Here is a 72,089-nt window from a genome sequence, read left to right as displayed (position 1 = left end):
GACGGGCTCTCACCTTATCATAAAACCCACAATTCAAACACAAATCAAGTTTGTGATTGCACAGGAAGTCACAAAGCCTTCCCTGTGTCATTGTAACTGTCACACCCGAGACTCAAATGGCTGCAAAAATGTTATTTGTCCTTGGTTATTCTTGCTTCCTTGGAAAACCAATACGTGCGTACATGCTTTTAGAGAGTACGATGTCATTTAGACCTTCCTAGATATGAATAATTCAGGGCTTCAGTCTGATAAAAAAAAAAAAAAAAAAAATCTTTCCTGTATCTGGCATTGCAAAAAACGAAAATATAAAATATCTATGTCTCAAATCATAAGAAGGACAATTTGGAAGTACAGTATAGACTCAAGGGCACAGTCAGAGTCTTGTTGGACAAAATGTAGTTTCATACACACACATATTAAAGGAGACGTATTATGCTCATTATCAAGTTCATAATTTTATTTTGGGTTACCACTAGAATAGGTTTACATGCTTTAGTGTTCAAAAAATGCTTTTCTCAAACTGTCCAGTGCTGCAGCATTGTAATTCCCCTCTATCTGAGACTCCTGTTTTAGCTCCTGTCTCTTCAAGGCCCTCCCTCCTGAATACCCAGTCTCCTCTGATTGATCAGCTGACACATGCCTGAACAAGCACCACTATCAACAACAGTGCAACTGTGCTAAATCAATTCTCACATGCCAAACTAGCCGCCAGGCATAAATGTGTGACATAGTGACATAATGTGATGTCACAATGTTACGGAATTAAAGGTTGGACTGCTGATGGCGTGTTTCATGAGCAGTGTTTTCCGTGGGAGAGAGGAGCTTCTGTTTGTGCAGACCTTTTAAATAAGCTAACTAGCTAAGGTCAGCTACAGTTAGGCACAATATGTGCTTTTTGGTGATCTGTTGCCCCCTATTTGGTGGCCAATTCTTACATACTGCACCTTTAAATCTATAAATTAAGAGAAGACATATGCTAGCTCTAAATATGGTTGATTATAATGCTAATAATACAGTAAATGTATCAGAGTCTGCAGAGCATGATGACTTTTACAGTGGTGCAAATATAATATTGCACAGTATTAACATGTGTCTCGACTTGTTTATCAGTAACATTCCTGGAGGTTGTTCTCAGTGTTAGATTTGGTAAACTGGTGCCTCTGGTACAGTCAGCATTTGATGCCTGTTTGCTAAATAAAAGATGAGCAACATCTCTTTTCACTTATGCCAAATGTATTCATAGTGTGTTGATTGCAATGTTCGGGGCAATTAAAGTGGTGTTCAAGCTTCAGTTACAACTGTGTGTACATGCCAAAGGGGGAAGAGCAGGAATATTCTTATTCAAGTTACCTTAAACGACACCAGATTGGATTGAAATAAGTCCCGAATGTAGTTAATAAAAAAGGGATCCTATTAGATATTAAACTTTATGTGAACCTTGTGGGAAAAACTAAGGGATTTAGCTTTGAGATCTCATGTTGATCATAAAGTCAAAAAAAAAAGGAAAGTTTCCTCATGATTCCGAAAAGCATCATTAAAAAGAAAAAAAAGTAAAATCCATATGGAAGAAGTAAAGTGTGAAACCATAGACTGCTGAGCTCCAGCGCAGTTCAGCCAGGAGAAGTGTTGATATCAGAATGATTTATGTTAATATTGGGCTAAATGAGGTGTGAATCCAACATTTTCACCTAAGCTTTGGCTCATTGGAAGAAATACGTGTGAGACTGCTTCAGCCTGCAGATGGCTCAGGCTGATCAGGCTCTCTCCGCTCGCAGGTGGGTGAGCCCCTCTTCTAATTGATATCCCCATTGTTCCTACTTGGTCAAGCATGCATTGGTAATCTCGGTGGAGAAAACCCTCGCAATGAGTGTGTTATAATTCACAAAGCATAAGAGGAGCAGCACTTTACGTCTTTGTGATGCATACTTAGTGGAGAAAAAACTGACTGTGATTATGGTCCGCTATGGAGTTATAACTCAGAGGGGCACCTAAATCTTCTGATAACCGTTCATTTTATGCATCGGTAATTCCTCCTCTAATATTTTTTGTTCGCTATGTGCCATTACTGCTGTTACTGCCTCAAGGGAATCTTGCAGTATGTAAATTAATCACTTTATTTGCCAAACACATTACATGTACGAGAGTTTGTCTTGGTGGCACTGGTGCTAAAAGTCTAAAATGGTGATTACAATATATGGACACATATTTTGTGATGATTGCATTCCTACACCACAAACCAATTTATGTAAAAAAAAAATAGGGGTGCACAATATTGGATTTTTGCAGATAGGAAGATATTTTCCTACTCATTTTGGCCGATTCCCAATGCTGACACAAATACATGCACATATTTCTTTGGACCTGATTGCAAAGAACATCAAGTCTCTTCTGTAGTGGAACTAACATATAGCGCCTCCTCCGCAATCTACTTAGTTCATGTTGCGTGCACACAATTAAATTCTTCAGGTAAGAGTGACGAAAGGATATTGTTAGGCTTTGTTGTTACAATTAACAAGTTTATACAATTCATAGTCATCTTCATATGTCAGAGCAGCATGGGGAAATGATATGTCTGTTGGCAGGTGTCCATAATACCTGCGATGTTCACAAAGCTACTATTTAAATCCATATCCAAGTAGGTGTCATTTCCCTTGCATGTCAGTCAAACTGAATGCTTTAGAAAACATCCAGAGAGTGGCATATCATTCTTAAACACACATATTTGAAGAATCTGTTATGCAACCAGTACTTTGTGACCTTGTTTCTCTTTCACTATAGAAGCCCCAGATGCATGAAATGTGGACCAGTTGAGATTGAGAGCAGAGTGCATCTCTGAAGGGCTAGGAGACCATTTAGCCTGGTTCAGCAGGCAGCCCACAAATTATTCAGGGATGGATGCCGAGGTGCATTCACACATTGGTGTCACAAAGAGTTCACAACCTAGCCGCTCTACACAGGTGGACTCCGAAACCCCCACAGGCAGCCTGAGGAGCAATTGGCACCTGTTAATTTGAATGTGACTGCGTGGGTGTTTGCATGAATAGCATCAGATTGTTCCTGGTCAGTGTGCACAGGCTTTTCAGTTGGTATTGTTTGGATTAGCATTTTGTTTAAAAGCACCTTGGAAGATATGCAGTGTTCAACAGTATTTGCTTCACATTAATATTCTTTCAGACAAAATAATATTTTTTAAGCGATAGAAAAGCTCTAACACTGTCAAGCAGAAGATCTTTTTTGATTTAAATAAAGGAACTTTTGACTTGTTATGAAACAGTCTCAAGTAAATATTGATGCCACTATATGACTTACATACGCAAACCATCAGGGAGAAGATTGGCTATTTCAGTATATTTATTATAGTTTCTTTTAATGTGTCACCAGGTTGGATTCCAACTTATCCATGTTAGAGAAGTCGCACAGTCTGAGGAAAGAAGCTGCTCTGTAGTCTGGTGGTACAGCACTTACACAAAATTTACTTTGTTTCAGTCATTGATCTTACATAACCACAGCTATATGCATTACCTCTTCCTCATGCTTCATGCAAATAGCTGTGGTTAAAAAAGAAAAAATGTGTTAAAAATGCATTTATACTTGCTTTTAAAACAAATACAACACTAGCAAGATCAAGATCCTGGAGGCGGTGATGCTCGTACTGATTTTGTCCACAGGGGCCGCAAGAATCAACAAAAAATTAAAGTGCCTTGGAGCAGCTTTAACATTTCCATGAAATGAAACCACAAGTTTGATACTACTGGATCTAAACTGCTTCCACGTGCACAAGTAATTCACAGGCAACCATGCATACATATCATTCAGCATTACAATAATTTTACCTAATTGATATCAGCCTCACTGTTTACGCTTCACTCGCCTAACACCATATCCGAGCTGTATTAAGTCTTAGTGATAAAGACTAGTACTGGTAATAATACTGATACTAAGTTAGTAGTAATACTAAAAAAAAAGTCTTAAAATATAAATAGAATTGCACATTGACATTGGATTATGCAACCAAAAATGGGTCTACATAACAAGACGGTCAGTTTTTGCATTGCAGGCTTCAGGCTGCACACCTCCTCAGCAAGGTGCCCTGCTGTGGTGTGGAAAAGGACTCACGGCATGTGCAGCATGAAATCACATTATATACTGTATTTGCATCATGACGCAAGATGGAAAGGTTCTTTATGCTAGTATAGTGTATTCATTGCCCTAACAGCCAATTATAATGAGGATGAAACTAAGTAGAAATTGATCTATCTTGTGTCTTTCTTGCAAAGTTTTGCTCTGTTATTTGTGTTCCTCTTCCTGCGGTAGATTCTCATTAACATTTTTAAAAATATGGCAATAATATGACTTTACTGTTGTATTTCCTATTATTTTACATGAATTATAATTTTATGTGCCCTGCCCCAGGTTAGCTTCTGTCACTTTCCCTCTTTTTCATTTTCTTTTCATATTTCTAGGCTCTTTTTTCATCGCCCCTGGCGCCTGAAGAAGAGCACTGAGCTTAATTGCGTTGCCATCCCATCTGCATGTATTGCTACATCCTCTTTATGCTATGTGTGCATGTAAGTCTTTGATACATGTTTTCATTTTTTAAAACGAAGCAGTGATTGAGTCGTTTCAATTGAGCCCGTTTTACTGCATTACATAAGCGCACAATGATGTTCACATTTACAGTCTTTAAGTGAAAAAGTAATTGAATTGCCCAAGTCCTCCGTTGCTCGATGAATGACAACCCACACAGCGTTTTAATCAAACAATCCTAAGAGCTACAAATGACTGAAGGCTTAAGCAGGCATTAATTATTTTTTGTAACTTTGCTACCGCTGTTCTTTGATAAGTTACCCATCAATTAATGAGTTGATAAACTCAGGGAAATTATAATGAAAATACAGTTTTCAGTTTTATCAAGATTTTTGTGGAACTTCGTGACTCAGCCAACTGCAGTATGGATTTTATTTTTTTAATAATATGGCTTTGATTTAAGTGAACAAATTGCTGCATGTTATGTTTTCTGTAATGATGACAAGAAGAAAGAACATAAAGAAGCAGAAGACGGCAGATTAACGAGCGGTGAAGCTGTTTGAATCTAATTTTAGTAATGAGCACATGTTTGATTTGATTCAACAGCACTTGTAGTTAAACAACAGAATGACACTTCAGATTGTTTTAGTGTTTTTGTAGATGAGGGAACAATCACTCCCTAATAAAGTGGATTATAATCTGTGGGAGTCAGTTTTCAATGGGAGGGAAATCTGCATGATAATCAGTTTCTCAGCAGGCACTAATCAGCTCCACAAGTCTGGTCATCCTTAAAACTTGATTTACCAAAGCCCACATCTGCATCTCTAATGACAACTCTAAATGGAGAAAGTATTATTTTTTAACTTTACGAATTAATTGAGTCAAATGAGCCGTATTACTTGAGTTACTATGATGAATGATTTCACAATTTAAAATGCGAAAATGTGCATGTTTTCCTCTTTACAATCAGGCCGGCAGCCTTGAATACCAATAATGGCTGTGGCTGTGGCCCTGGCAGGTCCATCAGCCCCTACAGCTGCCATAGTAGTGTGAATGAACAACACCAGTGGAGCCATCGGGCTCCTCAGGAGTTCCTATTGAAATGTATGAAATAAAAAACCATACAGTAACAGAAAGCTTTCATCAGCTTGTGCACTGTGTACAGGCTTGGAGATTCAGACTTTGACTACTGGTACTATATTATAAGATGAGCAGGCAAATGTATGTACTTGCTTATATTTGAACACAAATATGAAAAAAATAAATGTGACACACAGACACACAAGCCACAAGCATAACTGTCAGGCAAATTAACATTGTGTCTCATAGTAGTTTTGTGATTCTTTGTCGTTGTAGTTTTCTCTATGCTGCCGGTTCCTGTGTCTTTAAAGTTTTTTTTAAATCTATTTTTGGTCGATCTCATTGTTGCCCTTTTTTCTTCAGTTTGTAGTCAGTGTTGTCTCTTTGTAGTTGTTTCTTGCTTTCTGCAGGTCTTTGTAGTTGTTTTTTGTCTCCTTGTAGTCATTTTGCATCTGTTGGTAGCCTTTGTTTATGTCTTTGTTGTCATTTTGCTTCTCTTTGTAGGTTTGTTGCTTTTCTGCAGTTGGTGTGTCTCTCTTTGAAGTTGTTATGCATCTCTTTTTGGTTGCTTTCCATATAGTTGTAGTGGTCGTTAAATGGTTGTCTTGTGTGACTCTGTAGTTTGTTGTGTCTCTTTGTAGTCATTTTCTAGCCATTTTTGATGTCTTTGAAGTTGTTTGTGTCTCTCTGCAGGTGGTGCGTGTCTCTCTTTGAAGTTGTTATGCATCTCTTTTTGGTTGCTTTGCATATAGTTCTAGTAGTCGTTGTATGGTTGTTACTTTGTACCTGTTTTCTGTCTCTTTGTTGTTTTTTTTGCTTCTCTTTCAATGACATTTTGCAGGTGAACAGTACTCTCAGGTGCTGCTATTAATTCAAAAACTATACCTGAACTGAAGCGGGGGCATTCTGCTGTTCTGCTTTAAATTGCGTTGCAAATGTGACTGTATTCTAATCATTTACATTTATCAAATGTAATTAAATGTTACTGTGGCAGTTATGATATGATGGAAAAAATTGAAAAGATAAAATCTATTTGGTTGGCGCTCAATATTAATGACTTTTCATCAGGAAATGTTAACAGACACTTCAAACAGAGGCTCTGTTCTAGGCACCCCCTCTGTCCTTAGGCCCCTACAGTAATACAGCCATGCTTGCGTCGAGGAGGGGCAGGGGGACTGTGTATATCTCTAAATCATATAAGAGTCATCACCTTTATATCCACACTAAGGGCTAATCAGACCTACACATGGGGTTGATTAGGATTGCATTCACACCAAATACGTTTAGAAATGTTTATGCTAATTCCACCGCTGAATAAGTGAGAAAATGGCTTTCAAGTCGGAGCACCAAATAATCCGCAGAGATGCATGAAAACATTAAGATAACGTCTAAGTGCTCTTTCAAGTAAGCTGTGTGGTGCCATGTCTGTATGGGGCTGAGAAAATATGTGATCAAACGGCTAGAAAGGATCTAAATTGCAATGTTTTGTAGGCATGATGATAGTGATTGTTGTTGACACAGGATGAGGTCAGTTTTGATGTACTGTACAAATTGTCCATCACACCTCTGTCAACAAGCTGTTTTAACCCTCCAACAATATTATTTCATCATCTCATCATATGATACCATTTAGATACAATGTAATGATTTTAATTATTAAACCAGATGAAAATGTGTCACTTCAATTCTATTTGTTATACAACTGTATGGGGGCTCACGGTGCAGGAAGACTGAAGCTTAGGTGGGGACTTAGGTGGATGAAGGCTGGGCGGCAGAATGGCTGTGGAGCTGGAGCTTGGGTTGGCACTGGCTCTAGGAATGAGGAGGAGATTGCAAAAGTTAGTCTTGAAAGTTTCAAGTACAAAAACCCCAAATACAAGCTCGAGAGGTTAAGCCATAAATACCACATTGTCGAGTGGAAACAATCTGGCAGTGTGTGTAGAGAAGACCACAGTAGTTGAGCTAGCACTGATGACCAGATGAGCTGCAGGTCTGTGAGGAGCAGGAGCTCCAGCCATCGATGGACGCCAAGCCCAGCCCCTGCAAGAAGCACAGAGAAAAAGCCAGCAAAAAGTCCACAATCATGACAATAGTTTTAATTTAGAAAGAGAAATATCTTGACATTTCCTCGATGGATTGTTGTTCCCAGTCGATGGATCCTAATGATTTTTGTGCTTTCCAACTTTTACAACATTTGTTTGACATTTAATTTAGTCTAAAACCTAATTTATGGCCAAATACCTGCAAAACTAATGACATTCTTATGAGCCTCAGCTTAGTTTAGTGCTATTTAGCAAATGTTAGCATAGTAACCATGAACATTATATATGCTAAGCATATGTCAATATCGTTATTGTGGGCATGCGGCTCTTAGCATCTGGCTGCTACCATGGATGTAGACTTGTGATCTTGTTTTCAAATCTCAACCTTTTTAGCTTGGCTGTCATTTCCTTTTCAGTCACTCTCTGTTAATATGGCGTTATTTTGATCTCAACTGCTGGAACGTAGAGACCCTAACAAGTGCACTCTGTACACAGAAAAGCTGTAGCTCCCTTAGGCTCAGCCGCCATCAGTGTGTCTAAAATATGCTACGCTGCATAAAAAATAGTCGAGAAAAGAAGCAAAACAAAAACCGAATCTTGCAGCGAATAAAAAGCTATCACACTCAGTACTTTTCCTCTGCCTGAGGATACAAATAACTTCAAAGATCTGTCAGAGAAAAAGCAAAGATGTAGAAAAAAACCCATTTCTTCCCTAAAAGTACTACCCTACCTCCCTTTTCTGCTGCTTTCATTTCCATAGATGAGGGCAGAGCTGGATGCGGGACACAGCTATCATGTTTGGTGATTCCTCCGCAGCCATGATTATAGGAGTGATCAAAGTTAGCCTGGACAGCTTCCAGCACCATCATGATAACAACTTGACTGCAAAAGACAAGACAGAAAAGTTTACCTGGGGCAGTCTGCAGTTGTTCTATCAATACAAAAACACTTTGGCCTTGCATTTCCCCTGGAAATCCCTGGCTTTTCAGGAGCCAGAATAATTATAACGCTGCATTCACATTATAACACAAATCCATCAAAGACCTCTGCTCTGCATTATGTGCTGTGCATTGTGTTTTTTAAATTATGGGCCAGAGAGTGAATTATAGGCCCACTGAAATGAGTGATAAATGTACAAGGAGTCCATTTGCAAAAAATCCCATCCTTCCCCATAATCACAACTTTATTGAATCCACTGTGAGCCATCAACACAGTTGTTTGCGGGGGCTTAAAAGCATATAAATATGCAAACACAGCATATCTACAAAAAAGCCTTTACATGCCATTAAATATTTAGATGTTCCACATAAAATGGTTACCGGCTATATAAACAATAGATACACACATGCATATACAGCACATGTACACTCTGCTATTTGTATAACCAATGTCATTTGATTCCCATCCCATGCATTACATTAACTCACCAAGTCTTTCTTCTTGTATATACCCACCTGCCTGCCTACTTTCTCTTCCTCTGTGCCATTTCTCATCTGCAGAAGCTGACATCATCATCATCATTATTAATGCAGCAAGGTTACATGGGCCTCCGACAGACTCCAACTTCAAACCAGCTTGGAATCAAAAGAAAACCACGCTATCTGTCATCATTATCACAACGTGACAATGTACGGTATTAGCTCTCTTTATTGCTCTTCCCTTTTAAAAATCACATCTGATTCCTGGTTTCTTGTCGTATACTGTAAACATCTCACACATTTCAGGTTTGACTGATTTATTATGTGATCGCTTATTCCACACAGTGATTTGTAAAAGCATTTAACACCTTTTCTGATTGTAATGATAGCTATTTAAATGTCATCATGTAACGAAACAGATCTGAGGTTTACTTAAGGCGGATGTACACAGCTTCATTGAGCGCTTGGGAAACAACAATGGGAAAGTGAAAAAAACAAAAAAGTATTGTAGCCTCCACAGGGAATGAATCGTCCCGAAGGCTCCTAAATGAATTAATTGGCAATTACCTTGTAAGAAATGATAGTTGGGTGAAAGCAGGCTTATAATGCTGTTGAGCAACAACAATAATCATTCAAAGATGGCTCTGAAATGCCCTTACAACCAATGAAAACCTACGTCCCTCAGGTAGCCCCAAACTGGCTGTGGGAGGTTACTGTTAACATGATACTGTTTCAATTGACCTTAAATAAAAATCTTAATAATAAGTGCATATCCTTCACATCATCACATTGTACGCTCCAGATATTGTCATTACATTACATAAAAATGTTGTCAATATGACCTTTATTCATTTTTACTCATAGTAAAATGACTAACACAGCCTTTTAGCTTAGGTTGTGCAGATTTTAGGGATATGAAACGTTGTAGTTAATTTTGGAAATTACAAAGTAAAAACACTAGTGCAGACACTGGGGACATTGCAGATAAAACCATAAAAACGACTTTGCACTCTGCTCATAAAAATTATTGTATCTCAAAAACTTATAAAAGTACAAAGTTCAAATGACCTATGGAGTGTTAAGGAATATTTTGTTAAGCTCTCTACATTCAAAATTGTTTTGGATCAACATGTTTTTTATATGTTTATATGCTTTGTATTTATTTCGTTAAATTTGATAAAAGATGTTCAGTGTTTTGACACCATTTCAATACTTTAATCAATTACTGTTTATTGACATAATCTTTAACCTTTAGACATATAAAGCTATGTCAATGAACATAAATGACATCACAATGAGCAAAAGTGCCGATATAAACACTGGCAGAACATTTCTATTACCAGTCCACAGAGTTACAGTAAATATTACACACTAGGGCTCTGCACATGTTTCATTTGTATTAAATCAGTTATTGTGTGCAAAGTACTACAATATAATTATATATTTTTTAAGCTCAGTATTATTTTGGTTGTACTATTCCCAGTACTAAAATGCATTTTTTTTAAAACGCCTCCCCACCCCCTCCTCCTTTGATTGACCTACTTTTCAGGATGCTAATAAGTCAGCAAGGAGATGTGTAGCCCTGTCGGATTTGCTCACCGTGGGCCTACATCTCACTGCTGTCAGCCTCTTTATTGTTGATGAAGTCTCTTTTTTTTCTGGGTGGCGAGGCTGCACGGGGAGATGAAGTTGTGTCGCGCAGTAGCTGCCATCTACTCCTCGACACAGAAGCACTCGTAAGGATGTATGTTTTTAAGAGCAGAAGAAAAATGCTTTTTGGCAACCCTGCTTTTGTCAGGATGGTGAGTTCAGGGACTAGTGCAACATAGTTTCAGTCAAGTAGCAGGCTTAATAGCTGTCAATTAGAGGAGGTATTTTATTGTGTGGAAAAAGAAGCAATGCATCTCTGTCACTTCCAAATAGCGTGACTAAAAATACCCCCGCCTATCACACAGTGTGCTCGTGTGGAGAGGTGTCGTAGGCGAGTGAGAATTAGCTAGTTAAACTTAGAGATGTGTGGTCATCTCATAGCGTAGCCTGCAATTGTGAGTGCAGTTCACGCTCATCTGAGTGGGGTCTGAAACCTGCTCAGATGGTTGCTCTCTAACCGGCACCAGGCCAAGAGTGTGATAATGAACTCCAGCAGCCAGGACACATTTCACATTACAGTGAAATGATACACTCCTACACAGTAAAACCTCCTATTTCAGATGTCAAATACCTTGCTGGAATTGACAGTATGGTAATGTGCTAATATATTTAAATGTGAAACAGCCCTTAAATGGACTTTAAATATGTCACTATTAGAGGAGCCTGTGTTCTGAATCTCTGATGAGCTTATTTGCAAAGCACCTCTGAATTATTATGGAAGTCGATGTAATGTGTAACACAGGTCCTGGGTGAAAACCACATGGCAAGTACAGGCGGCGCATTATCCGCGCACACTTTGCACCGTGGCAGGTGGTACATTGTCAGCTGTGAATGTGTGAACAAAAGCACAATTATAACTTTCCCACATCACCTGCTCCAAATTAGCTTGGCTGATCCTCGGATTCAGCCTGAGCACTGGACACGGAGAGGAAACGACAGCCTGGAAACACTTTCTTTCATAAACAGACTGAATGAATTAAAACCAGACATGTTTTTCTGTTCTGCAGTTGGTGATGAAACAAAAACAAATCCTCAGGAATCTGCATTTGTTTCATTTTTATTAAATTCATATTTAGACATTTTAGGATGTAAGCTAATTTGCTTATTGTCAATAGTTGAGAAGTGTTTAACGGTGAATATGAGGCTACAGCCAGCAGCTGGTTAGCTTTGCTTAGTATAAAGACTAGAAATGGGGAAACAGTTCGCCTGGCTCTGTCCAAATATAACAAAATCTGTCTACTAGTGTATTTGGTTTTGACATTGGTTGTCATGCAACCATTATAATTATGCCATGAATATTTTTCTTGACCTCAACTACAGCTATACATTTTGGACTTGTCTTTAAGATGTCTGTGCCGGTGGAGCACACAGAGGTTTTGCTCGTTGTCATTGCAGAGTGTCCTAAAATAGCTGGTTCATTTACGCAGTCTGCAGGTGTTGATGAGGAGTGAGCAGGGAACAGGTGCTTTATCATGCTTACATGCTATCTGCTAAAATAGCCAACTAAAGAACTTCATATTTTTTGTGGTTTCAATGTCAGAGTCTTGCTGCAGGTTTGACCATGTCCAAGGTATCTGCAAAACCAAAGATAAGTTAAAATTGGCCGTTTCTTTATGTTGCAACTTTATGCCTGTTTAGGTTGAAATGTATATTTCTCTCCTGTCACAACACTGTGCTTATGGTCTGCTTTGGTTTAGGTCATAAACCACTTGGTTAGGCTTAGGAAAACATCATGGTTTGGCTTTAAATACCTGTTTTAGTCACCGTGATCATGGATAGAGATGGTCCAGTGGTGTGACTGTTGGCAGCCTTGTTGTCTTGTAATAACACCCTCCACGTCCTGATGTGAAAGTCAGCTAATCAGCACATAATGTGAATGTGATATGCCACGTTTGCGACAAATGTCAACCTTGGACATAGCTGTGGTTTGCAGAAACGTTAAATGCTAACATTATATTCTGCTGCCTGTGCTGAATTTTACCCTGAACTTCTCTTGAGTGTTTAAAAGCTGACAGTTAATGTGTAAAATCATTTGATAATTTTCTTCTAGACTACTCATTCATTCTTTTTCACATTATAGTCCATCAGGCTTTTGACTGCCAATTAACGATGCACTATTAAATGTTAATGTGTGTGACTGTGAGGTAAAACTTTGGAAAATGATTTTTATTGTTTTACATATGGGCCTAACACAAACAATACTAATTAACAGATTGTGTTTTTTCAAATTAATAATTTGCTGATCGACAAACGTGCCCCGGGCTGTTTTTTGTTGCCAGCCCACCCCCGATTTTGATCTTTTCTTCAGTTCCTCCAACGTGACGAAAAGCACAGGCCAAGTCCACACTCGACGCTCCTCCGTGATTTGGTTTTGTTCACGGGATAATCAAGCCCTCTGCATTTTAAATCCTCACTAGTAGGTCAATGAGCGGTAGAGTGGGAGGTCACAGCTCTTGATCTCGTCCTCCAGAAAAATAAAGTATTTCATTCCCATGCATGCGAGGAATTGATGGGGCGGCTTTTTCTTTCACCATGGTGATTGAGTCACCTCACAGCCAGTGGTGGTTCCCACTTACAGAGTTGTTCACTTCATACTCAGCAAGTAGCCTTGCACAATCATAATGAATGACCCGGAGTGCTGGCTTTTCATCTCATAGAGAATCATAAAAAAAAAACCCAAGGTACGTGTCACAATGGAGCTGTGAGTCATTTGAAAAGGTTTAAGACCTTTTTTTTCTCTTTTTTTACTTTTTCATCCAGCAGAATATTCTAAAGGACAGAAGTAAATTTTACAGATGGATACAAACGCTATGTAGGCAGCCAAGATCAAAGCTGCACGACTCGATCTGTTAAAAAACAATAATAATTTAAAGCTGCACGATGTAGTTTTGGGGAAGAAATTTTAAGAAGAAGAAGATAGTCTTTGTTTTCATGACTGATTAAACTGAATAAACAAACTGACTTTAAAGGGCAACACAATTTCACACTGTTTTGCTTTGTTTATATTTGGCGGCCCCTGCCACCTTTCTAGCTTCAAACAGTGTTCTGGGGACAGCTTGTTTATTTGTCATTATTATTTATTAGTTATGGAAAACATAAATATTTCTAAGTTTGCATTATTACCTCATTAACATTAAAATATTCAAAAGTTTGAATTTCTCCTCCAAAACTACATAGTGCTCCTTTGCTAAATGCATGTAAATGTATAATAATGCATAATTTAAAAAGGGTCGCTTTTAGTGACGATCACACACGAGTATTATCGCCCAACTTCAAAGCTCACACCAATCCTCCCTCGTCGATGTCATTTTCGGCCCCAGCTGTTGCCTGTGAGAAAAAAAAATTACAGCTATGCTAATCCCAGCATCACACAACAGTAGTGGTGAGTAGAGCTGTAAAGACGAATCGATTTGCTAATAAATTGTCAACCATGAAATTAATCACCAATATATATATTTATATTATTTTTAAGGAAAAACAGTCAAATTCTTAAATGTGAATATTTTGGAGTTTCTTTCCTCCTCTAGGACTACCTTTGTATCTTTGTATCTTTGGTTGTAGATGAAACAAGACATTTCTGGACGTCATCTTGAGCTTTGGGAAACACTGACACCACCAATTTTCTGGTATTTTATAACTCAAACAACTAATTGATTAATCAAGAAAATAATCAACAGATTAATTGACAATAGAAATAATCATTAGCTGTACCCTTATTTAAGAGTGAATATTGGGCTTACACTTTCAAGGTGGCCAGAAACACGATTGCTATGTTTCTTTTTTGTTTTTGCTCTACTATGATATATTATAATATGTGTTATCAAAGCACTGTAAAGATGAAAATGCATCCAAATGACCTGAAATATTTCAATCTTAGGAACAGAGGTTGTTTGGCTCCAACTCAAAAATGTACAAAGACACAAAAATGAAGGACAGAAACTGGTCAGTCAGTGTATGTTGTCACATAAACACAGCCAAATACACGTGGTTGATGTGTGCGTTGCTCACAAGGGACGTCTACAGAGTTGGTACATTGGCTGTTCAGGGCAAATAAACGCAGTCTGGAAAAAAACTAAAGCGAAAATTCACTGTGCTTGAAGTTTAAAGCAGCTAAAAGGAACTTTAATTTTTTGTTGATTCTGGCGGCCCCTATGGACAAAAGTGGTACGAACACCGCCACTTTTTCAAAAATAAAATGATCTTTATCCGGCTGACGTGCATTTATTTTGAAAAAAAGCCACAAAATACCTTCAGTGCTATTTTTCTACGGTAACCACAGCTGTTTGCTGGATGCCTAGCATAGCATTTGTGCTCTTGTGAGATGATACTTTCATAATCAGTTAAAAACTCCTTGTCGTATGTTTAAGCGTCCATCAAATAATTGACGAAGGCTACATGTAAAAAACATCAAACGATGTGGTCTTGTCAATGAGGTTGATGGTTGAAGTTTTGGAGCATCAGAAATCGTTCTCAGACTGTGGAAATATTGCGGAAAACCAACCATCCTGACTTTTAATGAAGTGAAATGTAATGGAAAATATCAGATTGGCCTTGTGTTAACCAAGAGCCTCCTCTGATTTCCAAATGTTTAAATAAACATGAAGCATATGCCACAGTTGCAACAGTTTGGCAAGACACACAGTGCCAAAAGCAATAGAAACATTTAATTGTTCTTACTCCCACATTAAAAAAAAAGAACACAGCTGATGTAAAAGATACTGTTCAAAAAGAAGGAAGAAGAAAACAAAATATAATAATCTGCAAGTAATGATGTATCACCGAGCAAATCATCGTCTGTGTCCTTGCTCGAGCCAAATATGAATCCCGAGCATCTCTGCATGTTTGACTCAGCATTCAATTTTAAACACAAACTTCAGACCGCACATGAAGAAGCAGTGGGGATGCTTGAATCCCTGCAGTAACAGTTATAGATGCATCCCACTCTTGCACTCTCTTAGAGAAACTCTTGTTGTTAAAGTATCTGCATTCTGTAGTTCACAGAAGACGTTCCAGTAGCCGAATCCCGTCTGGGCTTTTCTTCGAAAGATGGTCGTCTTTTAGTCGCTTCAACCAGAAAGCATTGTTGTATTGACAGTTAAGGGACGACAAATTCCTCTGAGGGAAAAGTGTCACATTGATCCAAAATAACATCTCAATCACTGCGCATGTTTTCCAAAGCCCCAGCGCACCTCGGGAAGGATCGTCCTCAAACAGGATGGGTCCCCTCACCTATCAAGACATCAGATCCGCTCTAAGCGGGCCTTGATAGAACGATAGCAGAACAAGCTGATGCAACTCGCCGGGGAATTATGAAACTACGCTCAGCTTCATCTGCCCAATGAAAATTTCATCAGCGGGAGTCTTTTCCAGGCCATGATGGGACAAGTCTGAGCAGCGCTGGTGCAGCTCGCTGGCTCAGAGTGTTGCAGCAGCAGATTACACAACATTTAGCAGCGACAACCACAACACTCGCATTACTGAAAAGACAGCTGTGTTAGAGCTACTGGCTGTATGAAGAGCTATAAGAAGTTATAGAATCCATTCTCCAATAAATAATTGCTCACACTGCAGATTTAATGGTAGATTCTCCCATGAAAAGTTAACAGTATTAAGGATGAGATTACTGCCCTTATCCATCAAAATATCATTGAGTCAGCATGAGAAGTTCATTTTGAGCTTCAGACCTTGTGACTCAAGGTGTCTTGCCGGCTGTGGGCTGTAGGTTATCTGTGCTGCTCGGAGACCAGGCGCCTGATAAATTATCAAATACATCTGCACGCTGCAAAGCACAGCCTGCAACTATTCCATCTCTTACACCCCAGTACTCCTCAAAGTAGGGTCAGAAAGAAACCCTTGGGGTCCTAGATTTCCCATTTCCCAACATTTTTTATCTGGCACAGCGCTATATTTTATTAAGAAGGACAGAATTTTAGTTTCCACTCCCCAAACTGTTCACCCGATCACTTGAAAGGGCTCTTTTGTGCTCAATTAAAGCTAAAACTGACTTTTCCCTTACCCCAATTCGGATTCCCATGTCAGCCTCGCAGCTGCTGACGAGGCTGCGACTTGTTCATTGTCCCCATTTCCGAGCGCTGAGACATACACGCTGTCATCCTTTGTCGTCTAAACACCATACATTTTTAAGCAATCAAATATGATCTCTGTCCTTCTCCCTCTCCATGAATGTGGCATGGGCTGTTGAAATATAAATGCGCCCTTCGCTTGCCCTCTCTTTGGCTCTCATTTTAGGCATCTGGCTACAACAGCTCAGAGTCGGCTGTGTCTCCTGTAGGAAGCAGGCAGAGGAGTCAATGGGGATGTAAGACACACACGTACACTTCCATTATGAATGGGGATTTTGGATTCACATGTCGCTCCCAGGCATATCTGACCCTTTCTTTGTAACAGAGCTTTGTCTTTTTCAGACATCACGTCCCACCTGTGAGGTGATGCATCTGTTTTTAGACTTACCAACTCACGCGAATGTCACAGAGGGAGAGAATAAAGTTAATGTTAATGTGTATGGTTTAAACTTAGAGACTGTTTCAAACCAAGGTGGAGTGAAAAGTTTCCTCTTTGTTGGGTGTGTAGAGAAAAATCAATAATTCCTGAGACAAGCATAGCGTGTGGAGATATCTGTAACGGGCAAAGAATACCACCTAACCACTGCCTTATAATATGCTGTACCACACAGCTTTACGATAGCACACACATTGCCATTCACAATCTGTACACTAAATACAGTCTGGTGAAGACTGACAAGGATAGACGGAGCCTCCAGGTCTGAAGCATGAAGGTAATGTAAAAGTGTCTTAAACCTGTATTTCTATTGGACAGCATGGGACGACTCCACTGGTTTCATCCGATTGTATGTCAGCTTATGAGAGAACAACCCTACTTTTTATTTGATTCATTACCTCAGTAAGCAGTTTCTTAAAGAGTTTATTGTCTCAATCGTTAGTTTCAAGTACTATTCAACACAGTATGACACTCACTTCGTAGAATATGGTCAGATTCGGAGTAAAATAGACGATAATGAAGGGTATGCTGTTGGGCCTGGCTACCTTGTGATTGGCGAGTCACTACCAAGTTGTGTCCTCGGGTTCAACTACATGCGGACATTGGATGCAACACGATGTTGGACACTCGCTGTCCACACTGAATTATTTAAATATGCATTCTGTTGCGTTATGCAAACAAAGGAACAAAACTTTGGCACTCTCAGCAAAAAAACTGTTTCAAACTGATGAAGGTTGAAACGTTAGTTTTTGGAGTTTTGTTCTTTGTTGAGTCCAGTGCACCCACCGTGTATGTTTAAACATTGGAGTAAACAAACCACATGCCTTTCAGTGGTGAGCTGGAGATCATGCTGGAGATGTAACCACTCACCTTAAAGATGGGTGAGTTTGCTAAAATAGCATATCTTCCTGTATTTGTACTTTCAAACAAGAAATACATGTTTTATAGAGTGATATTTAGATGTTTCTGTACTGGAAATGAAATACAATTTAGCCAACAGCAAGTAGAGATGGTGTATTTTCTTACCAGAATCTTTTAGCCCCCTGGTGATCTCCCTCTGGCCAGCTGGCACCTTAATTAGGTTTATAAGTAAAAGGATGTAAATCATATGCTACAGTTACTACAACGACCGGGATCCAACAAGTGGAAGAGCAGGCAAATGTGTTTACAGCTGTAAGAGAGGCTACAGTTAATATATGGTTCAAAGCCCACCATCACACAGACAAACAGGATGTAAACGTTTGACTACTGGGATAGTGGTGCACATTTGATCTTTCCCGCAAGCCATTTATAGTGGTGATTGGTACACACAAAAACATGTCAGAAATATGTGTGTAAAGAATGAATGCTTATTTTGTCACCCTGACAATAGAAAGGTGTGTTGGAGAGAGGATAGAAAAGTACTTTGTTTGGAGTACACTGACCCCTTTAACAGGGTCGACCATTGCTGTAACGTCCTAGAAATCCAACAGACTGACAACACACTGCACACTGTGATTGGCTGGGTGGCAGAGGTGAGGAAAAGGCCAGCGTTTGAAATTCTGTTTTTGATTTATTACACAACATTTCTGTCACTTTTCAACAAGCATGTGCAACACTATGAATGCCTTCTGGGAGTTACTGTCTGCAAATGTATACCGTTACCCTTATATTTAAATGATATCCTGTCTCCTCCCTCTCTAGATACATACTTTATTTACCCCGCGGGGGATATTTTTAGCCTCAGTGATGACCGGCATTTCACCCTTTGAGTGGAGAAGATCAGAGCATCTATAAACTGATTTCTGACGTGGTCGGTCAACAAAATCTCGAAATTTAACAAGCTCCAAAAAGAGCAAATCCTACATTTCCTATAATGCAACTCAGTAACATTTTCATTTGAGCTCCCACCTGCTTTATACTAACTTCTTTCAAACCAGCCAAAACACCAGAATGAAATGTTGACATTGTATGTTTTTGCATAAAACAATAAATTTGTACCTGTCATATGGATTATATCAACATCCCTACAATATGTGCCACATCACGCTCAGAATACATGTTTTTGAACTGACTTTCATGTCAGGGGGAGGAGATGGTGGGTTCACGACAGCTGCCGAGTGAGGAACATTTGTCCGAGACAGCGTTTCAGCATTTTCACATATTTTTTACAGGGCGCTGGGACATTTTCCAGCCATGTTTGTGGTAACAGAAGCAGGTAAGCCAAAAGATGATCTTCTCCTGATCTTAACCAAGTGTTTTTTGTGCCTAAACCTAACCAGACCATACTTACACTGATGTCACAACTTAAACTTGAAAACTGAACATGAAGAACACTAATGTTGCAACATAAAGTAATGTGAAGTTTAAACATACCTGTGGTTTGCAGAAATTGCCAACATTTATGGAGGTTGGGTTGTTCAAACCCCCGTAGGGAGATAAGATAAGTGTTGCTTGAATGTTTCTTCAGGGACTTACAATAGAGATACTGTAGTGTTGTTGTTGTGATGACCTTGGTATGATCTTCTGCCGGCAGTACAGAGTATTTAGCACATTTTTGGAAATAAAGTTTCTACACAGCTTGTTTGGTATTAATATACAGACAAACAAAACAATGTTGACACAGTTTAATGTCATTTTCTTCACAGTCATGAGGCATATATGTATTACTGTACGTGTATATAGTAACAGGGATGAGCACAGACAGATTTTGGGAGGGACAGGCTCAAGTATAAAAAATGTGGGGGGACACTCAATTCTCACCCCAATGTTGCAATAATGACAAACTATTAATAACGTGCCTGTTCGAACACTATATTCCTTAAAGAAACCACAAACATGACATGTTTTCATGACATGTTCAGTCAAATTCCATCAATAGTTTCTTCCAAAAAGGAAATTTAGGAAGGATGCAACAATTTGAAGGCATCCAAACAGATTTTCAATATGAAGGACAATTTTTCTTCCCCTTTCTTTTCCGTACAATACAGTTTTCAGGGAAGAACAATTCAACCACTGGAGATATGGAGGTAGAAATTTCTGAGATGGAATGAAAATAATGGACCTTTCTGTTGCTGTGTACATGTTTGTAGTGCTTTCCCACCTGCCACTGGCAAGTTCAGCTAGTCCACAAAAATACCTAACCAGCCGAACGCCAAAGCTTGTTTAATGACGAATGCATCTGTGTCACTTCCACTGAGGACCAGCAAATAGCCGAGTTTGTCCCCATCTCTTTTTAAAAGCATGATTTGTTAAAAACTTTCTGAAAACAGCTTGCTACAAGGAATGTAAATTAACAAATGCAAACTGCTGATGGTGCTTCTACACTAGATATGATATCGGCATTGTTTGATTGACGTGGTGTTGAAGTTGTGGATGTGATGGATATGAGCTGTTACTTGCTCAGTCAACGTTATTGTGCCTTTTATGCTGAGTGTACTGTCGACTTTGAAGTAACCTCGGCTTCACCCTCTTTAAGTGCCATTTGAATTTCCTAATCTACTCTGACCTCATACTGATCCCTATATTACATCGCCTAAAATCGCACATGTTGAAGTCCATTTAAAAAATGTCTCTTCATTGCCTTGTGTCCCCGCCACTTATTAAACAGAGTGATGCCCTTGAACAAATGACAACTTTTGTTATTTAACTATTGTTGTTTTTAAGATCCCATCCTCGCCACACACGACCGTATTAATATAGGCTGTGTGTGTTTAATACAGCCGAGCCTATAAGTTCTTTGTTCAGTCTCTGTGTGACTGAAATGAGCCGTAACTTCATAGGCCTAGTGATGAAGCCTAATCCTCCGGGCGCACTTTAATTTACATTCTTGAGTCACATCTGCCCATGCAATCCTTGTTCTGTGGGCTAAAATGTGGACTTATTCCTATCTCATAATATATCAGACTATGATCCTTTGTCTGCCCGCTCATCCCTGTGTCCAAGGCCATTTGTTTGTTTAGTAGTGTAGTAAGTAATATATTACTCTACGCAGAGAGTATTATTGTAAAGTAGTGTATTACTTGTGGATCAGGGGTAGAGCCAGCATCTTGTTATCGGAAGGTTGCTGGTTCGATTCCCCTGGTCTGCATGTCGAAGTGTCCTTGGGGAAGATACTGAACCCCAAACTGCTCCTGATGTGCTGGTCGGCACCTTGCATGGCAGAATGTATGAATTACTGTAAGTTTCTTTGGACAAAAGCGTCTGCTAAATGCTCTACAATGTAAACTGTACTTTAAAATGAAGGTTACTAGTAATTTGTAATATATTGCAATTTTGAAAGTAACTGTCGATTTATAAATTAACTGCAAAATAATACTAACAGTCTAATTAACATCAGCTAAGAGGGCACTTGTGAAGCCTGAAGAAGAAAAGGCGGGGGCCGGGGCCCCTCGTTGGGTCTATCTGTGCACGTGCCTGTATAATAATAAAGCCCATCCAGTAGATGACATCATTGACAGTTACCACCTGACCACAGATACACATTCAGTGCACAGGTATGGAAACACAAGCATCAATCCACCATCCATAGATACAGGTATAAGTGAGCTGGCAGCAGCTGATCAGCTGCGGCTCGCTGTGTGAAGGTGTGGGCTGCAGCTCCGCCCGGCTGGGACGCAGAGTGTGAGTGAGGAGAGCACCTTGCCCTGATCATCTGACGGCAGACGGCTCCTCCCCGCTCCCTCCAGTCTGCTACGCACAGCGGCGGCTCGGCTCGGGCACAACTCTGCCCGCCTTTCTACACACAGGCTCGTCTGCGTGAGCCGGAGCCGGAGTCGAGTTCTCCACTTTGAATAAACGAGGACTCCGTCCCCCTCCTCCACCTCCTCACCCCTCCGCCCGGTGTCTGCTTTCAAATGAATCAGTGATGAGAGTGGCCGAGAGCGAGGACGGACGCTTTTCTTCTGTGTGGACCGGCACAAAAGTGCGCTCCGTGGTTCAGCATCATCACCACCACCGCCACCATCACCATCATCACCATCCTCATCCTCCGCTCCTGAGATCAACCCGGACCCAAGAGGCGCGCTGAGATCCTCACCGAAGCCCCCTGCGAGGTAACCAGATTTTCTCTCAAGATCTCCTCTACTTTATCTGTGCGTGTGTTGGCGTGTGTGTGTGTGTGTGTGTGTGTGTGTCTGCAGCTCACACACACTTGGATCCCCAGCGTCTGACAAAAGGATGTTTTATGCTTTTGAATTCACGGGCGATTAATTTATCAATTATTAAGCTAGAATAAATCCAGCATGGCCTCGCAGCAAAGCTGAATCTCTGACATTTTGAAACGTGATCAGTCATTCATGTGAACTGAGCGCCTTGTCTTCTCCCGGCAGTTCACGTTTAAATCCTCAGTAATAGAGTATTGATCAGGCTAATTAAAAAGCTACATCCAATAAATTAGCTTTATAAGCTCCCAGGGGAACAGTGTTTAGTAGGTCCTGTGGGCTGTGCCACATAAAAAATCAACTTTGCATCAACACTTTGAATAGCATTAAAAGTTTTTTTCTGAAATGTATTAAAGGTGCAATACGTAGGAAATCGGGGCAGAAGGAAGTGTGCCTTACCGTGAGCTAAAGGCAACTCGGCTCGCCTTCGTTCTGTAAAAGAGAGTATCTTGAATTCAGAAGGTGTGTGCTTGTATTTCTCTGTTTGAAAACAAAATAGGTATATGATTATTTACTTTCTTGACATGTCGTGGGTTTAATTTATTTGCTGATGGGAAAAAAAAGCTAAGCGCGATTGTGGATCTTAGCAAACTTGCCGAACACTATCGGACTATCGCCTAGACCGCCACAGGTCAGTTTGTTTATTCAGTTTATTCAGTCATGAAATTTAGAGACCTTTCTCTTGTGAATACCATTTCTTCTCCAAAACTACATACTGCACCTTTAAACAGACAGCTCCTATAAGCTCTACTTTTATTGCTGAAGACCGGTGGATCAAAAACTGTAAGTGCATCACACTGCACCTTGATGTTTAAGTCGAAGGGCAACCACGTGGAACAAACCTCCACTTTCCTCCTGTTCTTGCTGATGTGTAGCCTCGATGTAGCAGCGTCACATCTCCTGTATCTGGTATCAGACTGACCCGGTGAAATTCCAGTAGCCGTGTATCAACGTCACGGGATGCAAATTGCCACAGACTGTGCAATTCACCTTTAATTACGAGCATGTGGGTGTTGCCGTATGTGAGCCGGTGCTTCTAGCTGCAGGATTTCTCAAAGGCATAACGCGGCTGTTTGACTGGAGTAAGTTCTCTGATGAAATTCAAATGAAACACGCTTGTTTTCAGCAGCAGCAGCAGCAGCAGCCCCGTTAATGCTCTCACAATTACTGTACGGACGTAGACGGCTCATTACACTGTGAGGTGGTGTGTAGTGCACGCTGTAGGCCGGGCTGTACGTTTATTTGAGTGAATACCTTTATTTTTTCGCTCATTAGATAGATTGAAAAAACTAAAAATGAAAGATCTGTGTTAAACATATGAATAAAACCCTGAATCGGTCGGTCTGACAACAAAGGTCAAAAGGTCAATGTGAAAGAGGGGTCGTCCTCGTTATTTTCACACCCGACTAATCGACGTGAACGGGGCGTTTATCTGAAGCTAAACTAGGACACGTTTAGCTGCAAACGAATGTGTGAGTAAAGGTGAAGTTGGATGGGAGGCAGCGGGCTGGATGTTATGTGGGATTTTCCCCGACAGTAAGTGTTTACGAGTCTTGGTTGTAAAGACGATGGTGGTCCAGGGAGGTGTTATGATTTCTAAATCCCCGAAGAGAAGTCAAGGTGTCTCAGTGATGTAGGACTGGACAAATACGCCGGCTCGGTGGATGTTACACCGTGATGTCGGGAGGGTTTTCATGTGGGAAGGATAGAGAGAGCAGGAGGGGGAGGAGGGGAGAGAAAGTGTTTCTTGTGTACAATTTCCTGTTATTAGGTTCTGTTTGATGGAGTTGGCTCCACGCCAGCAACACAAAAGTGCAATTTCTTTTCCTCACGTTTTCCTAATCAAAAGCAAGAGAGAATCACGAGAGAATGGGATTAATAATTGATGAGGTAATGTTTGGTGAATTAAAAGATGAAAACTATTAGCCGAAGCGTACTGGGATATTTGTTAAAAATGCAAATGAACAGCATAGCTTTTCTGTTTCTGTGCTGGGCGGGTTGGTGTGCGTCTCTGTCAGGAGATAAGAGAGCTTTCATGAAAGAACCAGAGCTTTCTGCTGTAAAATGCGATCGATGCAATCTCAAGGCCTTCATTTGTGTATTAAAGTGCAACTGGAATTGAAATTCATTTTTGCAAAGATATTAGAATCCTTGGTGTTTGTTTTGACTTGTGGGCTTATTTGGTAAAAACATTTATTCGTGTAAAGAAATTCATTGATTTATTTTTTTTAACTTAAATTTTTCTGCAGTGGCCCTACAGTTTTGCACTTGCTTTGGTGAAACATTTGCATGTGGGCTGGCGAGCCCCGGGGTCAAAGTGTCTAAATCCCTGCAAAAGAAAAGGTAGCGACTGCTAGCTTGTTCACGTCCGTACCCCGTCAGCCTGTAGGTTGCTGTTTCCTGTACTGACGGCCATTTTAAAAATGCTAACGCGCTGCTAGGAAGAATACAGATCTGGTGAGTCAGTCTAAACAGCTGGGGACTGACGTGGTTAACCATATGTTTCTCACAACAACAGAAAAAACAGCTTCTGCTAGCTAGCTTAATTCTAGAGGTGTGAATCTTGACGAGCCTCACGATTTGATCATAATTCACCCTTCAACATGGCTCATGTCTGCACGCACCTCTCTGAGTGTCTGTTCAATTCTTGGCTGATTAGCCAGGCTCACTGTATTCTTTATGCTTGCAGTTGGCTACCATGGTTCCTAATTGTTGTGAGGCAGATTATATCCACGGCGCATGCTTTGTTGAAATCGGGCTTTCCAGTAAGTTCAGAAAATGTAGCCAGATGTTCACTTTCAAAACACTGGGCGCATTTTTTTAATGTTATAAAAGTAATGTTGGCCTAAATTTCACTCACAGTTAAATGCCTGAGCGCAACGATGCAACTTAACTTTGTAACTTCATTGTTCAGCCGAGGCCAGAAAACCCATTTTGTGTTGGCTACAAACTCCTGACCACGCTCTGTCTGTGCATCGATCGAACCAAGACATTTCCACACTTCTACTTTATTCCTTTTGTGTACTGTGTAATGAGTGTCCTTTTTTGGACAGTATTATCCAAAAAAGGTGTTGTCCCATTGTGCAACAAAACAGCAAGTTGTGCTGTGGGGCTGGTCAACAGGGCTTCAAAATAACATCTAGATATTCAAAGATTAGATCTGAATACATGAAAAATATCTTTATATTTTGAAATCTCCTCAAAACCACTGAATAATGTAACTGGCTGACTGTCCCTGTCATAACATTTTTGATCAAATATGTTGAATATTACAACCATATTAATGACTATTGGTACTTTCACAAATATTGACACAATTATATTTTTACAGTCTGATAAGTAAAGTCCCTTTACTGTAACGCAGCCTTTAAAAGACAACACTCATGCTGTATCACTGTATCATGATATCCAAAATGTAAGAGGATATGTAGTCTCATATCACATGAGTGATATAATATGGATATAGTATCATTATAGTTTATAAGAGTTCAAATTTCAGTTCAACTTTAGTAAATATTGTCTTGTTATACTGAGCAGGACTGCAGACTATGGGACAGTGTAAAGGGGTGGCTTCCTCTTGTTGCCATAGCGACTGGGTTCATAAGCACCAGGTATCATTATTTCCCAGGCAGCCAGTTAAATAGAAGTTGTCAGCTGTCATGTGTCTGATGGTTGACTTTGATCCGAGCTAATGATCGCTGTGTTCGTCTCGGAGCTGCAGGACCTTTCATTATGCTGTTGAGCTGAATATGTGTGCGATTTCAAAAGTGAGCCGCTTGACCTCGGGGATGCTCAATACGGCCGGCTTCATGATTTTTGGATCTTAACACCGCTGTGATTCGGTTACCCGAGTACGATCACTCATCCAGCATTGTGATGGTAATGTCATACGGAGGCTAATGTTTGTGTGTGCCTGTAGAGTTGGCTGGATCTCCTGTCTGCCTCTCCCGTGGACTGATTACTGATCAGACTAGCATTTCATATCAGCCTTGCGGGGGGAAATTAGAGGATTAGCAACAACTTCATGCTTATTCCCCCTACGTATCTTCCAGGCCTCCAAATCCTGTGGAAGCTATTGTTATTTTAAGTAGCTTGGCAATTGAGCGTGGAAGCAAGCTCTAATTCTCCCAAGTCTTGGGAGATGTGGAGCGGCAGAAAGCTAACGTTTCGGAGCAACCTCCCCTGCTATTCATGTTCTTTCATGATGTGAAAGTGAGCAACTGAAAGAGGGCCGTGGAGCTGGCTGCCAGGACCTCTTCACTCCAGTCCTTGGTTCATACATAATAGATAAGTCACTGTAACTTACAGTACAGGGGCATAACTAGGCTAATGCCCAAATTTGCATATTTCTGCTGAATTCCATAATTCATGAGTGTGCAGCAGGCAGCCATCCACGGTGCAAAGAGCCACCTTGGTCCATACGCCTTATCTCAGGGGTTGATACCCAGCGTGTGCACCAGCAGCACAGTACTGAAAAAAGCAGCATCGATGCTGTCAGTGCCAGACGCTGGGGAGCTGCGTCTTCGTCATCAAAAAGCCTCAGAGTCTGAACTCAGCCTTTGGGAAAGCCTTATTAAAGGAGCACAGTATCTCACAGTCAGAATTAGACAACAAGCCCCTTCCTGCTTAATTTACTGCCATTCTGAAATAATAGAACGGGGTGGGACAGGGTGAGGGAGGAGACAGCGGAGGGCAATGACATCTCGTGAACACATTTCACGGGCCACGTTTTCATCAAGGGGTTCAAGAAAGCCTGACGCCGCCATCATCCCCGGCTGTTATGAAGTAGATTCATCATTCCGCTTGATGACGAGCTGAGTTATTTATTCATTACCTTTGTTCTCTGCCTCAGATGAGTAGGCACATGTCAGCCACATCTCTCATTATTGGTGATTGTGTGTCATACATCCCTATTTTTTCCCCTATCACACCCATGTCTTGTCATATTTGTCAGATTAATGGTATCTGTCGCTTTGGAGAGATCACGACCCCGTCGTGTGGAGTGGGATTTGTTTTGATTCAGATGCTCTGCTCCTCCATATGTATCCATTTATTTTGTGTGGGTGTGAACGGTTTTGTGAGGCAGAGGAAGGGAAAGGAACAGATAGTGTGAAGAGATTTACTCCGGTTCCTGCGTGTGAAATATGTTCCTCATCTGTCTGGTAGCCTGAGAGCAGATTATTTAAGCCACATTTTAATGAAATGATTTCACTGGAACAAGGCCTTTTCCCATTAACGTGGAGATTTTAAAGATTATCATGGGTGAAGAGGGACATCATTTTAAGGCAGATTTATGAGTGTTTTGCATATTGAAAGGGGTCCGATCAACCTCTGGGTCCTCATTTAAAAAAGATCAAGTGTTTGTCAGTCATTTGGTAGGACAATGTTAATTCAGCCTTACTCGGTGCAGCAGCTGAGGCCGTTTTCCTCTTTTGTCTGCCTCCCCTTCGCTTTACACGTCACCGGTGGTAGTTTTAAAGGCGCAGATGAATACTCATGAGAACAAAATGTCAAGCAATGGTCGGTCCTCCTGGCTCGCGCTCTTGCCACCACCAGAAGCAACGTTTGACATTTGTTCTAAAGGCGAAGATCTGGGTTTGTCTAAATATGAAATTTGATCTTTAGAGACATTGATTTAGGTTTATTGTGCGAAGGTCAGACACCTAACAAAGGCAGCGCAGACAATCTGTGCTTTGATTTCCAAGTTAAGCACACAGGAGATGAAAGTAGCCACCTCCTGGTGTCCTTCAGACACAAACCTTTTCTGCTTGTTCAGCTTTAAACAGAACTTAGATATTTTTGAAGTGATAACCAAGTGTCCAACAGGTGTTTCAGTGCTTCCTATTGTATTTTTTTTCAGCCGTGGTGTGCATGTATGTCCGTGAACATGCAATACTGGCACATGTTCACACACGCTAGAACAGCTAAATATGTTTTTTCCTTGGTTTGTGGACAACCTGGGTGTTCATATTTGGAGGTCTCCCCCCAAGGAAGTTTTACATTATCCAATAAAAAATATGCAATTGGACATCATTGTGGACCAGTATTCCTACCGTATCTGTGTGCAAGAAGTTCGAAAAGGTAGAGCAGATAACAAACTGCAACCGTCAGATTGAGTCATGTGGTTAGTTTTGATGCTGTCCTTGATTTCACATTCATCCATTCAGCTGTGGTGTGGTCCAAAACGGCTTGAGTGCTGCGCCCAATGTGGAGAAAACCCTGAACTGTCACTTCTTCAACTCCTTAATAGCTCCACTGGTGAATTGATAAATGTTACGAGGTTCAGCTGTGTTTCTGCCAACTGTCCAAATGTGAGAAAGGCAGTTTGGAAGCTGACCGAGGAGCAACGAGAATAATCTTTTGGAAACTCCAAACCAAGACGGTGCCATAGCCACAGCTAGCTAACATTAATAATAATAATCACCATCAACCTTATTGAAACGCTGGTTTGCAAACTGAAGTTCTGATCCCTCAGCGGGTCTATTTACCTTTAACTTTACATAGCAGCCAAAAGCAGTGTTAGTAGCTGTTAAGCTTCGAGTCCTCATCAGATAAAAGACCACATGAACCTACCATGAAAGCAGCTCAGGTTGTTTTGATATGAGGATGTGCTGTCCAGTACGTAGTCTGAAGCACAGGGAGAGATGTTAGCTGGTGCTCACCTCCGTCATTTTTCCAGCAGTGAAACAATGCACGAGGGCTGAACAGTTCATCGCTTTTGAAATCCAATTATGGCAGAGTGCAATATCCAAATCGCTGGAGATACAGGTTTTTTTTTATAAGGGTAAAATGTGTCACAACCTACCACTAAAAATGAAGCATTGTGGTGCTACAGAGATGCCCCGGCCCACAAATCTTATTCTCCCTAAGGGAACATGCTTTTTTGGAACAAACCTCAGACAAATTCCCATCATCGTTTTCCAGAGAAAATGAAATGAAAAAAGCTACACTTCCAAAATGTCAAAAATAATTACATTATGATTATTTTTTTGAATGTCATTCAGCCTTACAATCGAGGCTTTTCTTGGTCCGTAGCTTACATTTGTAGGCTGAGGAAAGGGAGCTAGCCAACCGTGTGGTGTGCTCACATAGTTTGGGAGTGAAAATCATTACAAGCCCGTTGATATTAATGATTGCTTGAAACTTAAGCAGTTAAACACTGTGCTATACAGGGAGATATAATGTTAACACTAAGTATTCAACGAGGACACATAGATGGATAAAGACTAGGCAGAGTAACACCCAGAGAAAGCTATCTGACCAGTGTTAACGACGTCCCGGTCATGCTTACTGACGAAGCCGTCTCTCGAGGCTGTGCAGGGAGCTGTCCGTGGTGCTGAATGAGACTGTTCATCTTGGTTTCTGGAGAGGAGGATGCCCAGACGAGGATCTCTTTTTTTTTTTTTTTTCATCTCAAAGGGGAATACCGCTTATCTGGAACTTGAAATTGAACTTTAAAATATGCTATTCCTCTGCCTTGGATTTTCTACTTTTTGGCTTGAAGGCACGGGGTTGGCACAAAGTGTTGTTACTGAACTATATATATGTTAAAAGTCTGATCTAAAAATAGTCAACATTACAACAGCACTCAGGAGCTTACATCAAGGAAACCACATTTCACATAAACACCGCTGCTTCCTGTTACAAAGAGGATACTGCTGCTTATCACCTTTTCCCTGCTCCCGGGTGTCACATTACTGAAGAGAATAAAAAGGGTGAAGAACAGTGACCCATTGTACTGTTTTAGTGCCCATATTAACTATTCATATTCAGAGTTACACAGAGTGAACGGATACAGAGTACAATGTAATGCTACAATCCTGTAGTTTAAACCTCACCTTTGTAAAATTTGACCTTGTGTTAACTGAACTATAAGCTCACTGTCATGGCTTCAGTTACTATGTGCCTGTTTCCAATATTTCCCCACAACATTTGTACGTGGAGGAGAAAAATACTTGAAAATAATATAATGGAAAAACATTGGTGATTATTCATTGAGTCAATCAACCAACAATTAATCAGCAACTATTTTGATAATTAATTAATCTTTCAAGTATTTTTTTCAAGCAACGATGCCAAACAAATACTGCTTTTCTTCTTCTTGATTGTAAGGTTGTTGTTTTTGTTATATGTGACTGTAAATTAAATATTTGGGGGTTTTGGACAAAACAAGAAATCTTATGGCCACATGTGGATCAAATGATGAATCAGTTCATCTGGAAAGATTAATTGATGACAACCATTGACGTTTTAGTGCTTTTACAGTCATATTGATTATAACATTTTTATGTAAACAAATAATTTAAAAATAATAATAATACATCTACAGAGCAGAATAAAAGTCCCTTTTCCTTAAAATATTATTATGACTGTGAAATAATAATTTGTCAGGACCAAAATGATTGTTAAGTTTAACTCAGTGTAAGAACAGTTGGTCAGAGCTTCTACTAAGGTTTGTCAGCCAGTAATATAACGCTGTTGCTATCACGTGGTATCTGTGTTTCATCAGCGATCAGGGGTCTGATTTATATAGTATGTACCCAGCATACTATACTGCCCTAAAGTTAGCTAGCATTAGCAACGTTAGCCAGTGCAACAATCTCGCAACCACTTCGCAGATGATTTGAACAACAGCGGTGTTGTGACGTGAATGCAGTGGAAGGAGTGAGATGGAACTACATTAAGTGGCTGAATGTTACACCTTTTACTGTATTGTGATATAATATATTGAAAGGTGTTTTGTCCACATCATTTGTGTGGGTGAAGAACCAAGACATCTCAAGCAAAAATGCCAAATGTTCACTGAACCCAGCTTCTTAAATGTCAGCATTTTCTTGTCTCCTTAGCTTTCTAAGGTAGTTATTGTAACATGACAGAGTTTTGGATGGCTGAACGAACAAAACAAGCTACTTGAATAAGTCTGCTCAGGCTCTAGGCAGTTTTGATTGACATTTGGCACTGTAATTCCTGTAGTTTTATAGAAAAAAAGAAATAAGTTTAGCCCTGTGAACTACCATAAAAGCTTCCACTCAGATCAATTTAAAGCAGAAACAGAAACAGACAGGATCTCCAGCCATCCTTCGTTTTCCCGGGACATCTCGTGCCTGTTGGCAAACAAAATTGCGCAGTGAAACTGAGGTTTACAGGTAACCGATAAACCTCGCTTTGAGAGATTGTTCTTCGAGTTTCTGACATTACATAGAATAAAGTATACATGGTTATCTGGGAAATTAACCAGTAGATGAATTGAGCAATTAAAAAAAGCTATTAGGTGCTATTGAATTTTGCTTCCTTCTCAGTGTCACAGATTTTTAAAGACTGATTGAATGATTTGAGTGTTTTGTTTGTTTTGACTTGGTTGTTTCTGCTTGTGCACCGTTATGGTTTTTGTAGTCTGTTCTGTATAAGTAACAGAAGTGTTGATGGCAGTTTGTAGTCTCATTATCTGGGGATATAAAGATATAATCAGCATTGATCTGTTAATGAAGCTCACTCGGATATTGTAGACGTTCAGATGAGCTTTCTCATGATTCATTTCAGATTTGTTTTTTTTACCCATTTCAGTTGATAAAATATTTGTTTACTCATTCTAATCTGGTAATTATATCATCTGTTGTTTCCACTAATCTACAGTATGTGTGCAGCAGATGTTCAGCACATTTATAATCGAGTGTTTAGTGTTTGACCAGTTAATAATCATAAGCGGAGATAATTTCGGTATAAGAGGATAGTGATGAATATTTGCTTTTAGTTATTTATCATCGAGGCGAACAAGCCAAAGAGAAACACATTATCTCATGAATGGGATTGAAGCAAATGACAGTAAATAAAGCACAGGCTGAGACGATGTGGAAACGATTCGTGTGTATGAAGCTTGTTTTTTTCTCCCTGTTGTTGCCAATATCTCGCCGTTAAAGAGGACGACTCATGTAAACTGCATCTTGTCCAAATCTGTGTCTGTGTTCCCATATTCATCTATCTATATACATTTACACACTTACTACTCTTCCCTTCGGTGTCAGGTAAATGTTTCGTAGCATGCATGCCAAACATATGTTCAATTTATCTGGTGCATATTCCATTATTGGAAATGCTTTTGCTACTGGGGCTCTGCTACTCGTATTTGCTCATATTTTAGTCTCGCTGGGGAGCAGATAAACAGATTTGTCCAAATTTGCGCTCTGCAGTATTTATCATACGGTGCACATCAAGACCAAGCTTTAGCATGGGTCTGAAATGTGTTAATACAGATTTTTGGGAGGATAGTTTTTACATCATATCCCTACATACGATAAGATCTTTTTGTTATTTCGAAGAGTGAGCGTGTGATAAGAACCGTCCCAGTTAACAGGATATTTCAGGGTTAGCTCGGGCCAATAAAAATCACAGATTTTTTTCGCCTTCACCTTCAGAATGACTTTTCATCACACGGCTTCCTCTTTACATCATATCCCCTTAATAAACTGCAATAGGATTACAAGGTGTAGGCTGTGATCTGCTCCAGAGGTCTGGAGCACAGTAGGGATTAGGTATGGCATTTGATGTCAGCTTCCAAGGTTTCAAGAATAATATACCCTCCTCATTTCATCACTATATGTAGAAAGATACAGAGAGGGAGGTTTTGGACATTGTCCGTGATAAGTGAGCTCAGGTTTTCTGGTTTGTAGCTTTGTAAGGAAACGAGGGGTTGAATTACTGTTGTCACGATACTGGAGTTTCTAGCTTTGACACAATACCTAAAAAATACCACTATTCAATATGAGGAAAAAAATGACACATGGGCGTAGAATTTTAGATTTTTATTAAAAGATAAATATAACAAGGCTTGTCTATGGTATGCTGAGCACAACAGCATCTGAGTCAATTTACTTCTTGAATATTATAATAGGAGATATATTTAGAGCTTGAATGATTAGTCAGTTAAGGGATTAACTGAAGTTCAATGAACCCACCATCTTAAATGTGAACATTTTCTTGTCTCTTTAGCCTCCTAAGGTACCATTTCTATTACTGAGTTTTGGACTGCTGATCGAACAAAACAAGCTATTTCAATAAGTCTGCTCAGGCTTGAGGCGGTGTGGTTGTGTGGTTGGCATTTTGCACCTTTTCTGTGATTTTATAGAATAAATGAAATACGTTTAGCCCCTTGAATAACCAGTGGAAACAGAAACAGACTGGATTCTCAGTCATCCTTCATTTTCCAGGACATTTCCTGCCTTTTGGCAAACAAAATAGCAATGAGTGAAATTGAGGTTCATAGGGAACTATTAAACCTTGCTGGTTAGGATCTCAGTGATGATGGTGAGTTGAATCTATAACCATTACATTTTGCAATCAATATTAACTTCATTATGATAAGTTAAAGCAAAAAACTTCAGTTGTCGGTAAGGGAGCAAAAGGCTCAAAGAACAAACCAGAAATAAATGCAAGGAAACGGGAAACAAAAGTTGGAAAACCACAATGGGGAAATGGGACAGGGAGACTTAGATAGACAAGGGTGATTAACTAATAGACCACAGGTGAGAAGTGACAAAGGGCAGGAAAACAGACAAAGGGAGGAAATGAAAACCAAGAATGACACATTTCAAAATAAAACAGGACATAACAAAACCAAAAACTCAATCCATGACATTGGGTCGGTAAATTATCTAGAAGCATTTTTGTTATAATTCTAGAGAGCCTCTTAACATCCCAACAAGGATCAATAAATCAAATTGCTTTGACAAATAAAATAAAAGAGTCCAGTAACTGTGGCTGTTGCAGGTCTCTAATAAACCCATAAACCTTCTCAATTGGTCCGTATCACTGAACAGACTGGACATTCATTAAGATGATATTAGGTGTTTTCTTATATGTTAGCGAGACATTGCTTGTGTTTACATGCTTGTTTGGCATTTTGGCAGTTAACAGAGTTGTTTGTTTATGTATTTATTAGTCTTTAAAGCTAAGAGAGCATCTTGAACGTAGCAAACTGCTTGCTAATTCCTCTCCCAGCTAGCAGTCTAGTCAAGCAGTGCGTTTTGATGTGGTCTGAATCGAGGCTCTGAGGGGAGGAGGTGGGATTTTTTTCTGTTTTTTTTTTTCAATAGTTTCAATATTTAGCTTGCTTTTGCGGGTTTCTACAGTCTGACCAACCCCAGCTTTAAGTGTATATGAACATTTTATCCACCTTATTCCTAGCCCCTGTTATGAGTGCTGAGTGCAACATGTGATGTGAAGTGGGGATGTATTGCTCTGTTTTTGTCAAAAACAAGAAATCTGTTGTTGTTCCTACTTTGCTCTTCAAACCACTGGTATTCCATAAGGTACGTCTGTTTTTTCTCCAGTGGGTGAAGGCACCACTTTGAATTGTATTTGTGCCGTTGTGTACTGATGATTTGCAGAGCAGCAGATGCAGTTGCACCGGTCTGTGATTTAATGCATAGAGCACGACACATGGGAAAACTCATTGCCCAGCAAATTAAACCATTACCTCCCCAGTTGGAGTTAAATATGGAGAAATGACTCATTTAATGTCTGATTACTCCCTAATACAGCCATCTAAACAATGGCAACCACTCATTCCCACAAGTAAATTCTGCCTCTTTGCCAGATAAGGGTGGCAATTGCTTGTCAGGGTCACAATGAAGTTTTATTAAAAGATGCGCGCTAAGAACGCAAAAGAATTCATCTGTTCGGATTCATTATGAGATGGCTTTCTGGTCTGAAGATTCATCTTCATTATCCAGCCGAGCACCGGGCAGATAACACTGCCTCATTTGCTTTCCGAGCTTCAATTTTCCCCCAACGATAATGCAGCATCTCTTTTGTGTGGCTGTGGTAAAGACAAGCAAGCCATTTTCAATATGCACGCAGGATTACAAAGGTTAATCATCAATTTAAAGCTAATCTTTGTTAAATACCAATAGAAGCATGGTGTGTGCTCGAGACAGATATAATCAGGCAAACCCCAAAACAATCCTCCATCTAAATGAAGTGAAAGATGGTTAATCTAGGCTTTACAGCAGGGGTTGATGAGCGAGGAGGGGGCGGATTACGTCACACTTCTCGATTAATGTTCCATTGTTCCACCGATTGTTAACTTTAGTTGTCTAAACTTTTGGGCTAACATCAGAAACCGGGTTTCGACTCAGGTTGCGAGGGTCTCCAACAGAAAACACTTAGAGGTTAAGTGTCTTTTCAGCTTTGAGGAGTCTGCAGTAGAGAATGTAACTCGCACGTATCTCCCCTTGCTTCATTGTTGCCATGGAGTTGAGATAATTATGGAGTTTTAAAATTATGCAATCAAGAACGAGATCCCTCTCCCCCCCGTCTGGGAAAATGAGTAATTAATTTTCTCATTTTTTCTCAGTTAATATGCAGGAGACTGGGAACACAGGATCCTAGTCATTATCAGGTCTGGTCTGGTGAAACATGTCTGCCAAAGTCGGCTAATTAAAAGGTGTGCTCGTTCTCTTCCATCCTGCCCTGTTCATATTTGTCAAAGGTGGCACTTCATGATATCAGAACAAGACACACTTTTTTTCTTAAGATGTTAGGTTCATTTTGTCCTTGAGGTTAAGTAGTTTGGTTTTGTTGGTTTTAAAAGTAAAGTTTCACATTTTGGTCAAACTTGTTGTCTAATAAGATCAGCTCAGGACAAAACATTGCATTTCCTATTAACCTAAGCCCTTTAAGTCTCTTGGGCTGGAATTTACAATAATGGGAAATAGAATCAGCTCACCTTAATGGCTGAGGCAGTAATTCCATTGACAAGGTAGACTCCTTTAATAAAGATAAGCCCCCAAGAAAATCAATAACCTGAACTAATTTCCAAAGGACTCAGGGTTGTCCAGACAAACACAGAATTCGCACCTAACCAAACAGGCCCCACAAACCCATCTTTAAAGGCCTCTTCTTATTGATATTGCTTCGAGAAACAAACCGAGGATGTTCTCATCTTCCCTACAAGACACAGTAACAAAGCGGGCCGGGACGAGTAATCCTGGAGATGCCCTTTCTCTGCTGCTTTTTATCCCCCCATTAGGCCGCCGATGCTGGGTCCACAAACTTCTCTAATTAAGAATTCGTCTTCAGCAAATTCACCCATAAAACGGCCCTCGCTGCAGAACGTGGGGCGATAAAAGGAGTTATTGGGCCTGCGACCTCCTTTGCCTCTTATCTCCCATAAACACTTCAGTTGGTTTTACAGGGCCATGGAGGCGGCAGAACGAGCAATAAGCCAAAGGGGAATAGTGGGGCGACTGATGACTTATTCATGAAGAACGGCGCAACAAGACGGCACGGATGAAATTGACAGTGAGACGTCCTCGTACTATAAGTTGTTATGTAGTTCTGATAAGACTCTTCTTGTACTTGGAGTTGATTAATCTTTGGCCCGGGCTTCGTTTCCATACGCACCACAGTGATGTTTTTAAGGATAACATACTCGTGCTCCTTTTTCGGAGACCTATAAAATTACACTGCATACTCATTAGCTCGAGCACGGCTCCAACATTAGCTTGTGGGTTTACTATCACACCAGCAGAGACAAAGCTCTGCTCTGCTATGAAAGTCACCCAGCTGAAATGACATGATGTTTTATTCCCTCTATCTTCTTAACCTGATTCTGTCACACACCCAGAACTGCACATGCACGGATATTGTCATTAAGTCGCAGACAGGTCTTTTCAGCTGTTTAAACGAGCCTGAATTCTTCGCATGCGGCTCACCTAACAACTCTTGCTTTTCCTTTTCATGTGTATTAAATCCAGTTAAAGCCAGGGATGTTTTTCCTTTTTTTTTTAACCACACCTCATCTCAGTTTATGCACGCTCCGGTGATTTAAACTGATGGCAAATCCCACCTCGCTATGCAGGCTGAACACAAGAAGTGTACGGTAGGATTGCATTTAAACTGCTGCCAGTGATATGTTTGCCAGAAAGAACAAGAGGAGAAAGTCTAAAGTAACAGAGAGTGCCAATACTTGTGGTTAGCCTTCCTTGAAAATGTCTGTAAACAGAGCCTCGCTGGTGGAGGATGCTCGGCTTAGAAGCAGATGTAAGGCCCAGCTGGCACAGGAGTTTTCATTTCCTCTTCGGCACAGAGGAAGTTCTGCACAGAGGTAAGGCCGATGAGCTGGCCGGAACCACGTAGTCAACCGGGTGAAGGCAAATGCTATAAACAATGTAATGATAGAGCTTACGGAGCTATGATGGTCCACATCCTCCCCCATCTCTGCCCAGTCGGACTTCTGAGGCACTCTCTGCCAGAGAGGCACAGAGTAGGCACGGGGAAGTGGAGCTGGAGATTGTTATTATAGATAAACACTTCCCGTACGATCTAGTTTGCCCTGTGTGAAGGAAATTACAAGGATGTTGCTCCAAAGTTGAGCACGAGGCAACTGATGTTATTTGCCTCTGAGGTGCCACCGTGCGCAATCACAAACTGTTCTCAGCGTGGCTGCATACGATGCTGAGGGCAGTTCAGTCGATTGTCACTTCAGGAACACATTTGCATTATGCGTAGGGCTGGAACTTCATTGATTGGTTGATCGATAGAAAAGTTTGTTGGGAACCGTTTGCAGTTGTTTGATTCAAAAATTACAATTTTCTGACTCAAGTGTGAAGATGTGCTTTTTTGTGCGTCTCGCGTTATCTTAAACAGAATATCTTTGGGTTTTGGGACTGTTGGACAAAAAAACAAGCCATTTGAGTAGGGCTGACCCAAATGCTTCGAAGCTTCTACTGCCATGGTGGTGGACATCCATATCGACCTGTGGCCTCTCAGGTCATCAAGCCTCAAAATTAAACAATCTCCTTCAGATTAGCTTTAAAAGTTTGTCTTGTTGCTTTAGTTGCCGACCTTACTGCTCACACACTTGCCTCACCTCTCTGTTTCTCTCTCCTACTGTGTGTCTGCTCTGTTGACTTTCTTAGCAGCGGTAAGAACTTTATCAAGAAGACCTGATAAGATCGGCCAAAAATTCCATTTTCACAACAGCAGGTGAGCCGTGTCGGGAGGAAGCTTGTGGTTAAATATATATCCTAAAAACTAAACTAACCAAACTATCAGAACCAACATGACGCCAAATTACATCGCAACAACCAGGTGCACTTACAAGCTTGTATGAAGGAACAACATAAACCGGATGACCAGATGAGTATGGGTGAAATGCGATAGGGGAGTTGGGGGTGGGCGTGGTCATGTGAGTCGTAATTCAACACTGAAATAATTTTTATCCATGAATTCAGCTGTCTGTCATTAGGAAAATGAAAACCACAATGACTGTGTTGGATGTAGCCCCGATGGATTGTTTGATTTCCCTCTGTAATTCCTTTTTAATTCAACAATGTCATAACGTCACACTCACAGTAGCTGTTAATTGATTTGTGGCACGACTGTACACAGCTGAGAAAACAACAGCCAATGTTGTAATTCGGGACCGTCCCAAATTTTTCAGAGACGGCTGGTTGCCCTAGGCATAAGAAGACTTACAATAGGAGAGGTCCACTAGTTAATTGATCGCGGATTGCGTCGTTCTCTTGGATGGATACAAAAACAAGAGAGTTAAACAATGCTGTAATGGGTCGGCAAAAAGATACCTGTGCAGCCGTTAATATACCACAGCAGCCAGCCCGCGTAAAGTCTATGTGTGGGAAACACTATTTGACTAATCGATAAAGAAAATAATCATCACTTGCAGTCTTATTTATTTGTAAAGTTATATTCCAAAAGACTAGAATATTTTAAATTCAAAAGTCAAAGTTTCATGATGTCTGTCTAAATGTACCATGATTTATCTCTTTTTGATTCGTCTCTTCAAGCATAGGTTCGCAATTTTCCAAAGTCTGTCTTAAAACAATCGGTCAGGTGCCCGCAACAACACTGAAACAGGTTTTACATGCAATAATCTCTCTTCCTGTTCATACTGACCCTCCTTAATGTGTTTCCAGTCTAAGTGATGGGGGACAGAAGTCACACGCCTCATTAGAGCCATGTTTTCATCCGATATTAGACTCTTTTTAGTTTCTTCTCTCTGTTTCCCTGGACAGCATTTCCCTCTTGAGCTGCAGTGGAAGGATAATAACAAAAACAGTTTTGCACTAAAAGACTAACCTTTGAAATATACCCACATGATTTCTCTAACTTGGACTGCCGGAGCATCATATTAACTCCAGATAAACATTAGATTTTTTTCACAAAGCGATGACTGGGGATTTTGTTCCTATCACTTACACTGAAAGCACATTAGGTCAAAGATCCTCTTAACAGCCAGAACGAACAGAAGGAAAGATTACAACAAGTAAAAGCTTCAGTGTTGCTGTGAGTTCACACTGTTTTTAGACAGACATAAAAAAAATCTGAACCTGTGCGAGATGAAAAGTTGTCTGATACAAAACGCAATTCATTAAAAGGATGACTTTGCAAGGTTGAAACTTCTGCACTGATAAATGACTAAGCCACCTCGAGCCATACAGTCCGATCCCTCTGATCGTGTTACGATCAATGACCGGCATGTGAAGCGACAACTTGAATTACTTATGCAGATGAGGCAGCTCGATACTGTGAAAGTTCCAGTTCAAGGTCATTTTCTGCGGCTAAATGACATCTCAGAATATGTGTCGCTGTCGGTGTCAGTCTGATACTCTCCCCACTTCTGATCTGCATATCTCACAGTTACGCTTGACTGATTTTGTCATTCACACGCACTGCACAAACAAATGAAGCTAATCCTGGTTGTAGACTCATGTCGCAGTCAAGTCATGCACGCTGGGGGTCAGTTGATAGCTGCTCCCTGACTTTCTCCAACTCGAGCTCACATTTCTGAGCCGTCTGTTAGAAAGGAATGATACACTGCTTTGTTACAGTTCAATTCAGTTCAATTAAATTCAAAGGTTCATTTAATAGTCCTTTTACAAAGGCAGGGTTGTGGAACGAAATGTGAGTTAAAGTCTCTTTACGCTACATAAGAAAAAGAACTATTTTTTTGAGTGTGGAGGATTAATTGAGAAGTCTCACAGCCTGAGGAAAGAAGCTGTTCTGCAGTCTGCTGGTATGACGGCAAGTACTTCTGTATCTTTTGCCAGGCGGCAGCAGGGAGACAGACTGTGGCTTCAGAGCGTGAAGAAACAGTGTCGACATCATGACAAAGACGTCTATGTATTGTGTTGCAGAGATATCTTCTAAAGTTAGCGTGCTAACCAGTTAGTCCCGGCCCGTCCTGTCTCCTAATAACACTGTGTTCCTCAAGAGGTCTGATAGCACCTGCAGTTTCAGCTGGGACATGTAAAAGTTTTCTTATTCTGATAGTAAACAAAAAAAAACTCTCAAAATGTCAAGAAAGGACACATTTTTACACCAATTTTCCTTAATAAAGAGAAAATACAACTGTACACAGTCTGAATTCAACTGAAACAAAATTAAGCTGAGTTTAATTGCTTCAATATCTCATCGTAAAAGAAACTGAAAACTCACCATCCCAGTCTTGGTTTTTCTTTCCGCAATCCCGTCTAGCTTGGTCGAAATAAATCCTCAATTCACAGAGTAAGATGTCAAAATATTACAGCTCAAGATGCCATTTCACCTGCTGCTGATTGCCTGACTCTCTCTTGCTCCTCTGACACTGAACGCCTCTCCTGTCCCTGCCCATTGTGTCTTCTTGTCCCTGGAGTCATAGACCTGGTTAGAGCCTCTGTCAATCCCCTCCACTGTATCCCCTGTCTTCAAACTGGCATCTGTCACTCACAGAGGCCGTGTTCAATGCCAGTCTGGTGTCGAGCCGTGTTCACTGGGAGGCAGCGGAGGTGTGACGAGTCAGTGACTCCCCCGTCATCCGAGGTTGCAGTGTGGGCACACGCCAGTCAGTTAATAGGGCCATTTAGCTCCACGGCTAACTGACTTACTTGCTAAAGTCAGCTTGGCGCTACAGCCAAAGACAGCTACAGCAAAGAGTATAGTGAGCAGCAGTAAGCGGCTTTGCTGCCCCCTGTAGCTTTTGAGCTACCTTCAAATGTGGCCATTTCTTCCAAATCATACCTGTAAGACCTTTTTTTCCTTTCCATAAAACCTGTTTAAAAAACCCATTGACTTGGGCAAAAAGGCTAACGTATTTACAGTTTTAGTTCTCATTCCTGCAGCACTCTATATGTGTGTTCGTGTGTGTCTGGGTCATTCTCTGTCTCTCAGGTTGTGGCATGTTGTTAGGCGAGTATTTTCGTCCCAGCTTCTTCTCCTCACGGATACCATCTTCTGCTCACTATACTGGCTGCATTGTGCTCTCTCCTTTGTTTACTGTATGTGTGTCGGTGATCTCCCGCTGCTGCAGCAGGGCGCACCATAACAGCTACTGACACATCTAACTGTATAATGCCTCGACCTCTGATGCGAGCAAACACAGGATGCCCCTGTGGGAAAGGCTTTAAGTTGAATGCATTATCATCAGCTCGCTAACTGCAGCCTGGTGTTGAATCACTTCAGAGCTTGGCAGCCAACAGCACATCACAGAAGGTCCAAATACGGAAGCTCGAGTTCTGCAGCGCTGAATACATATTTGTTATGGAGGGAAAACACTGGCAGATCTGTAGCGTTCGCCTACCAATAGGGTGCTGCTGTGCCAGAGCTGGAGAGGCTTTCCAAGTTATGTACAACTGCACACACCAGCTGTAGTCTGGGAAATAAACATGAGATATCTAAGTTGACCTCCTGGAAGAAAATACCAAGCCCCTAGTGTACGTACCTTAGTTAATATGTATTATGTGCTTTGCCCTAGAGTACAGCTTTCACAGCGCATAACTCAAGACTTGGCTCAGGTGGGATTACACTGGATGTTTTACTCAGTGCAGTTTTTTAGCCGTAAGATTGATGCCCTTTAATAAGCAACACAACAAGATCGTTAAAATATCTAAACATTGTGCGTTTTTCTGCTCTTAACACATCACAGCGGTGATGTCTTTGTCAGCACCCAGCAGGCCTTCCCATAGTTTTACTCATTAAACTATTCATCAGAAAGGTCTCATCAAAGATTAAGAGTATCCTCACAGTTCATTACAAGATGCTCTGCTTTTTATTTGATGAAGTAATTCATCCATAATGTATGCGTATATTGCCGTTTGCAGGATGCCTGCGAGACCGTGGCGAACAGCATCGGCTTTCTGAAGGCTCAGGCCCGAGGAGAGAGAGGAAAGTTGGCGCATTTGTTTTGATTAAGTGTGCGTTTCAGAGCGTTCCCTCCGCGATGAGCTGCAGAGCAATTACTTAACATGGCGGAGATCAGACTCATTGTGAGGACTGGGGAGCGCGTGATGGGAAAAGCATGATAAGAATTACAGTAGCATTAAATTGGTGGAGCAGAATTAGCTTTATCGTAGCGTCGGTGATGAGGAGGCGATTGCAGCGGGGGAGATGCTGCAGAAAGCATAGGTGCTTTATCAGAAGTGGCAGGCTGAATGAGGATCATCAGGCCACACTCTGATTGAATTCCTTCTCATAGTCTGTTGTTGTTTCGGAACGACCACGGAACACTTCCCTGAGTGAGTCAGCGTCCCTGGGATTGGTTGCCTCCACTCATCCAAGGGTGATGAGCAAGTCAGCCTATTTTATCTGGGAAAATGCCTCCTGGGAATCCAGACAATGTCAGTTGATGCTTGAAATAAATCTCAGAGCATTGACAAATGTCAAAGCTAAACTGGAGGAAGCCTGGGCCGGGGCATGCAGCGGGGCAACAGAGATTGCTACAGCGATCCTGTGTCAGTTGAACAATGGTGCGTTTGGGCTGGGTGATGCCATGGGGGAATGACAGTTTATGGCTGGATGCAGCTTTGTTTGACCACTGTTACTTCTGCAGAAATCAAGAAAACCGACAGTTACATCTTCAATATCACAGACTAGGGATGTCAACGATTAATCATTAATCTGTTAAGAATTTAACTGATAGAAATGTATTAACTGACAACCAGAGATGGCCACAGATACCTTGTCACAAGTTACAAATACTTGCTTACCAAATATGTCAAAATAAAATTAGTACGAGAAGATGTTTGAATTAAAATACCAGTAATTTGTGATCTATCAAATACAAGAAGTACGTAAGCCCAAAACTGATATTTCCTCCATTTTCCTGTGATAACAAGTTGAATTTTATTTGTTTTCTCAAGCTCACGACGATCAACTAGCTGTTGTAGTTGACTGTTGTTCTGAGACCATTTTCTCAAGATCTCGAGAAAACAAGCTTTTGTTATCCCGAGATAACGAGATAGATTAATCCGCTATCACAAGAAAACAAAAGGTTGAGCTCCTTGATTCCTTAAAGCTCAATCTTTATTAGATCAGCAGCGCCATGCCAGCATGCATACGCAGCGTCTTAACAAGTGTAGCAACTGATCCAAGCTGAAAATGTCAGATTAAGAGGTACTCATAATTAATGGCAAAAAATTAATGAAAAGGTCATGTAGTTTGTTTTGAAAATCCCCAAAACCCGCCCCACAGAGCAGTGTGTATGTGATGGTCTGAACTTATGAATCTTATGAAGTCATTCTCTCTTGATAAATTGTCTCGGGGAAAAAAAACATTTGTTATTCTGTGATAATGACATAAAAAACTTGTGAATACCGAGAAAACCAATAATAAGTCGTTAAGTAGCCTCCATATGGGTCGGATTTTGTTGGTCCAGTTGTTGAATAGCAGCACACAGGAGATCTATAATCAAAATGAAATCATTATTTAATGTAATTTAGTTTATCTCTGACCCTTCGATTGATGGACAGCTCTATCTACTCTATCTTGTCTACAATTTGCACCCCTGTCATGTTTCAGCAGTGTGATGTGTCGTTTGTTGTTACATGTCTTTATGCAGATTCTGCCAATGTATCATACACATATATTCGTTTAGGAGACGCGGGCCTTCATCAAGTTGGGTGCTTCTCCCTGTGCACAGATGGCAGTGGGCAGAAGGATTGGTAATTGGAAGGGACTGCATTGCACATTGAATCATCCTGCAGGAAAGAAAAAGAGCTGAAACGATCGCTATACTGTGAAGGTTTAACTGGACGTATAGAAGATCACGGTTAAAACACTGTAATTAGCGCCCGGGGCGGCGTGTGTCTGGGTGCACTCGCAATTGGCAGATTCCCGCTACTTGAGGTCCGTAATGAATGCCTCTGCTGACATGTGGGTGTGGATTAGGTCATTGTCTTACTCATATGCTCCCGAAATAGCCGAATATTGCTTACCATCAGAGCCGCGGCACAATTTCCTCTCGAAACGAGTAAATGTTGTCCCTCCATCCTCGGTGTCACTGTTTGAGATGCTGCTGAGGTGTCAGATCGAACCGTCTATATCAATATTAGATATGTCCTAATTATGGCACAGAGCTTCTCTCAGACTTCTCTGACTCAAGGTTGAAAGCAGCTTTCCCTTATTCATCCATTCAGACAATGAATACTTTGATTGCTGCAATTGATTCGGCCAAAAATAATTCATTATTATTTAAGATAATAGGTTTCACTAATGAAGCCAATGTGGTTTTTATTCCTGAGCTTAAGAAAAAGGGTCTAAAGACAGAAGGTGTTGTACTTGAACAGATTGTTAAGCCTCTTGAGGCAAATTATTATTTAAATATAATCTGATTTGACTTGAATGAAGAAAAATATGAGCCAAAGATCACATGTATAATCACTGCACAACATGATGATAAGACATTCATTGAAAATTGATTCCTAAATCAGTTCAATTGACAACTTGTTGTTGATCTGCTGAAATTGATGTTATGTTCAGGAAGTGCCAAAATTATATACAATTAGTTCGTGGTGCTGATCCACCAGGTGGCCCCAGAGGAGAGTGTTATTGTGACACAGGTTCCAGTCGAATTGCAGTGGTTAACACTCGGTTGCCAGTTTATTTGGTACATGCAGTCTAATAGAACAGTCTTGCAATCAATCCGACCTTAATGAGGGTTATAATGTTCAGTTTTGCGATGGTCATTTTTGGAGCAGGTGGTTTGCTGTGCCATTGAATTGTATTTTGTTAGCTGATTGGTGTTTCTAGTATTCTGTCCAGATCATTTATATCAGTGAGCGTATATTAAATAATAGAAACATCTCTGTATAATCTGCTACAGTTCAACAGCAGTGCAACTTACATAATGCAGTTAAATCAACACCTCTTTGAAACAGTCTCAGTAAAAACTGCACTGGGTTGCAGCAGGAGCATGTAAGTTCTCTCCTACAGTGTGTCGGGGTAAAGTCGACAGTAGAGGCTTAACTGCTTGTTAGTTTGTAACTAAGGCTGAAATTGGTTGCAAAACAATTACTTGGGGCCAGGGAGCAGCAGTATACCAGTTTGAGCAATGATCGTTATCTTACTGTGTGCATTTGCTTATCTACTGATGTATTGAACGATTGAATTGTAATATATTAGTGTTATTTAAATTATATACATTTCAAGCCTCTGCCCAGGTCCAACAGTCCCCTTTAATTTAATCAAGGTCTAATCCAATATCAAATAAAACAGATTTATATCTGCTAGATCTGGATTTTTATTTGGATCTGCATCACATTTTTCTCACTCATAGACACCAGCCTCCTAAATACACCAGACTTTTTTCATCAATCTCACAATGTTAAGAAAATGTCCATGGATCCGTCCCTTCATCCAGACCAAAAGTTAATGGGCTCTATTCTGGACTGAGACCCATCCTCCATCAAAGATTCACAGAAATCTGTTCAGTAGTTTTTGTGTAATCCTGCAGACAAACCAACAAACAACACAGGTTAAAACATAACCTGGTGGTCGTAATAAATGTTTACTACTGTGATACCTTAATATTAAGATAGTTACAGTTATGGGGAAATCTCATACCATTGCATCTGTATTTGGGTTATAACCTCACTAATGTGGATGTCAAGTCATAACTAAGGCAAGTGGCCAATCAGTGATTATTATTAGAGCTCCATTGTTATGGTTACCATGCGCATTAGCCTTCTAGCTTGCATTTACGTCTTTGAACACTGAAATATAACAATAAGTACGGTAAGTCTACTGGATTGCTCTGTTGCAAAATAAAGGTACAGTTAATGAAATGTGTCACTGTGAAGTCAAACAGCTGTTTGTAGAGTATAATTCTGTGATGGATTGCAACTACCTCAGGGCCTTGTGTAACTATTTAGGTGTTACTAAGAGTTGTGTTGTAATTTATGTTCGTGGTACTTTCACATTTGTAACGCATAAAGCACAACTTATAATTTACGTGATAACTAGCCACCTTGGGTTTCACAAATATGAGTCAACAATTCATTAGCAGAGAGACACTATAGAACAAATCACAATGTTTGTTTGTAGTAACTTGGAAAAACCCTGCATCAAGCACCAGCCATCACACAATTGAACTGTTATTTTAAATTGTATGAATGTATACATCTCATTCATCTAAAATGCATGTTTAATGCTTACATTTAAAATACAACAATTTCACTAACATTAGGTTGAAGACCTCATTTACATGTTGGGCGACAGACTAAAGAAATTGGTGTATCTTAAATGTTACAGTTACGGCTAAAAATGACAGCAGACAAGATTTCACAAATCTCCACAATGAAAATCACCCGGAAGTGACTGTCATGGTGATTCGGTTTATATTCTCTCCCAGCTGGTGGACAATTATTGCAGTCATCATGGTGACAAGGACAGATTCTGTGTAACAAAGCTAGATAGAGGAGGGGAGACTAAGACACGTTCACATATTCTGAATAGTTGCCTAATTCTAACATGTGCTAACCAGTGCGGTCGCAGCCTCCACTGTTTTCTGGATGGGCCACTGAATGCCTCCACAGGCCAGTTAGGGGTTAAATGCTTTGCTAACAGGCAACTTAGTCGGGTGCACCTGTGTAGTAGTTTCTTAGTAAGAGGAGAGCATTACTCATTCCCCAGCTTCATTTTCCTGTCTTGCCTGGAGGTTGAAAGTAGCAACTCTCTGTTCCCAAGCTGCCACAGCCTCCAACCTATTTACACACCAGCAAGTGGCTGTAATGCACCAGTAATGTGCATAGATGGGACTTCTCGCTCATTATTTCTTCACATCGTGGTCAAGCTAGCTTTGTGGGAGGATTGAAAAGCTCGGCGGTGCTCACGGTGTCGCTTTATAATCCCTTGCATGCTAATGCAGAGCATTTTCTCAGTGTTCTGGATGCTTAACACATGGCTGGAAATTAATATTGTTACTGGTTCTCTTCTGGAGTATAACTCATGTGCCCCAGAAATTGTCTTGCTTCTCAAAGCAGAGAGAATGGAAGAAAGGATCTTCTCTGTCTCATGTTGTGGTACTAGAAATTAATAAATTGAGCCAGAAATCCCACTGTGAACCAAAATGCATCCATAATTTAAAACCCATCCTGTATGTGGGAGTACAGTCTCAGAGTTACAGTTGGATGTGTGTGGGTGGGAAATATATTGTACTGGGTTTTTGAGGGCCTGTTAGAGAGAATGGCTGAGAAAGAGATGAAGGAGCAAAGGGGAAAGTGCAGAATAAAATAGAACGAAGGTGAATACTTTCGGCATCCCAAGTGATAGTTTTTCGGTGGGAAGGGTCACTGCATCTTACGAGAGATCATCTAACAAGGCCGTGAAAGAGAAACAAGATGGGAAAAAACAAGAGGATGATGAAGGGGTTTTTCTCTGCACTCAATTCTACTTCAGATCAGTATTTCTGTCTCCAAGTGTGTGTGTTTACGTGTGGAAATTCATTAAAATATGCGACCACGGCATAAAAAAATCAATGTAACAATGATAAATACTTTCTACTTCCTCATTTGAAATCAATCAATTTAATAGCTCGAAAGCCACCCTTTATAATCAAGCTTTATTGCGGTAATAATTATTTTGTACTAATGTCTCTAATGAGCGGCCATTAAAAAAACAAAGCTGCCCTGTTCAATACCTGCTGCCTGCCACTGTTAATGGCAGGGGGCCCGGCTGAATATGAATGAGGGTTTTATTCGGTAGATGTATAGAAGCTGTTTGGGTTAATTAGTGAGAGCAGGGTTTCCTGTGGCACAGAGAACCTGCGGCGCCCTCCTCTTAGCCTGGTGAAGTTTAATGACTAGTGCGGATCTGTTGGCTGTGTAGTCTGCCCAGGTGAGAGGCAGCACTTCGGCTCCGGTGCCGACAAGTTTTAGAGCTTAGATAATGGTCGGCAAGTGCAGCTCTCGTGTGTGTGGGTTTCTGCATCGTGGGTTCAAGTGGGAATGCGGTATAGTTTGATTTTGTTACAAAGGCGATCATGCCTCTGTCTGTCTGTCTGTCTGTCTGTACGTTCTCATTTTTTTCATATTCAAAGTCAAAGAGGGCTGGAGCATACGCCAGTGTTCAAGCCAGGGCGACATCTTGATTCTTGAGCATATCACTGGCCAATTGCAGAGCTAACAGTTCAGTGAAAGTGTGGTGAAATTGGCGAGTCTCCTTTGCTTTCTGTGTCAAATAGATCGCCGCTCATTCCCAAACTGATTAAATTCAAACTGCTAAATAAAAAACTTGTAATTTAGGAATAAAGTGATCCAACAATTTATCTCCAGACACCAACTGAAATAAAATCTGTATACTTCACTGTGACTGGCATCATTTCTTATTTAGACTAACATGAGGTCAGAGGTCACCCGGGCACTAAAAATGGAATCAGCGTCATAGACATGTAATGAGAACTGGATGCATTGTCTGAGTTGGGCAATCAAATGATTTAATCTTGTGCCTTTTCTTGACTTTCCCAATGTTATTGGACTGAATGGGTCTAATGATATGCGTCACACTCAACCGTTTTATGGTGCTTCTTTCACAACGTAAGCTTATGGGAAAAAATAGGTTATAAGAACTGTATATTTTGCTTTAAATTATTTATTTCAAATTATTATTAAAAATATTTATAGTTGTGCCCACATTTCACCACAGACAAATGTCACGTTGCCAGATCTGGTCTGACTGCACCTTCATGCTTACACCAACAGGGGATTAAGGTGGTTCACCTGTCCCTGAAGGAAATGCACAGAAGCAAAACATGCAAACTCTATACGCAAAAAAGTGACCAGAGCTCAGGTTTGGGTGTGAGGCAGCCACTACACACTCATGCTTTATCTTACTCCCAAGCCTCAGTGAGGCCACAGATCTTCTCCGCCAACCTGTGCTGTGTTACCTTCCTCTGGTCCCACTGTTCAGTGGAAATAGTCTCGGTTAAGGGGTCTGCCAGATAGCGTGGCTGCCGTGCGCTGAATGAAAAGCTGGAAAGATATGCATCAAGTGCTGAATAAAGCAATAAGGCCCAGTGGAATGTGAAACAATGGCTCCTTCCAGGTGGTGGTGTGCTGTGAGAGGAGTGGGGGGAATTGGATGAGACAGAAAGCTCGTCTGGCTGCCTGGCTGTTAGCATTGGACTTGGCAGCTCTCTGCCAGGGAAACGCTGACAGGCAGGCGCGCCTGTCACAGCACATAAGTGCCTCCTTGCACAACCCCGGGTCCTGTAGGGCAGGTCGACTCTCCTGCGTTCAGCTCGCAGACCCAGTCCCACACTCAAGCCACAGATCGCAGCGGAGAGCGGGGGCATGTGTCACAGCCTTTATATGGTTGAAAGACTCTGTAAGGTGAGAGAAAGGCCACTGGTGACATCGTAGAAAAGTGCTCTGCACATTGGTTGTTATACTTCTCATTTCCCTCTTTAATTAGAGGGACAACTTCTGTGAATAGGTCTAGTAATTCTGCACACAGACTTAATTACCAAACTATAACAGTTGGTCAATAAAAACAACTGAGAGAAACACATTTGGATATTTTTATATGCCTCATGAATGGATGATCCTCAAGTATAATTACTGAGAGTTTCAAAACGAAGATGTTAAAAATAACTTTCATATCAATTTGTAATGAGAGTGTCTCACAAACGGGCTCTTATTATCTCAAAATTACTTTCTTTTACAACGGTGGATCATTTGGGAATCAAACTCATCATTTTATAACTGTTACCTTGGTATTTTACTGTACAAATGCTCTGAGGGTTGGGTAAGATGAAAATGCCTCAGGAAGATATTTCATCAGCCTTTCTTCAGGAAACGGAACAGCTCTTTCTTTTTTTCTTTTTTCAATTCACAATTTTCATTGTGAAAAAAGTTGTACAGAAGACACTGCTAAGACAAAATCTACAGAAAAGTGCCGCCTCTTTGCTACTTCAAAAGCCACTGGATAGCAAACGTTTTTATACTTCACTGCTTTCCCTTTCAAACGGCACCACGTCGTTTTGGAGAATAAATTAAAACTCAGGATTTTTTCCCCATAACCGAGTAAACAAGCTGCTCTCAGAGGAAAATTAGGTCCCCAGAACGCTGTTTGAAGGTGGCAGGGTCCGCCAAATATAAACAAAGTAAAACAGTGTGAAATTGTGTTGTCCTTTAAGGTCAGATGGTTTATTCGGTTTATTCAGTCGTGAAAACGAAGAGAGTTTGTTTATTTAGTTTGTTCAGGTCAGTCAGGTCAATCAGTCAATGAAATCTTTTTTTCTTCTGATTAAAATGTATTCCCCAAAACTACGCAGTGCACCTTTAAGATGTAGTTACAGTAAAATCCCTCTACAGACGGTGAAAATGTTAAGAAGAAACTGTATTCACATTATGTGTTATGTATTTCCAGCCTACAATATAAGAGAGAAATGTGTTGAACACTAAATCTATCTGCTGTATGCATCCAGAGCAGTACTTCATACCCATGTGTGTGTGTGTGTGTGTCAGTCTGTTCCCAAGCAGGGGATATATTAGTTTGTTTAGATTACCTTACCCTGACCTTTGCTGTTGAATCTGGATGTTTGCATAGCCCGGCCCTGTTGTTTTGACTAACACAGAGGAGCACCAACTCTTTCAGCTTGTTCTCCCGGTGCCTTCACCGGGAGAAAGACTTGTGGTTTTTAAATTAATTCTGTGACATTTACAAAAATTGTTCTGCTATTTCAGCTCACAGCTTCTTGAGAAACATTTTTAGCGCATGTGATTTCAAGTTCTGAAGAAAACAAGGCAATTATTAAAACTTTAAACAGCCGTTATATTAAAGAGTTAAAAACACGAGACGGTACATTTTTCCCATGGTTTTGAGCGTCTCTTCAGCAATATTGTAAGTCTAATTTAATGCCCTAAATCCTTCTCCCTGTGTTTGCTGAATTTCATTGCCCTAGTATTGATCTTTCTTGGCATGTATAGGAAATCAAAGTCACCTAGAAGTGGGAACTCATCTGATTTCCTGCAATAAATTTATCTTTATAAGTCTCCGAATGCCTTGATTTTGATGCTCCGGGGGGGAGATGTTAAGTGTATTGATTCTGGTGTGGATTCTGACCTGGTAGAGGAAGACAAAGCTCTCTGGCCTCGTCTTCTGGCCTTGAGCCACACTTGCATATCTCCGACACATTTTCTAACGAGCTGTCTGGCTAAATGTTTTTCAGCCGAAGAAATTACAGTATCAATTGGAAGTGACTTTATAGAGTTAGAGGAGAAAGCAGATGGGAAGAGGGAAGATGAAAAGAGATTCAAAGAAAGATGAATTGAGATTATCCTTTTGAGATGATACACTCATAACAGACATGGATTGTATTTATGGCTGGATTGCTTTTTCAGGAGAATGAGGAAAGTGCCATTTCAGTATAATACAGACATTCATTCTGCTTTATATGCCTGAAATCTGAAAGCCTTTTCTTCTTTTTTCTCTTTGTTCTCCACTACAGATGTGCTGTGGACTGCCGATGATTTCTCCTCCTCCTCCGGGTCAAATTCAATGGCAGACAAAGACTGCTCTCGTTACCACTGAGCTCAGAAAGACAGATCGTGTCCGAAGCTAAACCGCTCTCCTTTTCTTGCTTCTCTCTCTTGGCCACCTCGCTCTTCATCCCATCACCATGGCGTGTTTCCTGACATCTGCCTTTCTTCTGGTTCTCCAGACGTATGCTGCCCCGTCTGAGTTTGTCCAGCCTGGGTTTGGCATAACGTTGGACCCCATGGACCTTGATGCTGGACTACCAGCCAATGTCTCTGAAGATGTGCCCTCATCTCCACCCCCAGGGACTAGTAAAAGAGCCCCTCATAGTATCATCATTGGGGTACGCAAGGGGGGCACAAGAGCGCTGCTGGAGATGCTAGACATACACCCTGAGGTTGCCGCTGCTGCCACCGAGGTGCACTTCTTTGACTGGGATGAGAACTATGCCAAGGGCTTTGAGTGGTACCGCGAGCTGATGCCCTACTCTTACCCACATCAGATCACAGTGGAGAAAACTCCAGGGTACTTCACCTCAGCCCTCGCACCAGAACGCATCTGCGCCATGAACTCGTCCATAAAGCTGCTATTGATCTTGCGAGATCCAGCCGAGCGGGTCATTTCCGACTACACCCAGGTGTACTTCAACCGGCTGGAGAACCACAAGCCGGTGCAAGCCATCGAGAACCTGCTAGTGCGCAATGGAGCTTTGAATATGCGGTACAAGGCCATTCAAAGGAGCCTCTACGACGTTCATATGCGCAACTGGCTGCGCCACTTCCCCCTGGAACAGATACACATCGTAGACGGGGATGCTCTCATCCGTGACCCCTTGCCAGAGCTTCAGAAAGTAGAGCGCTTCCTCAACTTGCCCCCAAGGATAGTTTCCTCCAACTTCTACTTCAACCAGACCAAGGGGTTCTACTGTATCCGAAGCGATGGTCGAGAGCGCTGTCTGCATGAGTCTAAGGGACGTCCTCACCCAGCTGTCAACAGCACCGTCCTCCAGCAGCTCCGCACCTACCTGCAGGAGCACAACCGAACCTTCTTCAGGCTGGTGAAACGTACCTTCGACTGGCAATAAGGAACCCGGATCACAAATCGGACTCAAGGGAGCCACTACCTTGTCTGTGACGAGGTCAAAAAGAGGGCATGAAGCACTTTACAGACCTGAGATTTAAAAACCCCTCTGAATAGCCTCTTAATAACTACTGTTGTGATCTCTGGTTTCAGCAGAGCAGTTCTATATTCACACGATAGGGTAAAAAAGAAAAAAGAGAAAAAAAAAACTGTAACTAGAGGCATAAGATTAAATGGAAGAAACTCCAAGCTTAATAAGTCATTCTCTCTGTGCTGGAAGCGTTTAAGTGATCAAATTGCAGCGAAAACAAGTTTGTGAAACTGATGAACTTTTTTTTCCTCTCTCTTGTTTGATATTCTTGTTCTTGATAATAAATTGTTCTGCTTTCAAATGTACCAGAAAAAGTGGAACGTTTCTGTCTCTCCGTCTCATTTCATTCTGGTCATCAAAAAGCCCCTGAGCCCGCTAACCTGTGTTATTTAGAGAGTATACTAAGGTAGGCAGAGGCATTAGAATAAGCCTTTGATTTGCTGTGGTGGAGAGTAGACATTAATGCAAGGAAATGTGTACCCTGGAGCAGCGCTTTAGTAGTACAGGAATCACTAATGGCTTTGGACATTGAAGGTAGCCTGTGCCTGCAGCTAAATCAGTCAAATCTCCATAGTCAGCACACTCAAATCCGGGGAGCTGCTGTTACGTTTGGTTGTGGCTCTGTTCAACACTTTGCACAGGTGTTAAATGTAGTCATTAAATCATAGCCCTAACAGTGCTGTTAAACATTTACAAATGTTACGGTATCCGTGCAAATGTTTTTTCCCCCGTATTTATTATCTCATTCCTGAATCATCCTTGGCGTGCAGTTTTCCCAGAAACATTTTGTCGTGCAACACACATCAGATAGACGCGGGTCATGTTTCTTTCATTGATTAGGCTTTAAACAGCAGCCAAAGCTACAGCTCCACTGGGATCTGATATTCATGTGATCTCCCCGCTCTGTCTGCTGGAATAAGCACTATAACTCTCCTGAGGCAAGTAGTCATTGATGCTACATTGGATCCATATCCAGGACAGAACATGGGAGGGTGGGGGTGTGTATAGCTGTGGGCTATACAGAAATATGCTGAATATTTATATGAATAGTGTAGTTCGTGACTGATCAGGGGCTTTAAAGTATAATTAAAGTCAAAAATTGGCACGTGTGTACACAAGTTCTGTTTGATGACAAAGGCAGAGCCAAATCCCTCGTAACACATCTCGCTCAGGGACTTTTCTCCCTTCTGCTCACCAGGGGGCACTTGGACTCCAGGGTAACCCATGAGGGACCGTTGTGAAGGATTGTGTCCAGATGCGCTCTTTCTAGGAGCCCCTCTGTCGGTGCACACACAGGTGAAGGGCCTGTGACAGGTACCTCTTGACCCTGGCCTACGCCTGTCTGCCATGGTACGTATCACCCAGCCGCTCATCAGGAAGAGAACAGTTTGTCCAACAGCGTGAAGCAGCCTTGCTTCACTGCCACACACACACACATACACGCATGTTACCAATCATTCCCGGGGTGTTACATTGCTGTAGCAGTGTTTCCATTAAGCAGGTGGGCAGGAAGGACAAAAGGGCATGTTCTGCTTACAATATGAAAGTACACACTGAACAAATTCCCATTTGTAGCCTTTATTTATTTGAGGCAAAGTTGACCGAGTGTGCATGCGGTTTTGCGTACACGCACACACACACACACACACACACTGCATAGTGCGTCTGTAGCTGTCTAATGTTCTCTGAGGATCTGCAGTCAGCAATGGGTTGTTTAAGGATAAAGATATTTTTATCAGCAAATTCCCTACAGCTCACATCATCGTTACAAATGCAACGAAATGACTCCTTTACAGAGATCTGAAGGAGTAAGCTTTTATACAGTATGTCAAGCCGTGACTGCACAGGCTTTCTTGTAGGATTATCCAGTGTTGTGGTTCTTGTTTGTTCGGGGGATTTGTTGATGAGAATAAAATGATAAAATAAAATTGCCATAATAAATGTTTCCATGTGTTGTTCTTACTGTTTATATATCAAGACCACGACAGAGATTTTGCTCCAATTTAAAATACATAATTTGCATCTTACTGTTAGTGCTGTTTATCCAGCTGGATTGTACTCGGCTAAAGCGCCAACAATATACATTTGAGAAATTCAACAGCAATGTCTCTCTCGACAAATCATTACACAGTTCAAGATAATCCACAGGCCGTGTTGTGAGCTGTTTCATGTGAGAAGTGTTTTCTTTCTACCAAACCAGTCAGGGCGGATGGCCGCCCACCTTGAGTCCGGGTCTGCTCCGAGGTTTCTGCCACTTTCTTGCCACTGTTGTCAAGTGCTTGCTCATGGGTAAATGTTGGGCCTTTGTCAGTTAAAGAGTGTGGTCTAGGCCTGCTCTAATACCACTCCTGGACGAGAGGCGTCTGCACAGAGTAATGTAATGTAATGTAAGCTGGCTCAGTTAGCTAGCTTAGCATGCTAAAATCAGGCATTATAAAAGAGACATCTGTAAAAATGTTGACAGGACATCGAGTACTGCAGACAAGGTTTTATGGGTTTTATATTTGTAAAACGTCCCTCAAGCTGAGAAAAGTGATTTAAATATCCATCACATCATCACACTGTAAAGTCTATGGGGCACCATCTTTGCATCTGGCATCCAGTCCTCCTATATAAATGCTGATTAGCACTAAATAATGTACAAATACATCTGTACTTGAACCAAAGTATATGATTTAGTTATTTGACCCGATAAAGGCAGTAAATTGAAAGTTAGGGAATCACAAAAGTTGATACATGTCAGAAGAATTAAAGTTCTGCAGGGTTCATGGTGACCAACTAACAGCTGTCAAGATATTCCACTTAATACTAGAAATATAAACCGCGTGGTGTTGCTTGAAGGAAGGTCAGGGGATTGCCAAAGTCAAAAGTCTCCATCCTCTGGCGACTATAAATTACGCATTTTAATGGCAATCCATTCAACCGCCATTTCAGATTAATGGACTAATAACAACTGGCACTGGCATCCCTAGAGCCACGTTGCCAGCATGCCTAAAAACAAGCTGATATATCAATCTCGTTTCGTATTGTCAGCTAATCTAAAGTAAAGCCGGCATTATCTTCATCATCTTTCTTTAAGTACCTCACTTAAAATCATATTGACAGGGGATTCAGCCCAGCAACTATCTGTTTACAAAGTCTGCTACGAAGCTCAGACTGAAGAGCTGAATGAAAGCTCTGTTGTTAAAAACAACACTGTGTTGTGTAGTGAGGAGGTTGCTCAGTGGCCTACAGTAATTTGACATGCACATGTTGCCTTGTGTCTGACATACTGTGCTATAATGCAAGGCAAGTCATTTAAAACCCTTGACACTAACAAGTTGCTTTAACTAATAGCTACTATTGAGTGAGCCACTTATCACCGCGTGTCTTTGATAACTGCCAACCTCGGGCGTAATTAAAGGTTTTGAGGGGTGGTCTGGAGCAATCTGCTGTAGATGTTTTGGCTGGTCTTGTCATCCTAGAAGCCTCTAATGATCTGTCTGGGATTGTGATTGATGAAGCACTTAGCATTGAATCAAAGCTGGAGGAACGCTGGCTGCTTGCTAAGCTGTTTGCAAACTAACAGCCACTGTATTTGCGTGATACAAGTCTATTACGGAGGTGTCCTTGATGTGAATTAATGACCTCTGTGTCAACATTAGAAGTGGAGCCTAATGCACATTAAGAGTCAGCTGACATGGCTCAGCAGGTGTACGTAAGCAATAAACAGCACGGGTCAGCGAATAAGGACTACGGCTCAATAAGATGCAGGAGTTGTGTCTTTTAATTCAGGAACGCTGCGGCGTCTCCACAAGCGATTAATTACACACTGAATGGTTTACAGTTTTAATGATGATACAGTGGTTCGAAGATAGCCTTATTGCAATCTCGTGTCTTTTTGTTTATTCGTCTATTCCACACAGCTGTGCACACAGGTGTGACCATCTGGACGATGATTCTGAGCTCTCACCGCTATGAAGCTATTTCCAAAACATCAAGGTGGCTCCTTTGCGGGATAAAAAAAATCACTTTCGTGCAAATTCTCGCTGCCAAGATATCACCCAGCAGCAGCGGGGTGTTTTTAGTTCCATGTTACTGGCTCAAATACAAGAGGCCTGCGGGGGGTGATTTATATAGACAGCGATGCCGCGCACAAAAACACAACCCACTGAATCCTTTTTACATCTTGTTGATCAGAAAAAATGAACAATGAACATAAATCTAATGAGATCAGGGACCCGGAAAACCGGCATGTTTCCCAAAATATACTTTGGATTATCAGCACAAGAGGCTCAGAAACATAAGAACTGTTCAGATAAACCTGTTATTCGCACCACATTATTTAAAGGCTCCTTGTTTTTTTCCCTTTGTGATTACTTATTCATTTGTTTGTTGATTTATTTTTCATCGCCTCGGGTGCAGAGGGCAGAGGGTGTTTGATGTGCTCTCATGGCAGTCTTTACTAAAGGGGAAGGAAGGCTGCTGCAGCTGCATTCAGGTCAAAGGGAGGAGAAAGAGACACGGCTGCTTGTTTGCGGCTGCATTATAAAAGCTTCAGATTAATCCTTTGAGGCGATGAAGAGAAAAGGGTATGAAAAAGCTGAGGTGAGATCAGGGCTACGAATATAGAGCTCATTGTAAAAATTGTCTGTGTAGGCATGTGTGAGTGGTGGCAGAATGAAGCACCTTTCGCTGCGCTGCCGGAAAGAGAGTACCTAGAGTCAGGGCAGCGTTTCAGAGCTCCTCTTAACAAACACCGCGCTAACAAGTTTCTCACTCTAACCTTCACATTTATTGTGCAAACAAACATTCGTGCAAACAGTCAATATAAACAGACTACCTATGGGTCAGGACCCCTGAGAGATCGCAGGAACAATCCTAGCCATTGAAGGATGATGATAAGTAAGGAGGAAGGGAGGAAGAGACATATTGTCATTAAAGGGGAACTATGTAGTTTTGGAGAAGAAATTCAAACTCAGGATTTTAATTGTTACATTATTAATGAGGTAATAATACAAACTCAAGACATATTTATAGTTTCTATAACTGAATAAACAAGCTGTTCTCAGAGGAAAATAATGTCCCAGAACACCGTTTGAAGCTAGAAAAGTGGCAGGGTCCACCAAATATAAACAAAGTAAGGTCACTTTATTTATTCAGTTTATTCAGTCATGAAAACGAAGAGAGTTTGTTTATTTGTTCGTTTAGGCAAAAAAAACAACAATCACCTTTCTCTGATGATTAATTATTCCTCAAAGAGTGCACCGTTTAAGAAAATGTTTTTATCTTTCTTGACTTTTCTCAAATGCGGGTGTGAAATACAGCTCATAATCAAATCAGAATGCACTCATTAGCAAACAAACTTTGTTTTACAACAACGGCTTTACAAAGTGTCCCTGAGCACACGTACTAATATCCTTTAAACAATCATGTGTTTCACAAAATGCTGAACCTCGGCCCATCTTTGCTTGTGAAGGACTGAGCCTTTCACAGACGCCCATTTCATATCCATATATACTATTTTTGTTGAACTTTTTTGGAATCAGGGCTGTAAAAGAAATTTCAGGCGATAGCAGTCTTTGGTCAAATTGCTCGCCGCTCATATGCCGTCTGATGAGGGCTGATAAGTCGGTACTGATGGGGATCAAAAGTACATTTCCTCCATAGGCAATCTGAGGTGACTTAGAGCATTTCTACAGCTTGGGTGGCCATGGATCTCGAGGAAAATATCAGGTTCTTTGATTGAAGGGAAGTCAAAGGCAGTCTGTGTATGTGGAAATGTTAGGTGATAAGTTAACTTTGACTACCAACATCCAACCTCTGAGCGTAAAATGTAATTAAATGCTAAATCAAATAAATTCACCTCTTGAGGGCTCTTGTCTGGGTCAATTTTGGATGGTTTGGCAACTAACCTTCTGTGTTTTGTTCTAAACAAAACATTATGAATATTATAAATTTGCTACTGCTTTGCTCTGCTGACTTACTTGTTCTCCATAGCAACAGCCGCCAAGGCTCATGAGTGCTGTAATATTTGGAGAGCAGCCCACCCTGTCAAATGGATGAATAAAACATGACTAGTCAGAAATTCAGCAGAAATAATTTAAACTGTTGGCAATAACATAAACGTAGTGTATTATTACATTATCACGGGAAGGAGCCATGTTTCTATGTTAAAGGATAAGTTCGCCCAAAAATCAAAATGCTGTCTTTATCTACTCACCCTAATGCCGATGGAAAGTTGGGTGAAGCTGCAGCATTCTCCTTAACAACTGCAGTAGATGGGAACTTGTTATAAAATATATTTAAAAAAAACAACAGTAAAAACAACCCTTAAATGCATCTATATGAGCTTGTGCAACCTCTTGAGACAGGGTGTGTGCACTTTTAGCCTGGCAGCTACGGTTCAGTTGTTTTTCAGTCCCGAGGATGCTGAAACTCTGCTTTCCGGAAATGTTTTGTGGACTATGAACCCTCACTTGACTTTTCATCAGCATGCGGTTGAGTAGATAGTGACTGCATTTTCATTTTGGGGTGAACTGTTCCTTTAAGTAACTTTGAGGATCATTAAAAATAGCATTCCGAAGTGAGGATGCAGAATTACAGAAACAAACATGACCTTCCACACTGCAACTCTGTAAAGAGACACAAGCCGGAAAAGGTCGGGAACAACTGCTCTGCACCAACAAACTCAAAGGCATAAACAAACTCAACAACCTTACATTTGTGGTGTTCTCCAGCTGAGACCTAACAAGACATGCATCCTCTTTTTTAGTGTCACTTCACACTCGGCGCCCCGGTTCTCCATATGTCTGACTGCTGATACAGCATATAGACTTTGTGTCTGTTCTTGAGGCTCCAGTCACTTCTCTCCCTCAGCCTCTTTTATCCCTCAATCCTCCCCAGCAGCTCTTGTCTATTCAAATCAAGGGCTGGCGGAAGAGTGCCAGAAGGCATTTCACTCTGGAATATGAAATCTACTCTCCTTTGGGTGTAGCGCCCTGAGTCCCCGCTCTGATTCCTCCGCAGCCAAACAACAACAACAGTCGGAGTGCACACCCTTGGCAGAGAGAATCGCATTTCACTGCTGGCTTGTAGCAGCCGGGGCCCACAGGAGCCCAGTGTCACACAATTGCTATTTCCTGCCCTAGCAGAAAGGGGCAAGAGGGACCAGACAAAAGCAAGAAGGTCTCTCCGAGCCCCCTTGAAGTCTGTCAGTCTTTCTGTGCTCTCCGTCAGCTGGGATCCCAAGCTCCTCTCTTCTGTTCATTCATCTTTCTTTTTCTGTTATTTTTCTAATGGCTGCTTGGCTGCACTTCAGGGGGGAAGGTGACATTTTGACTCCGCTAATTTTTCAACGTCGTCCCTCATCACTGTCTGCGTTTTCATCGTTTCATGCTCTCCATGAGCCCGCTAAAAGGTTGGACGAGGTTCTTATTTTTAGAACGTTAATTTATGTTATACAAATTAAGTATGCTTCACAAGTGACTCGGGCACCTTCCTATTGCTAATTCATTTCAAAGGAGCCCCTGTGTGTTGCTCCATTTGCAGGCGAGCACAAAGATGTGAAGATAAAGTGTGTTCAAAGAGATAGGACCGACTTCAGAGGGAACGATAACATCAGCTCAGTCCCCCTGAAGTCCTCTGCAAAGTGAACAACCTCCCCCTCGGGGTAGTTTCTAATCCACCAGCCTCGTGGCGGCTAAAACAGGTAAATAAGCCAAACAGGAAGGACAGGAAGGGGAATAAACAACCTCTCAGCATCACTGATCCCCCAAAATGATGTTTTTATTTTGAACACTGGCATCTGTTTCAGAATTATTAGATTAAGTATGCTCTTACATATTTAGCACATCAGCAGTTGCACTTGTTCCCAGCACAAGTTTTACCCTAATGTATCAAATATTACTCGAGAAATAACATAAGGGAGAGGAGGTCATTTTAACCGTGCAGGTTTAGCGTCATAAAAGCTCGCAATTATTTGAATACGGCACAGCAATTGCCACTTAATGAAACCTGCATGAGGCGAGATAGTTACCCCTGTCTTATCAGACTGCACCAGAAAGTGGAGCAGCGGCAGAGAAAGAGACTCCCATCAGCCCCTCTGTGGGTGGCGCGCATTTATGGTATTTGCCAAAATTAAATTCTGGTGTCAGGTGTGGTGACTGGTGTGAAATCATCTCTGCCTGCCGGAGAAGAATTACTAAATCTTCACAGTGAAATAGAAACTGTCTGCTTAACAGCGGTGAGCGAGTGATCCATCTACAGACAGCCGGACTTGACGATGTAAGACCTTCGGCTCCTCGGTCCCTTCGGGATCATTTGGTATCGTAAAGTGCCACCGAGCAGCCAGCCTGTGTTCTGTGCAGTTTACTGATGTTACACTGCAGGATTTTGGGGGGGATTGAAGTTCAAACAGTTTTCACACTTTTATCTGTTGATGCCACTCAGAGCGGCTGATGTGTAAAGTTGCAGATTCTGGCTCTATAAGATGTTATAGGTGCTGCAAGTGCTGCAGAGCTCAGTTGTGTGTATTGGTTGGCATAAAGCGAAGGTAGAAGCTTCAGTAAGTAAAGGCTTTTCAGGTAAGAAACAGTTCTTTTCTGGGGAATTAAACTTTAGCCCCTTGTCTTTTCTGTCTATAATTGAGGTATAAAACCTAAACCTTTCCCTGCATGGTGTCCATGATGGTGGACCGACATTTTTTCAATCAAAAATGTTGGAGTGCCACCAGGTGTTGGACCCCCAAAGCCCTGTCCACATTTACATTGAAATATTGTCTTTGTATCTGTTTGCCATTTTGAGATATGACATCATAGATTTAAAGAATATATTCTGCTTTTGAGATCTGTTGTATCTATTATTATTATTATTATTGTTCTAATTTCATACAGTTATCAATCAGGAATCAACTAGTTTCGATACATTTCTGGAAACAATTTCCTGAAATGAGAAACAATGAGGCTGATTGCTGATCTAGAATCTTGACTTTTGAAAATAGTATAATTACGTCTAATTTTAAAAATAAAAAAATGACTAAAACCCATTAAAAAGCTTTTAATTGGGCTTTCAACCACATCTCACGGACTTCCTCAGAGGAAGGAGAGTGTCATTGCTCCATTGTCATGACCGTTTGTCAGATCCAGTTACTCTCCCAAGGTCAGCAATTAACTTTCACGCCAACATTGAAGTTGACTTGCTTCAGCAGATGACATGAAGACCAGGAAGATCTTTGCGCTCTTTCATTCACAGTACTCTTTCTCTCGCTTGCTCTACTTCTTCTTAACAATGTACCTTTTCTTCTTTAAGTTAAACCAACCAGATTTTGCTACAGTGTCTATGAGCCAGTCACGTCGCTTCTGTCAAACCTTAAATCTATTCTCTCTGCTGCTGTCAGCCGTCATTTCAGTGTGACTTCGTTGTGACCCTCCTTCACCCCGTTTCACCCCCAGTCCATCATATCCAGTTCCCAGCTTGAGCTCATCAGAGACAACTCAGCCGTCATCTTCAATACCACTGCAAGTGTCCACATCTTGAGTGTTTTATAACCTCTATTACTGAGTAGATAATGACTTGATTTTCATTTTTAAGTGAACTTCAGTGTTTATTTTCTACTTCCTGAATTAGTGATTCAGTCTACACCCAGTCAATAAAATGTACTGCTCTGACCACCCAGTGTTTGGTAGATTACCGCTCCAAATGATGCTCCTGGTGCAGGTTCTCACTCGCTCTTTATGACAATGGTGTGAAATAATTTGCTCTAAATCCACCCAAGAGGGTGTTTTCCTCCCGCATTATGCAGTTCGACCTCCTCTAACAGAATCCGAGGGGTCGGCATTATCATGCATATAAACATGTTGTTCATTTATGCTGCTCTGCACATACCTCATTGATTCAGAAATTGGGTGCATTTTGCACACACACATATACAAACACTTTTAATGAGTTTCCCACCTCAGCCAATAAGAGGAGTGTATATGTGTGTGAGTGGTGGTTGGGAATGAAGGGGTGTAGCTGGTCAGCTTGAACATCGCCTTGTTAAAAAGTCAATTAAAGAGAAACAAAGAAGGAAAGGGGGGGAGAGAACTGCTTCTCCTCGCAGCTGTTTTTCGCTCGCAAGGCAGCGAGCAGCCTCAGCGAATGAGTGCAAGGATTATTTATAGGCGAAGCCTGGCTCTGTGAAGGTAAAGAAGTCTGAGTCCAAGATTATGACTTTCTCTTCTGTGGAATGCGACATCAAACCCAGCTGTCGCAATTTACAATTTCACACTTGCTCCCTCCAATCTTCCGCGGTCCTCACGAGGAAAGAGTTTAAGTGTCTCAAAATTGCTAAACTGTGGCAGGTTGTAAAACAGTAAGGCGAGTCTAAAACAAACATATACTTTAGTTGTTGAGGCTGTGTTCACAGCACTTTAAATTCAATCAACTGTGGCATCAGCAGACACTTTGGGCCGTATATCTGTCAAGTGTCCTCCTCAGTCAGTAGATAACAGAGAAAAAGGTGTTTTTTGCCTCATAGGTTGTATCTTGTAAACATAGATTTCTAACAATGCAGCAAAACTTTCAATTATTTGGCAATAAGTTGGATTAGCCATTTTCTTCCTCCAAAAAAAAAATCAATATGAGTTCTGCAGAAAGTCCCTGCCCTGTGCGACTGAAACAAAGGTGGATTCACCCCAACTCTGCTGCTGTTTCCTCCTGCCAGCTGTCCACTACCTGTTCTCTCTGCCTCTGTCCTGTCAGACTTCGGCACAGAGCAGAAAAAGGGAAGTAGCTGGGCTCAGCTGTAATTGCTGGCCCGTGGATGTGTACAGGGAGGCAGCTCCTCTTTATGGGCATGGAGGGCACTGGCCAAACACGTTTGTTTATCACACCACTGCTCAGTGCCCTGTCCTCTGTGACAGACTAGTTATTCTGCTTTGATGTTTTGATTAGATGGAACGGTCTGAGGCTCCTGATCTAATGCTGACTCAGATCATAAAACAATTGCCGCTCAGATACAGTTAAACTTTTAAATGTGTTTCTTTAGTTGAACTTTTAACGATGCGTATGATGGTCTTCTCAGGCAGTCAGTTATGATTCCCAGTGGGTCAAACACAGCAGCCTGGTCAGTGGCCTTATGCTTCAAAGTTTGATGCTAGTCACTCCTAAAGCACGGTTATATAAAGAGTGAGAACAGTCAGAGTCAGGGGGTGGTTGGGACTATCAGGATTTGCATCCTGTTCCGCGACTAAGAGTTCACAGTGATTTCTTTTTAAGTTATGTAATGTAATATAAATAGTTAAAGCATACCTAAATGACTTAACTGACATTATGCGAGCAACATACTTAGGTAACATTCATCTCTTAAGTAACATGACTTCCGTGATTTCTAACACTTAATTTACGAGACTGAATTAGTTATTTTAATACGATCTTTAGCCTCAATCTAACCAAGTAGAGCCTGAAGCTAACCATTGACAACTTTGACCATTTAACAAAGTTAGTACAGTAAAAAAAAATCACAGTATGAACTAGAATGTGATCAATTAAGCAAGCTTAATTTTGAAAGTCTAACTTACCGCTTATCGTGTTACTGCTAACTTCACCATGGAGCCCTTCAGATGCAAAACTGATGCTAGAGAGGTAAGTAGAGCATCATAGTTTGAAGTATAAGGCCACTGACCAAGCTGCTGTATTTGATGAGTCGGGAGTGTGAAGGTGTTGTCCCAGAATTTTAAATCATAAGTCATTCTTGCCCCTACCAAGGTTGTTTAGACAGAGCCCCAACATTAAAAGATGAATTAGTGGACATTTGTACCATGTAGGTAAGCTGTTGGTTTCACACGCACAGCATGTCATTTCTGCCTCCGTCAAAACAAAACACGAGTTTGAATTTTGACAAGGTTAATATGCAATCATGGCAGTTGTTGTTTTCGTTGCCAGACAACCACCACTGTAGATGAACATCCATCTGAACTAACTCATTCAGAAATGTTCACGGACGACGTAATCTTTTAAAGTTTTATTCACGTTATGTTTCGTCACATTTGCCATCTTCCTTCCTCACTCTCTGAGGAGCACTGACCACAGATTTTATCCTCGTGGTGGCAGGGAATATGCTGAAAAGTCACTTGTGTAACCTATAATGACTATTTTTAGAGAGATTTTGTCTATTTGAATGTTCCCTCCAAAGACCACCTTTTTAATTAGAGAGGAGATATTCAAGATTTCAGTATGAAAAAGGCTTTTTGGGACGGAGCGGCCGTACTATTCAATCTGTTAATGAATAAGAGATTATTAGGAGATAATTAATGCCCCACAATTATAAACTCAGATTTTAGGCCTCAATTTGAATTAATTGAATGAATGATGAATTAACCCTCACCTTGGTGGGAAATGACTTGAAAAGAAAGTTAATGAAGATGGGTGACAAAAGCAAGTCGTAGATAGTATCAGTGCTGAAGATGAGAATACGCACTTTTTAATTGAAATACGGAGAGCTACTTCAGTGGGAAGAGTATGACTCTACCTCTTCTGGTTTAAGCTGTTTATTCTCCACAGGGACCGCTGGAGATGTTTGAACTCATCCTCCTGTGAAGGCTTTGGAATAAATGGCATAAGATCCTTCACTTGTGCCGGCTGGTTATTATGATCAAATCTCCTCCTGTGCTGCTGTTATTTATAAATCATAAAAATTCATCCACAATGGCTTCACACTGAAGAGCATCCCAGAGGGTCAGGGTTATGCAATGCAGTGCGCACTCTTCCTGAGTTTTACTGAAATGAGTCCACGAGGCACACAAAGTGCTCCTTATCCTCTTTTAGCACAAATGGCACAGTTGCAAGAAATATAAATTTGCAATTATATTTGCATAACCTAAAGGCACATTAGTTTCTTCCACTTAGGATCCTGATTTTATTTTATTTTTTTGACAGCCTATATGCATTTAAAGTTGTTACCTTGGGCACAGCAGGTGCAGTTTAATCCTATAGCAAATGGTGATTGAGAAGGTGCTTAAATTAAGAAGTTGAGCACGATTGCGACAGTGTTTCAAACTGTCTTCATTTAACAGCTCACTGTTCTCGTACATACCTGCCAACATTAGGCTGTGAAAAAGAGGGATAGTTTCTTGGATATCAGCAAACGGCCTATGCTCAATGAATAAATGTGACCCGAACGCCCCCTCATTAGTTGTAAATTAATAGCTCACAGTAAAATAACTGAAAAAAGGTAAAAACAAACAAACAAACAAACAAACAAAAACAACTAAAATGATGCAGGACTGCAGTGTGCAGAGTGGAGGCAGGTGAGACAGAAGGCAAATGGCAATAATGGGAAAAGTCTCGCATCAGCTTAATACAGCTCTGATGCAGTGTTATGAGAGTGAACAGTTAATGGAAAGACTGATATCAATTAGATAAAATGATTTCCTGTGAATCTCTCATGCTCAAGTGGGAAATTTGAATCCAGTACGGGAATGGCGGACTCCGCCGCTACCAATAACACTGATATATAAAGTGTTAATTACTGAACGCAAATACATTGAATGGCTTTTGGATTATTACTCCTGTTGGGTATAAGAATAATGTTAGATAGTCACTCTATTGTTAGAATGTCAGATAATTTAAGTTAATATGATTAATAAAGTTTGATATTCCTGTTTATTTAGTGTCTTTTGACTACACTCTCCTGCCTAATACAGGAGTGAAACAAAGATAACATTATTTTGTATGTAATGAATCAGTCTCGTGATGAATTTCGAACGGCTGCCTGTACAGCTCAGCATAGACACAACAGAAGCTCCATCATGCTCCTGGTCGTCCACAGGTAACAATAGTCCATCAGGTGTTCATGTAAATGCCTTCAGTAAATAATTTATCAAGAGGCTCACTTTTAAACTGGTGCTGCACTGGAGCAGCCGGTCACTGAATATGAAATTGTTAAAAACAAGAGGGTCTTCTAGAGGTCAGGTTCGAGATTATTTACCGAGTGAGGTGGCAGGTTATTAACATAATTTTAACAGGGCTTTTAATCTTTTTTGGTTTTATTTATGTGCATTCATTTTCACGTAAAATCTTGGAAATCAATGTTCTCACCTCAACATGTTATCCCCCTGGGTTTGTGTGTTTTCTAGGTTCATTAATCAAAACCAAATCAATCCTGCTTTTACTTTTTATTAGCTGAAATTGATTAAGGGTCATTTAATTTCATATTTCATCTATCTGTGTCTTTTTTTCCCTGAGGTCAAGAACACATTTTCTGGTGAAGACAGGAATATTGTTTTAACGCCTCACACACCCTCCTCCCCTTAACACCTGTCCTCATCATCTTGATACTTCACACAGACTGGACGGCTATTAGCTGAAAAGTGGCTCTTGAAGTTCAGGTTCCACATCTCCAGACCACAATCTGACACCTCCTCTGTGTCGTAGTGATGGGCTGATAAATATATCACATCTGTCCTCTCCAAGAACCACCTACTACTGCTCTACTGTATGTGTGTGTGTGTGTGTGTGTGTGCATGAGGCATCTTGATTGGGGGGTGTATTGTATGACAGCCCCAGCAACACCTGGCCTCCTCAGCAGGAAGCCGTGTATCTAATAATGAGAGAAAGTGTCAGGGACACACAAGGTGCATCCAGCGGAGAGAGGGGCACAAAGACGACCACAGACTCCTTCAACGAGCAGCTACCTAACCACCCACACACACACACACACACACACACACACACACACACACCTTCCTCTCCTACCGTAAACCACATGGGGGGAAGGGAGATAATCATATTTTCTGTCAAACTGAATAGGTGATGGCAGCTCGGAAAAGAAAAAAAAAAAACACTACAGCGATGCAAATGTGCCTGTTTGTTTCTTTTTCTGCAAGCATCAGCTGTCGTCGGCGCTCAGGTTCCACTGGAGCAGTAACTCTGTCCTCCCTGGAAGCTACCCATGAATCAAACCCCCGGTCACTTGATTGACAGCTCATTACCCTCCCCTTAACACAGACAACAACCTTGGGAAAACAGAGGTACAGCTGGAGGAATAAAGTTGAGTTTTGTATTCGAGTGGGGGGACGTGAGCACGGAGGTGGAAAATACCTGCGCGCTTTAGCTTCATGGCTAATTGTGCTGACGTTTATGTTCCGTAACTTGAGTTTTCTTGAGATAAGAGATAAGATTAATGAGTAGCCTCCCATGACAGACTCTGTATTTTTGTTAATAAGACCAAAAACGGGATCACTGCCAAGTTTTTAGCTTCCAACAGCCACTAACCCGGTATTATTCAAGGACAAATCTGCGAGGGATACATCTTGATGATTTATGATATGATAAATCTTGATGATTTATCCCTCACTCTGACTTGAGTAATTACTTTGACTGCCCCCATGACTTGAGGAAAATGTATCCGAATTATCGGTCTATTTTTCTTCCATAAAACATTTGAGTGCTCCTTCAAGGAAAAACAAAAGTTACAGCGAGACAGCGAGTCAAGGCCGAGGCAGTTTGCTCTGCGCAGGGTCAGCACGACCGCTGTTTTGCTTAACCTTTATCGGATAGTAGGTGTTGTTGTGCTACTCTTCTCAGACAGAGTAGATCTGTGGTATGTTTTTTGGGAAGCACGATTTTGTTTGATGAAAACTTGAGCGAGGAGTGATAATGTCGCATGAGAAAAGTGCCACGAGCTAAGATGAACCGTCAAACGCACACACAAACACACACCCTGCAACCTTCATCCCCTCTGTACAGCGGTATTAGAGGAGTCTGGGAACTTCCTGTTCCTTGGAGAAGGCCCAGAAGCCGCCCCCCACCGCCCACCTTATCTCCGAGTTCCCACCACCGGCAGAAAGGAAGGTCTTTCATACAACTCTTATCACTATCCTGGAAGGGAGAGAAGGAGGTGGGAGGAGGATGAGGAGGGAGGAAGGAGGTGAGAGCCCCCGTCGTGCAAGGCCACAGCCTCGCTTTCCCATGCCCACGTCTGATCATCAGTCGCACCGGGGCACAGAATACAGAGAGAGAGAGCTCACCTCGCCATTCAGAGAGGAAGGGAGAGAGAAGAAATAAAGAAGAAATGTCAAAAACTGGAAGCAGCTTGACGACCCTCACATCTCCCCTCTGCAACCCCGGCACAGCACGGGCACCACATGATGTTAGAGAGAGAAAGGCAGAGCCAGAACTCCGCATTTCCATTTCCATCAGCAGCTCCAGCATGCTACTATTTGTGTCAGGGATGGCTCATACCTTAACACATGAACCCACACATTCAAACGCTGTTAATTTAGCAGCACTAGATGGGATACTATTTGAGTCTGAGTGTGTGTGCGTGTCAGCCTGTGAGAGGATGTGAAAATTGTGTTAGAATATAAGGGGGGCTGGGACGGTTCTGGATCTATCATGGAAGTTAAATAACGCTCAGAAATAAATATACGTAGTGACATGAAGTAACTTGCAACTGTTGTAAATGTACCCAAAAGTCATACTTGAGTAAAAGCGGATACTTCATGTTAAAATTTTAGTTTGGTTAAAGGCACAGTATGTAAGAATTTGCCACCTGTTGAGTTTATATACTCCCAACAATTAGGGGCAGCACATCGCCAGAGTAACTGCTAACTGCTGCTAACTGTTTTCTGTTTATTCATCCATAGCTGCAGCTACTGTTAGTGCAGTTAGCTCAGTTTGCCATGAAGCTAGCCAGAATACAGGGGGAATGTTGGTGTTTACATGGCTAGCTCCTTGAAGAAAGAGGTTTTAATGCCCGGGGCTAGGTGGTTAGCATGCTAACTTCACTAGATATCTCTGCAACAGAACACAAAGACGTCTTTGACATCAACATTTTTATTTCCGAAACATTCTGTTGATGATTTCAAACTAAAATGTTTACATGTTGCACCTTTAAAGAGAAAGTCACCCACAGGAAACTAGCTGGTTAAAAATGTAGTAGTATGTAAGTATGAGCTTTTAAATGTAATAGTATCAAAGTCATTTTCTTGCATAAATGTACCAAGAAAATTATACATAGGTGAACAAGTGTGCCCTGACCAGAAACAGGCTTGTCAAGAAACAGTGTCGCAGAGTGAGTCAGAGAGCTTATTCTTTACGTAATACGATAACAAGCAGATACATTTATCTAGTTTTACATTTACAACTGGCCCACTGAGGGCAGCCATAATGTTGATGTGGCAGCGGATGAAATTGAGTTTGACACCCCTGGTTGAGACTAACAACTGCACAATACCTCGGAACAGCTAATTTATTGGAATAGACAACATTTAAACTTGCTCTCACAAACTTTGCTATAGGAAATCATAAAAAAATAAAAAATAAAATAAATAATGTTTACCAAGCCATTATGTAGATGTACTAATAACCAATATGCTATAGGCAATAGTGGGCAACCGCCCAGTGATCTCAGGCTCTCAGGCCCCCCGAAGGCCCCATGTTGTTTGTGTTGCAATTATTTTGTGCTAATCTGATTAATTAAAACCTCCCTGCAGCAGCCAAGTCAAAGGCCCAGAGAGACCAGGGTTGAATGATGTACGAACACTAAATATTTCACAAAACAGGCCTTGATCTTTAATTGCTATATTAGTGCGCTGTGATCGAACGGAACTGAGCCATTCAGCGGCAGCACGCCACATTAAAGCAGTGGTGATGCATGGTGAGTCCGTGAGTGTCAGTCAACTCTGACAATGGTGCGCCGTCACTCTCTGTCAGCTCCCCGCCTTACACTGTAATGTCTGTTTTACTCACTGCAAGCCCTGTTACAGTCCCTCCAAATAATACAAGCCTGAGCGTAGTGAGAAAGAGATTGTCATCATTCATTTAGCCGACAAAACTAAAACTTACAGGGTGGAACAACAGAAGCATTTACACAAGTCTCTGTTAAAACAAGTCGATCCTCTCCCTGCGTTAAAGGAGCTACTTCTTCAGTCATTCCTGTTTTATATCACATTTTTAGGGTCTTAGCTAATGTCTTTATCCACGGTGACTTACAATGAATGATCTGGTAGGATTTTAGAGACTTATACCTCTTTCACGCATGCAACCTGGGAGTATTATGGCCTCAGGGTTCATCTTTGAGGAAGGAAATTCTCATCAAGCCTCATACTGACAAATCCTAGAGTGTGTTTTTTATTATTTTTACTTCAGAGTCATGAAAGAAGACGTTATGATGGCACAGACAGAAAGAAATATTACGAAATTCCCCGTTATTGAGCTTTCAACTCTGATCTCTCAACTCTCATATGAAACACAAGACAATTACATAACTGACACTACAGCGTGCCAAATGTCTCTTGGCCGCTAAGTGGGCTACAGAAAGTAAACACTTCATGAAAAACAGCTTTCACTCCACAGTGTAAATGGATATCTGTGTATATTGAATAACAACTGCGAACATGAACTTGATCCAATGTAGGTGTTGTCAGATTGAATGCCAGTTAAAAGCTCTTGTCGGCTATAAAAGGAGTTTGACAGTCAGCAGTTTGGTGTTTGAGGAGTCACAGCAGGATGAGACAAAGAAGAGAGCTCCTGAGAGACTAAATCTTTGTCTAATTAAAGGTGCGTTAGTTAAATAGAATATAAAATTGTTCAGTATGACATGACGAGCAGTCTTGATTGATTACAACAGATGACAGAATGCACACTCACAGAGAGACACGGATCAGTAGCACACATTGACAGTAGTGAGTGGTGTGACAGATAAGTTAATAACAGTTAATGTTGTATGCCTACACCTGCACATTGCTGGCCCATTTCGTTTGAATTTACCAAAGTTTTAACTATTATGAAAATAAGATAGGTAATGGAACAGTTGGACATTTTGGGCAAA

At 41.1% G+C, this 72,089-nt stretch overlaps 1 protein-coding gene across 1 annotated transcript; it reads left to right on the top strand.

The window, feature by feature from the left end:
- Positions 1–21,882: 21,882 nt before the first annotated feature.
- Positions 21,883–53,601, top strand: hs3st1l1 (heparan sulfate (glucosamine) 3-O-sulfotransferase 1-like1). The gene is made up of 2 exons (XM_084374742.1): positions 21,883–22,269; positions 52,097–53,601. Exon 2 carries the CDS (start codon positions 52,268–52,270, stop codon positions 53,207–53,209), a length of 942 nt encoding a protein of 313 aa, XP_084230868.1. The 5' UTR covers positions 21,883–22,269; positions 52,097–52,267; the 3' UTR covers positions 53,210–53,601.
- The last annotated feature ends 18,488 nt before the right edge of the window (positions 53,602–72,089 follow it).

Source organism: Pagrus pagrus (assembly GCF_965226575.1).
Source record: "Pagrus pagrus genome assembly, chromosome: 15".
NCBI classification, from domain to species: domain Eukaryota; kingdom Metazoa; phylum Chordata; class Actinopteri; order Spariformes; family Sparidae; genus Pagrus; species Pagrus pagrus.
The sequence above is the reverse complement of the archived record's forward strand: the minus strand, read 5'-3'. Positions and strand labels throughout refer to the sequence as shown.

Coding starts and splice junctions, on each gene's coding strand:
- hs3st1l1 (XM_084374742.1), top strand. CDS start 52,268: ATGGCGTGTTTCCTGACATCTGCCTTTCTTCTGGTTCTCCAGACGTAT.